Source organism: Molothrus aeneus, chromosome 17, assembly GCF_037042795.1.
Source record: "Molothrus aeneus isolate 106 chromosome 17, BPBGC_Maene_1.0, whole genome shotgun sequence".
Classification (NCBI taxonomy): Eukaryota; Metazoa; Chordata; class Aves; order Passeriformes; family Icteridae; genus Molothrus; species Molothrus aeneus.
This window is the reverse complement of record NC_089662.1, coordinates 9,741,309-9,813,153: the sequence shown is the minus strand read 5'-3', so window position 1 is coordinate 9,813,153 and position 71,845 is coordinate 9,741,309. Positions and strand designations below refer to the sequence as shown.

Below are 71,845 nucleotides of genomic sequence, written 5' to 3'. Positions count from 1 at the left end.
CTTAGAGGGCTTTTCCAACCTAAACGATTCCATGATTCTATGATTCTAATTAGTCTCATTTGCTGACACACAAGCCTTTAATTGCAAGTTGAATAATTAGACATATCTGCATATGCAAATGAATAGGGTTATACTATGTCACTCAACATGATTTCTCTGGAGACAAATAGCTCTCTATATTTCAGGAGAGAATATGATATATTAATTTACTTAGACAAATAACTTTATTTAGAACGAGCCGCTCTCATGTTTGTTTATATACAGCAATAAGAGAAGAAATAGAAGAGATTTTATGTGGAAGGAAACAGCTGGAAGATACTAATTTATGGGGGGGGGAGTGGTGGGAAATCCTCACAAACCGTAATTCTTCTGTGCAGTGAGAGGTGGGAGCAGGGAACCTTCTCTGGGCAGGAACCTGCTCTCGAAGGGTCGGGAGGGCTGTGGCCTCCCTGGGACCACCGCTCCCATCCCGCGCATCGCAACGCGCTCCCATCTTCCCGGCATTTGTTCTTGCCCCTCCTGCGCGCTCGCAGAGGCGCTGGCGGAGCTCGGCCCCTTGTTCCCCATCCAGATGGCCGCAGCAGCGCGGCCACGGGGCGGGCGCACGCCGGGATGCTCAGCCCTCCTCCGCCTGCATGCGGGCCGAATCCTAAGCAGGCAGCAGGGAGGGGGGCTGCCGGTGCCGGGCACCCCGCTTTGGGCCGGGCACCCCGCTTTGGGCCGGGCACTCCGCTTTTGGCATCGCCGGAGCCCGCGGGCCAATTCCCCCCGCGCTCCCAACGCGCCGTGCGGGCTGGGACGCGGCAGGAGGGGGAATCCCAGGCTGGTCATTTGGGGGGGGGCTTGGAAAAACCGCACGGGGGAAGCGGGGGGAGCAGCAGCTGCGAGCAGAGCACGTGGGAGCGGTGATGGCATTTGGAAGCAGGGATGTTTGGAGGCGGTGATGTGGGGAGTGGGGATGTTGGGAAGCAGGGCATGTTTGGAAGAGGGGATGCTCGGAAGCGGGGATGTTTCCATGCCTGCCGGCATTGCCCCCGGCCCGGCCCAGTGTTAAGGTAATACCCAGCACAGAATGGGAATGTGCTCCCGAGTAACGCGGAGCCGGACAGGGGACCAGGATGGCGCTGCGCGCCTGCCCCGGCGCTGCTCGCTCGGGACTGCTCCGGCGGCTGTGCTGCAGCCCCGACGGCGGGACGGCCCCACGGAGCCGGGGTGGGACCCTCGGGCCCCCCGGCCCTCCCCTGTCCCCCTCTGTCCCCCCGAGCCGCCGCTCCGCCCGCTCCGTTACCGCGGCAACCGCGGCGGCTGCAGGGGCGCGCGGCGCCGGCAGGGGGCAGCACTCGCACGGGCCTGCCCGGGGCGGCGGCAGCGGGAAACGGATCGGGATCGGGAATGGGAATGGGATCGGGAACGGGATCGGGATCGGGAATGGGAATGGGATCGGGAACGGGATCGGGATCGGGGATGGGATCGGGAATAGGAATGGGATCGGGAACGGGATCGGGGATGGGATCGGGATCAGGAACGGGAACGGGATCGGGAATGGGATCGGGATCGGGATCGGGATCGAGGATGGGATCGGGATCGGGGATGGGATCGGGATCAGGAACGGGAACGGGATCGGGAATGGGAATGGGATCGGGAACGGGATCGGGAACGGGATCGGGATCGGGGATGGGATCGGGATCAGGAACGGGAACGGGATCGGGAATGGGATCGGGATCGGGATGGGGATCGGGAACGGGATCGGGATCGGGGATGGGATCGGGATCGGGATCGGGATCAGGAACGGGAACGGGATCGGGAATGGGATTGGGATCGGGAACGGGATTGGGAACGGGGATGGGATCGGGGATGGGATCGGGATCAGGAACGGGAATGGGATCAGGAACGGGAACGGGAACGGGATTGGGAATGGGATCGGGATCAGGAACGGGAATGGGATTGGGAACGGGATCGGGATCAGGAACGGGAATGGGATCGGGATCGGGAATGGGATCAGGATTGGAGTTGGGATCAGGATTGGGATCGGGATCGGAACAGGGAATGGGAATGGGAATGGGAAGAGGATTGGGATTGGGAACGGGATCGGGAACAAGACTGGGATAGGGAACAGAACTGGGAACGGGAAGAGGACCAGGATTGGGATTGGGACCGGGGTGGGGGAGCAGGATGGAGATGAAGATGGGATGGGGTGGGATGGGAGCGGCATAGGGATGGATTAGGTATGGGATGGATACAGTATAGGGATGGGATGGAATGGGATGGGATGGGATGGGATGGGATGGGATGGGATGGACGGGGTTATGAACAGGATTCCCATTCAGGACTCATATCTCTAGCAGGATGCCTCAGTTGTGTTCAAGATTTCTAAAACCATCCCGAGTCACTGACTTGGCAGGATCTGATGATGCAACTTGCTTCCCATAGTTTCTGAACTTCCTCTTCCATCCTAATTTTGAACTCTTAGTTCAAGCATCACTGCCTCGACTTAGGCACAGACTTATCCATCATGGGAAGCTCACAGAAAGATTAGTGTCCCCCTGCTCTGCCCCTCTGCTCAGCTAAGGGAATGGCCACATCTGCTGTCAGCACAAATCACATATAAAATTACTGTGAGTTACTCAAAGATTCTCCTGGGTAAATTGGATTTTGGTTAACTCACACTTTATTAGTGAAATACAGCTATGAGCTAAGGGAAATTGCAGTAAACATCTACATTCTTAATGCAGACTGGTACAACACCCTTAGTGCTCTACACACAGCACTTCTTTAATGCAAAGAAGTCTTGTAATATCAAAAAGATGAGGAAAATGGCTGATAAGGCATCCAGACCTCTGTGCCATTTTTTAAAATCAAATTGCCAGACAGTCTCACTAAGGCGCTGTGTCATGTATCAAAATTTTAGGATTCCCCCAACCAAAAAACCACTGAAGCCCTTAAAGTTATTCAGTGTGTGCTGGTGCTGCAGGAGTTAACCAGTGGTGAGGGTGGAATCTGCATAGGGCTGATTTGGAAAAAAAAAAAAAAAAAGAAATGCAGCTTAGCTGAGTCTGAGTGGGATTTGGGGAGTGGCATTTCTGAAGGGAAACCTCTCCTAGATCAGAGCTGCCACGCTGTGCAAGGGGCATCTTGCTGGAGGCTGGTGAGGCTCTAATTCACACCCAGGAACATCCCTTCATGAGACACAGGTTATTTATCACTTCCCATCTTGGTGCTTTCCCCCCACAGTGGTACAGGAGAGTGATGGGTGGTCCTTGGGGCTACCCATGGGTGCTGACACCCTGTCCTGGCCACCAAAGCATCATGACCTGACCTTGCATGGAGCCACACACCCCATGACTACTCCAAAGCTGCAATAATTGGTTCAAGTTGAGCCTTTCCCCATTGTATTATCACTGTCATTATTATTATTGTCACAATAATTATTATTGAATATTTCTACACACTGCAAATGGGAGGCGCATCCAGCCTCAGTCTGCTCTGTGCAGTTTTTCCTATAAAAGAAGCTCCATATGATTGATCCTTGCTCCAGAACCTATTTCCCACAGGGGTGGATGTGTGCTGGGAGCCATCCTGCCTTTCTCCCCTGATTCAGGGGGTCTTGGGATGTCTGAGCCCTGTTGCAAACTGCTCTGAGTACCTCTGAGGTGCTGAAATCACACAGGTGCATTTCTGTCCCCCTCTCTGGGACAGCTCAGTGCCATGTTCCAATGACACCCAGAGTCCTTACAGGCTTCCCTGCTGTGCCTGTGGCTGTGTCTGTACATGGATTTCCCTGAGCACACACCCAAATATGGCATTTTTGGGAAAGGTGGTGTCACAGTGTCATTATTCTTTGCTAAATCCCATCAAGTTGTCATTCCCATTAATGCCTTCCTAATCCCAGTGTCTTGGTGAAGAGTGATCACATCACCACACTTTGGCTTTAGAAAAGCTGTGGAACTCTTTTCCCTTGTTCCTGGTTTTATTCTCCCTACGTGGGTGCAGCATTTTTAGGCAGGCTGCAGCTCAGCATCACCCTTTTGATTCTCTCTAACCATTCCCTTGCATCGTGGCAGCACAGAGCTTTCACACATAAACAAATCCGAGGAATAGATGGATTTCCTCCCTATGAAATAAGTAAAGCAGATGATTGAATAAAGTTTCATTTCCCTGCCTGGTTCAGCAGCTCTCTCTTGCTCTATTACATTTCCTAACTTGCATCAGCAACTCTCTTTCCCAGCTCTGTGACTCCCTGAGTGGGTGATGCTGTTGGGTTTCCTCTGCACTTGAAATCCTGGCCTGACCCTTTTACACAGGGCCAAATGCTGCTCTCAATTCCTCTGCGTTAATCCAGAGTAAATCCCTGGGATTAACTGGGTTTACCCTGTGCTTGCTGAGTGCTGTGTGCAGCCCTGACTGGTGGTGTTGTCCAGGGTCTGCTGGGATCTGTGCCCTTGCCAGGAGCCACAGGTTGGGTAAAGAATAAATAAACCACCCCACACTCCACAGGCAATGGCAGGGCAACCACCTCCTGATGGAGGAGATCCACCCAAAATCACCCAAAGTTATCCTTAGCAAAACCATCTCTTCCTCCCACTTTCACATCTTTCCTCCCTCTCTGCCTGCCCTGAGAGTTTTGCTGCACAGTTTATGAGTATTTATTTTATTTTCATTCTCTCTGGTTTCCTCCCTCGGAGCACATTACATCCAGAATGGGGGTTTGGGCACCTGTGCCCCATCCCATGCAGGTTATTCCCTGCTCTCCCTCCTTGGGATGGCAGCACAGGGTTTTGTTCTAGTGGTTTTCTCTGGGAGCTGGCTGAAATATTCAGGGCCTTCGTTTGACCAAGCCCAGGCTGAAAGCCTGTGTGGGATTGCTTTTGTTACCTGCTGGGTATTTTCTTGGCCTGAAGTGAACAAGAAGAGGTTCTGTCTCTGTGGGACCCAGGCAAGGAGCTCATCCTTCCTCTGACTCTGCATTTTCCTGAAACTCTTTCTGTGTCTATCGTCCCCGAGGATGCTGTGGCTCCAGCTGGCTGTGGAAGGCACAAAGTGTGGGGTGAGGATGACTCTGGTCCTGCCAGCCTTGGATGATGGGGGGCTCTGGGCTCACTCACCCTCTGCCTTGTGCACACCCTGCTGAGCTGTTTCCCTCTGTTTGCATCCCTTCCCCACCTTCCATGTCAGGCATGGCCTGGATGAGTCCCTTTGGCTCTCTCCGTGTGCGGCTGAGGGAGAAGCGCTCACCTCTCACTCCCCAAGCCCTCTTCTGTCTCCTCCATTCCACCCTCACCAGCAGAACCCTTCCCCCTGGCACAGGAGGCTGCTGGAAAAAGAGAGCAGCAAGCCCCAAAGACGTGTCATTGTGCTGAGTGCTTTCAAACCTTGCAGGATGTCACTGTGTCACAATTTCAGTTCATTAGGTGGCGCAGGGAAGGCGCCCGTGACATCAAAGCGCTCCTTTTCCCTATAGAAACGGGAGCAGCTCTTTTGATCTCAGCCCCCAGTATCCCCCCCAGATTAATATTTACTTGTACAACCCAAACCTGCCGGGATCCTGTGCTTGATTCTGCCATATGTTCTGGGGAGCTTTTCCTTGCTTCCCTGCTTTTCTTTGGGAGGTGGTTTGTCGGCGGCGGGAGGAGTAAGCAGTAATTTTTAGATGTTTATTTATTTCCCTGCTACCCTCTGCTCCTCGGGCACAGCAGGGGAGGGCACCCAACCTATTTCGTGTCAACCAGTTGCTTTGAAGCTTGCCACAATCAAACGCTTTTATTTTGGGGAACCCGGCCAGCTGTTTGTTTGCTTCCCTGCCTTATATTGATTCAAGGAGATAATCCCCCAGGCCCCACGTGCTTAATCTGCGAGCTGCTAACGTTGCATGAGATATGGAAACAGTCCCTTTGCCCCTGGATTGCTGGGATATTTATGGCTGAAAGCAGAGGTTTAGAGCGTAATGCTCATTTTCGGAGCAGCGCGGAATGCGGATGTGGGGCTCAGAGCACAGACTGCTGGGGACTTCGGTGGGGATATTGCAGCTCTAATTCGGTGACAAAAGGTGGCCTTGTGCTTTGTATTGTAGGAATATTTGGATATAATTTGGTTCCTAGTGAGTCATTAGGATTTGTAACGTCGGGGTTCAGCCACTGGCAGCATCTGAGCGAGGGCGGTGGATGCTCCCTGAGAATCCAAAATGCAGGGCAGGAATTCAGGGTGAGGAAAAACTCAGCACAAGGGTGAAACCCCAATCTCTGCCCCTCCCCAAAAAAAGAGGGACCAAACCTCAAAGCCAATTTGAGCAGGATCTGGCTCTCTCTGTGTTAGCAGCTGACAAAATGGAGTGGAAATGAATTCAATTCAGAGACATCTAATTTAATGAGAGACTCTCTAAGAATAATTTTGCTGCAGATGCTTAAAGTGATTTCAACTTGAAAAGCAGGAAAGACAGACAAGATGATGGAAAATGACTATGGAATTTATACCTTCCTCTCCTTGCTTTAAGCCCTGCACATCCTGTGCATGTCCTGGCATGAAAGCTGGAGAAAACCTGTGCAAGCAAAGCTATTTCTCCTGGTTTTATTGCCCTGACACAAAAAGGTGGCCACTGAAGGTGTACACAGCCACCTGTCCTGCACCCACAGGGACCAGTCTGCAGGCAAAATCTGTGGGTTTTTTAATGAATTTTTTCAGAGGTGTTTTAAGTGCTGCTTGCAGAGTGCAAACAGGCAATATTTAAAAGGTGTGCTCTGGATATCAGTCATTCACACCATCCTGGGGAGCTCTAGATGATACTACTGTGCCCTAAGTGCTGTTTGAGAAGGCAGATCTCCAAAATCCTGACACAGAGACTGTTGCTGATAATAACACATGACCAATATTCTTTCTACTTTTTTCCCCCCTGCTTTTTTCCTTCCTGCTGTTTAGGGGGTTTAAACAGCCTTGATTTTCTGTGGCTGACAACACACCCCATATGCTATTTATCTTGTCAGAACTCTCTCCCTCTGCCCTCAGCTCCCATTTTGTTCTCATTAATAGTGATTATGAAAAATGGGGCTAAATACTTACTTTCATATGATTTATCCAAATGTTGAACTGCGTAATTGGAGAAGCTAAGACATTATCCCTTCAGATTCTGTCAAGACTCAATTTCTGCATTCGATTTAATTTTGAGACTCATGACCCTTAACAGTACATGTATTTATTGCCTTTATGGTGGCTCTGCTGTACAATATATCTATCAATCAGAAGCAGGAAGCTGCATATTATTTATAAGGATTTCAATAGTCAGTGTTTTTTGAGAACACTTGTCCTTAGCATGCAGTTATTAACACAGGGCCCCCAGATACAACAAAATTGAAAGTCAGCTGGAAGGAATGCCCTTATAATGAAGATATTTAATAAGTGGCATCAGACTCTGATTTTCCTTTTGATGACAGAAGTGACGTATGAGCAAAGGCAGGGGAGCGCTTTGTGCTGTAGAAACCTCGCCTGCCCCTTCCAGGGCCTGATCCCTTCCACTTCCCACTGGAAATGTCTCATGTCTAAAAGGCACTGGGGCACACACTTCTCACATTTGGTGCTGCCTTCCTGGGCTCCCTTGTTATTGCACACACACACATAAACACACACACACACACACGGTGCCTACAGCAGCTGTGGCGCTGCCTTACAGGGATTTGGTGCATCCTTCTCCCTATCCTAATCCATCATCTCCACGCCTCTATTTCATAAATCACTTTTGCCCAGTGTTGGCCCTGAGGGCAGCTGAATGCAAATGGTTCTCTGCAGCCCAAGAGTCTCCATCCCGTGGATTGTCAAGGTGCAACTCAGATTGAATCCGAATCTCCTCAAGGCATTGGAGCTGCTGGGAAAGACCAAAGCACCACAAAAACTCAAGCCCACCATTGCCAACACCACCACTCCACTCCCCAAATCAACCCTGACACAGTGTTGAAATTGTTAATAAAAGGAGTAATCAAGCTGCTAATATCTGCAATCACCATTTTGGAAAAAAAAGAGATAATAAGGCAACCATCAGGGAGTACAGTTAATGTATAAAACAATTACTGTAGTCAGATGCTTAAGTAAGAGCCATAGTGGTAACAAAGGCATTACTGTACAGAGCACAGTCTAAATACAGAGGAGATTTTATTTGTGATGCCAGGATGGGAAAAAAAAACCCAAAAAAACTCCAAGAGGAAACTGAGGCATTTTCACCAAATTTCCCCCATAGCCTCTTTCCTTGGCATGAAACCTGCTAGCACACATGTGTGCACACACACATATGCCTGCACACAAATACAGCTTTAACTTGGCATCACTTGTTGTAGAAATTAATATGATTATTTAAAGCACACTTGTTTGCTGCCAGGTAGCTCATGTCAGTGGTCATCTCTCTTTTAAATACTATATATACAATAGTAGCAATTTCAAATCCTAACAGCAGCAATCAGCCAGGAGAGCTTTGGTTCAAGTGGGCCTTTTAAACAAAAGCTTCCCAGTCCCATTTTTGATAAAGATCTAACTGCTAATCTTTTATTTTGCAGCCAGCCAAGCTTGGGCACAGCTCTTACCTCCTTGTGAGACTCTTGCAGGGAACAATAAGAACATTGATTTTTGTTTTTAGACTCGTAACGCCACAATGGTTTCCCCCCACTCTATTTTCTCCAGCATTTGGTGGGTTTTGCTCAGCTTTAATTGCTACAAAGCTCTCCTGTTTTCTGTTGTCAGCACTAAATCCCTGACCTGTTCTCTGCCACACGGCAGTGGTTGGGACATTTTATTATTTCTTTAATCCCAAATCTTCTGCTGTGCATCTTCCTCTGCAAGCAGGAAACACTGCCTGGGGAACCCCAAAGCACAGAGAAAAAACATGAAGGATATGAAGAAAAGGGCTGGCTGGGACATCCTGGTTAAATATCTGTGGAGCAGGAGGTGTTTGCTGGGAGAGGGGTGCTGGGAAGGAATTTTGCTGGTTTTAGCTTAAGGATGAATGTGAGAGTGGAAATACCTAAAACATCTTAACTGGAGTGCCTTGGGTTTATTCAGAGAAGTTTGTGTCTATGCAGCCAATATTGTCACCAGTAATGTTTTTATTAAACATCTCATTTTAGATATCCCAATTTTTTATTAATAAAATATTTTTCCCTGTTGTGAACATATTTTTTTTTAATGTGTAAAAGATATTTTAGTGCTTTCCCCGCCTTCAACTTCAAAAAGTTAAAAAAAAGTTAAAATTCAAAATACTTTTATCAGCTTTAATAAAAACATTATCACTCTAGTTTTGGGCTTATGCTATGATCTGCGTATTAGTAGAAATTAAAGCCAGGAAAATTATATCTTCATTTCAATAAATGAAGAGATTGATCTACTGTGTCACTCCTGGTTGGATTGTACATGGAGAAAAGACAATAACAATACTCAGGTCATCAAGCACTTTACATTAAATCTTGGCTTCATATTGTTCCAAATCCTAACTACTTTTAACCTGAATTTTAAAGAGAAAAAAATGCATTCATTTCTAAGAATAGAATCAATAAAAATCAGGAACCTATGTCCAGTAAATAACTATTTTTGGCACCTGTCTCATAGCACTTTATGGGTATTTTCCCCTCATACTGGGATTTGCAAAAGGCTGTGTCCTCTTCCCCATGAACTTTGCATTTATCCATTCCTCTAGTGCTCTCTGGCTCCTGTGGGAAATCTCTTTAATGCTGGAAATCCTGAGGTTAACTAGTTACAATTGGTATTTATTTATTAAAAGCACTGGCTGGTCTGGAGGCTGAGCAAGGATGGGTTTCTCATCCAGGAGATCCAGGGATTTACCTGGGGGAACAAAATCAGCTGAGCCCAAAGGGTCCCATCCCTTCCTGTGTGAATCACCAGGTCCCCTCTGATGCACCAGGGATGCAGGAGACCTCATCCCTTCATCCCAATGTCCTTCACTGCACTGACCTGCAAGTCCTGCTTGTTATTTTTAAGGGTTTTTTTCAAATTTTATCGCTTGCCTTTTTTATGGCCAGGCAGTCACCTGTCAGCATCAATTACGGGAGTTAATATTGACGTCCTCTTAAAAGAGGTTTAAATATTAAAGTGAAAAGGGACTTGCTCTGGGCTTCATCTCTTTGTGGTGCTCGTCAATAAAAGCTGAACTTGCAGAACAGTTGTCACAGCGATTTTTTGTGTCTCGCGCTGACGCGATGCCTGAGCGGCAAATGTCGCCGGAATTTTTCAAATGAGCAAACTGCGCTTATTAATTATGGTAATAATGACGACTCCACACAGAGCTGCTCCGAGGGAAACAATAGCTGAAACTTGCTCCTTGCAAAAGGGACAGCACAGGAGCTGTTGCCTTTGTTGTTTTTAGAGGCTTTAATGCAGGAAAAAAAAATCATCTTTTGCTTCTGGGGAAACAACCTTTCACACACATAAGCCCAGACCCTCAATATGCATATCTTTATTTTAACCACCATGGTATTTATTGATTTTCCCTGCAATTATGCAGTGCTGTATTTATTTGCAGCTGGGCTCTGCTGTGCCATATATTAAACCTCCCTTCCTCCAGTGGTGGCTCTTTAGAAAAATGCTTCTGATTTCCCCTCAGAGTATGGGGTCAATAGGCCATAACTTATGATTTTGAACCTATAGCCAGACCTAATTTATGGATCATTTCTGGCTTCTTGTGTTTAACTGTTTCTGGGAGAGGGTTTCATCAGAGGGAGGGAGCAGATCCATGAGCACAGCTGAGATCCAGACCTATGGACTGTAGGAAAGCTCTGGGCAATGCTAGAGCTAATTCAGACCTCCCTCTCTATAAATTATGTATAATTCTTCTGAAAAATGTTTGTATTTCCTAATATAGCTCTAGATTATCTCGCTAAAACAAGGGAAATGTTGTTAAGGAAGCCAATTTTCATGTATCAGAAATTAATTTTCTTTTGGTAAGCATGGAATGCATTTAATTCTCAAATTTTATTTATTGGGCTAATATTGACAAAATATAGATTTGCTTTCCTGACTCCACAACTTTGGCAATATTTGCCATAGGTGTAAGGTGAAGGTTTTACATTGGAATATGTGACCATTAAAAAGAAATAATCTCCTGGTCTCTGGCATGATCAGGTTTGCATTGCCCATCAGGGTGATGCTGCAGTGGGCAGGATCACAAAGGGGTGGCTGCACTGGGGTTCCCACACTGCTTGCTCTGACTCCAGCTGGCTCAGGGAGCTCAGGAAAGGGCTGCTCCCCAATCCCAGCAGATTTTGGATCAGGCACAGAGAAAGCTGGGTGTATAAACAGGGCCAGCACAGGCTGCCTGTACAGAGGGGAGCACTGGGAGCTGTCCAGGCTGGGGCCGTGGTGCACTGCATGCATCAGTTCCTTTTTGACTTAACTGCCTGAGCAGCTCCTGGGAGTCATCCCCTTGTGCTTTCCACCACCAAAAACATCTGCTAGAGCTGTGCCTGGAATCACCTGGTCTTCTGGAAGCAGCAGGGAGGAAGGGAAAAAAAAAAGGCAAAGTAAAATTCCTCCCTGGAAAGAAGTAAAATAAATAAATAAATAAATAAATAAATAAAATATTTAACCCATTTGATCCCGAGTTAATTTTTTTTTGCAGCCCCAGCGCAGGTCAGGCAGGGGCTGGGTTGGATCCATCCCTCAAGAGCTGGCTGATGGTACCGGGTGCCCGGAGGTTTGCCAGGTGCCCGGAGGGTGAGTGGAACATGCCAGGGAACAAATAAATGGTGGAGTCAAAAGCTCCTGATGAGGGTCGGATGTGAAGCGGTGCCAGGCGCACTCAGCAGCCCCGGCTGCGTCAGCACCGAGCTTGCCACGAGAACCCTCAGCTCTGCACAGCCTGAGAACCCTCAGCTCTGCACAGCCAGGCACGTGGGATCCCAGGGAACACGGCAGCAGAAATGCCATGGGAGGTGCAGGCTGGGGCTGAGCTCCTCCTCTCATCCCTGGCTGCACACATGGAGTGGGAGTGGGAGTGCTCATGCCCACGGCAGGCTCTGACCCCTCAGCAGCACCCAGGCACCACAGGGTCACTTGGAAATGAACCCACAGCCTTTAATTCTGGATTTATGGCTGCTACTGATCCTAAGCTAACCTTTTGCCATTACAGTGCCTGAATGCAACTTTGGGGATTAATAAACGGGAAAAGCCGAGACCTTAACTGTCAGGAATATAGTAGATGTGCCCGGCACTAAAACGAGCAGCCATAAACCATGGAGGAGTTCACCTAGAGGAAAACCAGCTCCTGGTGGATAGGGTTAACAGCAAGCAGCCACAGAGCCAAGGGACACAGCTCCAGGCTCCAGTGCCTGCCTTGCAGGAGCCCAAGGAGTTAAACCCAAGTAAACCTCCTCATGCATTTTATGTCACAACTCCCCCCCTTTTTTTTTTTTTTTGTCTGTGTGTGTGTGACCAAGCCAAGTTCTTTTTTAGCTCTACCCTTTTGAAAACTGCTGGTTACAGATAAATTAAAATGCCAGAGCTGAAATTGCCCACGTTAGCCCCTAAGGGAGCCTGCACTGTCATCTTTCATTAGATGCTGATAGACCAAAAGCCCAAGGCAAAGTGAAAGCTGGTTCCTAAGAAAGGGCTGGGAGCCAGGAGCTGCATCTCTCTGCTGTAATCTTGCATCTCTGTCCTTTTAAGTTTAAGCTGAGCAATGCTTTCTTGGACATGTCTGTTTTCATACTGCAAATTTCAGTCTTAAAATCAACAGCAAATATGAACAGGGTAATCCACAGAGTCCTAAATTGTCAAGACAAGCCAGTGCATTTTCTCAGAGCAATCTGATGGTTTTGTCTGGTGTCAGCCCTTACATCCTCCAGTGCAGATGATATGTTTGGACGGTTTAATAAAGAGCTGTTTAGAAATGTGACTGTTATTCTTTTTTTTTAAAGAATAGAATCACAGAATCTTTCAGTAACAAAAGTGGGATTTTCCCTGTGCTTCTCTCATCCCTTTGCAGGAGGGGTGGTGTCTTGGTGGGCTTTGTGAGGTGCAACACAGAGGTGACATGGTCTAGTCTAAAAAAAAAATCAAAGTCTGAAATTATGCCTGCACAAGGACCTTAATAAACCATAAAGGCCAGTGGCTTTCCAGCATCCTTTCACTTTGTGTTTGCATTAGAGATGGGCTATGACTTAGAAAAACAGGGCTTGTCCTGGGTGTGCACAGGCACTGGGCAGTGGGCAGGAGTCTCTGAAAGGAGCACCAGCCCAAAACCAATCCCTTACAAGCAACACAAACTGCATTTTGCTTCTGTGCCCAAAGGATAAAGCTTCCTCATTTTCCCAGGGGCAGTGAATGGATGAGGAGGCTCTTGGACATCACCCCTGTACTACCTTATCCCTGCGAAATCCTACTGAGGAAATCAAGCTGGGAAGCCATACTGGGATGGCCAGCTGCTGTAACCTTTGGATGTCCTGCCACCATGAAGTTCAATTGCAGGTGGCTGAACGCGGTGTCTTTCAAGGCATGCAAAAGTGTTGAAAGCCTGGAGAAACCAGCCCAGTTGGTTTTGCTCATCTGTCGCTCTAGGCAGTGAAATAATTTACTCCATTTCCATCCACCTTCTTCTCTTTATTTGTATTGAGTTATGATGGGGAAATGAGCTGCCTTAGATGTTGCTTACTTTCCTGGAGTCAGCAAGGCTTTAGTTTTCAGACCATTATATCTCTGTGCTCCTAATCTCAGTGGGCTTGCTTTTTTTTTTTTCCCCTAGCTGCTCCTGAATTAATTTTTATTCTGTGTATACAACACAAAGCAAACATCCACCCAGCAAAGTCCAGCTTTTCTCTCTGCAGCAGGCAGGACACTTCACCGCGTGGCGCCCGCAATTGATTGAGTGTTGGAAACCGGACACAAAGTAAAGAAAACTGCAAAATATATTGTTCTGAAAGTTATTGGGCAAGGCCGTGGGGAATGAGTTTCCATTGCACTACAGCTCCAGGGGAGGCAATAATAATGAGCTGCACTTAGCAAAAGTAAATACCTGTGACAGCTCTGTGGAGGTGCACAGGGCTTGGGCTGCAGTGCTGTGTCAGTTCTGTGAGCTGGACCCCTCGAGATTGTGAAGAAAGGAGGAAAATTTGGGCTTTATTTCTGGGGAGTTTCTGCTATTTGAGAGTGCTTCAGTGGAAGGCATTGTGGTAGGGATAGCATAAGAGATCTTAGCAAGGACAAACATCCCTGCAATGCAATAATTTGACATTTGAATTATAAATTTTCTTTCTGCATTCCAGACTTGTTTCCGATACACAATAAGAAAGGCACTTTCATGGGCTTCATGAACAGCACTGCCACTGCTCTGCCTGCCCAATATCACTTCTTCTCACTTTTTAAATAAATGCATACTCATATGCTGCAGATCAAGCCTGTTGTCAGGGGCTCTCATTTTGGATAAAGCAGGGGGTTAATTTCACATACATGATCCAAATAAAATCAGAAGAGTGAGAACAAACAGGTCAGACTTTGGGTCTCATTATGGTCAATTCTCCTGACTGGATAATTTTCATCTTCATCTGGAGGGGAGATGAAATGTGTGTGTGCACCCAGCAAGCCTTTGGGATGCCCAGCAAGAATGCAGCCCCATTTCCTTGCCTGGATCCTCTCACCTTCCAGCGTCCACTCTACATGGAAAGGCCATGGAATGGAACCAGCCAAGCACTGTCCAACAGAAGCCTGGGAAGAGCTACCAGGCAGTGATGGTCCTGACAAGGAGCAGGACCAGGGACCCTGTCAGGGTGCAGAGGTGGGTGCTCTAAAGAACCTTCTTTGGCCATGGAGCAAAACTGTGGGGTTGACAGAAGGGAAAATTTGGTCTAAAATCAGAAACACCATTTAGTTTCCTGACTTATAAAAGAGGGTAATCACACTCCCTTTACATGGTATCATGCCGTTTAATTAGTAAATGATTAATTTGCTAATGATCTCCCTGGCATGGAAAGCGCTGCTGAACAGCTTCTTTTCCCAGCCATGGAAATCTGTGGCAGAAGGGAGGTACATCTGCACCTTCCCAGGCCTGTTTGCTTATCCCCCATTCCTCCACTGCTCTGCCCAGACCTGTGCCCTGGGTAAAGGCAGCTCTGGAACCCTTCAGCACCTCTGCAGTGAGGCAGGAAAGCTTTTGTGAGCTGAGCCACATCTTTGCTCTCCCTAAAGCAAAAAGAAATGTTTCCTTGGAGCTGGAGGAGAGGTGGGAACTGAGGATCAGCTCTTCTGGCAGCCCCTGTTGTGCCTTGCTCAGAGCCACCTGCAGAAGAGACATGTTTGCATGGTAAACTCAGACATAAAACATGTTGTTCTGCCACGTAAACACTCAAATGTCTCAAATTTTGTTTTATTCACAATTTCAGCAAACGAGATTATCGGTGAAAAGAGAAGGAAGCAGAAGTGAATTGCAGCCTTGCTTGGGAAAAGGGAGAGAGACTCATTTAAGCCAATTTCTTCAATCAAGAAGAAAGGCTGTTTGAAAAACAGATCAAAGCAAGAGTGGTTTCCTTGTAGAAAGAGTTTATCAGAACGGCGTTTTCCATAAAAAGGGCTTGAGATGGACCTTGAGAAGGCTGGGGCTGATCCTCAGAGCAGTTTGTACCTTTGCAGCACATGCTGCAGCAATCCCAAACCCTGGTGTGGCTGTTTCTCTGTGTTCCTCTGGCTCCCAAGGCCACAGAGAGATGAAAAGCCCCAGAAGGGCTTCCCTTTTCCTGACCCTGCTCCAAAGCTTCCCTGACCAAGGTGAATCTGTTCCCTCGCCTCTGGGAGCACCCCAGGTTTCAAGCAGAGACAGGGCTCATGCCTGTCCTCTGCTGTGGGTCCTGCCATCCTTTTAATGCTTGTGAGCAGCTTATCTGCCTTTCCTTATCTCAATTCTTTCCTTCCTCAGGGCTCCCTCCTCACCCTCACCTTCCTGCCATCCTTTTCCCCAGCCCAGCCAAGCCTCCCTTGCATGGGGCTGTCCCTTTTACAGCTTTTTTTGCCTGAAGCCACATATCTCCCAAGCAAGTGCTTTTTTTTGAGGGCTCTTGACATTAAAAAGCTCCAGTTTTGGAGCCTTAATGGGGAAGTAGAACTGTAACATCAGCATTGTGGCACTGGGAGAAAAAACCACTGCAAAAGTGAGCAGAACTGGACCCCTCACATCTTGAGTGGCTTGATGCTCCTCAGGAAAGCTTGGCACAAAAATACACTGCCTTTTGTGTGCAAAGCTGTGCACTCAGCCCTGCAAACTGGTGAGATTGGCTTAAAAATAACGATGTTTTAAAATAGAGTAAAATGCATTTTGGGCAACTTTCATCTGCTCCTTGGCTTTGGAGTGGTTTTCAGTTTGGCCCTGGGGACCACTTCAATCCCATTTCCAAGTTCTTCTCTGTACCCTGAAGGGCCAGACATCTACTTGAAGAAATGAAATCAAATCGGAGATTGCCTGAAACCCCACAAAAATACTGATGCTTTTAAAACCAAACAAAATCTTCACTCCAAATGGAAGCTGGGTCCAGCCTGACAACAAAAATCACAAGTTGGCACTGCAGCCCTCCCAGCGAGGCATCCTGGCTGATTAGTGCTGCTGCCTCATTAACATGCATACCGTAATCTCATTTGCTCCAGGACTGCTTTGATGTTAATTCCAGCGTTTTGGTGCAGTGTGGTGCTGCACTCTGTGTTTTCAGGCTAGCATTCCTCTCTTCTTCAGCCCAAGCCTTTTCTTTTTTGTGAGTCTGTCCTTCCTGTGGCCACTTAAGCACTGGCCACCTTCATCCTCCCAGCCCTGTGGCTTTGCCCCCCAGTTTCCTGCCTGACCCCATACTGGTTGTACTCTACTTTCCATAGAATTTTCCCTCTCTGTAATTTTCCAGCCATTCTTTCATATATTTTTTTCAAACTGAGAGCATCTTTTCCCCAACCCCTGTGACTCCTAGATACGATATTCAGCCATGGAAGTTGTCCAGTTTGGGAACAAGAAGCCATTAAATGCACTGAGCAGTAAATCCCATTAAATACACTGAGTAGTAAATCCCACTTACTCCAAAGAGAAAATAAATGTTCTGGTGCAGGATGGGCAAGGGCAAAAGCAGATGTCCAGTGATGTGGGGGACCAAAGCTTAATGGTCATTAGAAGGAGCTGAGCTATCAAGAGAGGCAGACATGCTCCTAGAGTTGTCTGGGGATGGGCCTGGAGTAGAGGTTTTGTTCAGAGCAAGATGGAGACTTTGCCTCTCCACAAAAATCAATCATTTTCACACTTCTCCATTGTGGATTCCAGATATCCTGGGTATTTACAATGGTGAGGGCTCAGAGCTGCCTCAAAACATGGGCAGGGCCAGAAAAGCAAGGCTGCTTTTTTGTCTGGGAGATCAATGACTTTAATAATTAGCATCTTACTTACACATGATTTCTATACTCAATTTGAATCTTAATTAGAGATGGAGGGGGGGGATTCAGAAACCCTGATGTAGCTCACGAGTGTCTCCCGCCTCCTTGGAGGAGGAGACCCTGTGGTGAGAGCTGTGACAAACCTGAGCTGCAGCATCAGGGAGCTCACCCTGCCACCTGGTTCCTCCGGGGAGGACCTTGGGGCTGGGGGGGTCCCACAACCAAGTCCTGTACACTGAGACACCCCAAAGCACAGCTCCAGCCTGCAAAGGGGAGCACAGCACAGCTTGAGGCTGAGGCTGAGGCTGCTGCCCAGACCCAGAGCTGCTCTGATGGGGCTGAGGCTGAGGAACCCAGAGCTGCTCTGGATGGGGCTGAGGCTGAGGGTGCTGCTGAGACCCAGAACTGCTCAGATGGGGCTGATGATCCTGCTCAGCCCCAGCGTCCGCCCAAAGTGCTCAGCAGCTGTAAAAATCCGCTGCAGTTTAGGATCAAGGAAGGGATGGAGGGGCTGTCAGTGCAGGCAGGCGGCTTTAAACCTCAGCCTACATGTCTTTACACAGGGACATGCATTAAAAAAATGCGAGGCATTTGAAGCCCACCATTTTAATTAAACTGATTTAACATCCGAGCTCGTGAGGGGCGCGGGGCTGGCAAGCACAAAGGAGCTGCACAATCACTTTGGCTCCATTGTTGACGGGCTTTTGCTCTCTGTTTGTACAATAACCTATTGAACTTTTCCAGACTGTAATTCAATACAGAATAGATCCTTGCAGGAGGCTTTTTTGGCAGGGAGCACTGAAGGCCTTGAATCAATTTCACTTTTCCAGCGTGGTTGTTTAATGTATTGATACCAGCTGGAAAAAAAAAAAAAAGGAAAAATAAAAAGGAATCAATGTTACTTTTATTTGTCCTGAGCTGAAGCCTTTTGGTTCTGTTCTTTGTGACACGGATAGCATGCAGCGTGTGGCTATTGTCCCACCTTCGCCAGGAAAAGCAAAGGCTGTTAATGCGAAACAAGGCGGGTTTTTTGTCCGTAATACTTCCCGCTTTTGCAAAGGCTTAAAAGGTTTTGTAGGAAGAGAAACATCCAGCAATCCACTGCTGCATGGCTTAGCTGGCTGTTCTAGAGCTGCAGAACTGCTGGGACTCTGGGTGAGTGGCCAAGGCAGTGCCCCGGGTCAGGCAGACCCCATTGCTCAGGTGCACACCTGGAGATGAGCAGGGAGCCAGGCAGGGCTCTGCCAGCTCCTCTTTGGGGACCTGTGTTAAAAACAGCCCAGGGACCCCTGCCCTGGGCCCGCCCTGTGAGGGACTGCATTGCCGGTGGGATACCCTCACCCTGTGCATCCTGAGCAGCATCACAGGGGCGTCTGTGCCGCCCTGGAGCGAGTGCCAGAGGAGAGGAAGCATCAGCACGGCCCTGACTGAGCCGGGGCTGCGCTGGCAGCACGGTGCAGCCCCTCACACCCTTGCAGGCAGCAGGATGAGGGGTGGGCAGGAGCTGGGGGATGCCCACAGTTTGGGTTACACGGCAGGAGGAGAGTGCAGGCTCCGGAGCAGGGGAGGCGCAGCGCTCCAGAAGCACTCCCAAAAGACAGGGCTGTTAATTGTTACTTAAGCAATGAAGCTGTTTCAGATTGCCTGGGGTGAAGCAGCGGCGGTGGAAGGTGTCTCACTGCCAGAGTGAGAAGTGGCGTTGTTGGGGCTCCTCTTAACTGGGAAAGTTTTCTTGGGAGTGTGAAAGAAAGCTGTGGGCTGCCCCGGGGCCGCTGGTGTGACCTGCAGGAATCTGGCAGAGAAAACAGAGAATCCTGCCCAAAGTGAGCATGCAGAGGGAAAACAAATCCCTCTTGGGTTGAGCCAATTTTCCAGACAAAACCAAGCAGGACTGGGATGGGTTAGATCTCCCTGGATTACCAGGCATCCCTGTTGAGCCGCTGTGCCTTTTCCAGCCCCAGAAGAGGAACGTTTCCCTGCCTTGCTCCCATCTCAGGCCTCCCCAGTCCACACTTCCTGAGAGGTTCTGGCCTCCATCCTGTGTGACACAGATGTCCCTGCACCAACAGAAGATGACACGTGTGAACACACATGTAGAGAGAGGGGATGAGCTTGGTGACCATTGCCAGTTTTCCTGGGAAAAGGAAAGGCTGGGTTGCACAAATCCTTAGTGATGCTAACGCACAAATCCCACTGATTTACACTCTCAGTGTGTTTTTCTGTTAGGATTTACCCCAAATGAAGAGAAGACTGATACTGCAGCAGTTAAATGTGGGAAACAGGAGGAGTGTTTTGAGCAGAGTTTCACTTGCTGATGATCTGCCCTTAAGAGTTAGTCTTGGGTTTAAAAGGCAGATGCTGGAGGGCAGCTTTGTGCCCTGCAAGTTATTGAGGTAGAGAGGGTAAAACACATCCCTAAAATAAATCTGTGTGCATGGCAAGTCTGTCTGTTCCTCCCCCTGATCAGAAATTCAAGCTGTCTGATATTACTGTAGCGAGTCCTGATGAACAGGACTGGGAAACACAGTCACTGCTTATAATGAGGTGCTGCAGTGTAAACCTAATCTTCATTTAGAGCAATTTCTGAAAGACAAAGAGAAATCCACCTGATGAGGTGCTGCTGAACCATGCAATGTACCTACAAATCAAAGCCCCACATCCCCAGACTTAGCTGGGAAGGGGAAATAAATGGCAGAGGGGCAGCTGAGCAGGTGGAGGCCGCCTTGCAGGAGCATCCCTGGGCAGGATGGGGCTGGGAGGATGAAATGTGAGGAGCATCCCAGTCCCCCCAGCTCACTGTGCCACGCACATGCCTGACCCTCAGCATCCCCTCGCTCCCCTTCCTCCCCCCTGCACTTATAAATCAGAGCAGAATTAATTCAGGCGCCGCGTTTTATTTGATAAACGTCAAAATATGTAAATACCGGGCTCTCTTCCTACAGTCGCTAAAACAAATGGAAAACACATTTATTAGCATAGAGATGAGTTTAATCAAATCAGCGGCGAGTACAAATTAGCCACAGGAAACGTAATGAGCTGGGAATTAATTAGCAGCATAATGGTAATAACTTTGCCTGCTGATTACCTTGCGGCCATGGCTCTCCCCCAGGGCTTTCCATGGGTTCTCCAACAGCTGATCTTTTCTGTAGCAGGAGCCCCTGAACTGGAACAGCATGGCCGGCAGCTCCTGTGCAACAGACTGGAGGAGGGGAGGGAGACCGGGTGAGGGAGGGAGGGGGAAGGAAAGCCATGTGAAAGATCTGCTGCCTTCACCTTCCCCAGCCCCGAGCCTGTTCCTTTGCCCCTGGCTCTCCCGGGCTGTCCTGCCAGGCTGTGGGGATGCCCTGATGGGTGATGGGCTGGGTGGGATATCTGGGTCACCTTCCCCAAGCCAGTGTTCCCTCCTGGGCCAAGCACATGGCACATTTCAGAGCAACCCGGGCTTATTCCCGTGCATCCTGCTGCAGGGGGATGGTGCCGGGTCTGACTTGTCCAAAAATAAATACCCAGGTGGTTCTGGAGAGAGGCTGGAGTTGCCTTGGGAAGGGTAGGAGCAGGCTGACCCCGGAGACTCAGCTGGCTGTTTTGAGGAGCTGATGTTGCATGAGAAAGGGACAATTGGTGCTCCAGGGGCTTTGTAAAGTGCTGGGCTTGTAAATTAACTGTTTGACACCAACAGTGATGGAGAACAGTGCGGGGCAGGGGATGCATGGAAGGAAGGGGCAGTTTCTCTTGATTTATTTGTATTCCTTCTGCAATGCCTCTCCTCCTAACACCTGAGCAGTCCAAAATAACTTGCTCAGAGCCTTTCAGTGCTGGAGCTAAAAGCACTTCATAAGCCTTAATGAATCAAGCTGTGCAACAGCCCTGCGAGGAATTATTATCCCCAGTGGTGTGGGAAGATTAAGGGAAAAATGCTCCTGTTTGGGGGCCTCCATTTAAATGCTCCAGTCCATCCTCATGCACCTTCACACAGCATCCTTCCAGGCAAGTGACTGAGTCAAAACTTAAGAAGTTTAAAAAAATAAAGTTAAAAAAACCCAACAAAACAGGTCACGCACTGAGGGACTTTAACGGGAATCTGTGGGGAATTAACTGAGCATCTAAGCCCAAAATGTAATGCAAGGTGATTTCTGGAGGTTGTATGGATGGCGGAAAGTGGGAATCCTGCTTCCAGGTCACTGGTACCTGCAGAATCTCTGTCTTGTCCTTAAGCAGAAAGAAGCTTCATATTCAGATCTGACCTTTGCAGCTGAGAGACCCAAGTAAAATCCATAATTGACCTCTGGGTGCAAAAATAAGCAAGTAGGCTTACTAATCCCTGCTTGTACACCCAAGATAAATTTTCCAAAATCCCCTGTATTGCTTTTCCCAGACTTTTCTGGGAATAGGTATTCACCATTGCCTTTAATTGCAATATTAGGTCATTGCTTTTACCAACAGCTCCCTAACAAATTTGATCAAACCTGCCCATGCCAACAGTGCTGATGGCAATGTCTCACCTCAGCAAGCTGACTGGGAGAAGAATTTAACAGTTGTCCTTGGAAAATCTCACAGGTCCCTCCAAAACCAAGTCAGAGGAGAGCAAATAAGTCCTGCTGCACTCTGGATCAGACCTGCTTTCATGCAGGAACTGAAATAGGTGTCCCAAGATAGGGCAATAAGCTGAAATTCAGTCTCCATGAGACATTTGGTGATGTGTGAACTTTTGTGGGACCGGTTGCTTCTTCTGGAGAAGCAGAGAGAGAACTTCAACAGAGGGATTCTTTTTAGGGCCTGATCTGCAGAGGTGCATGGAGAAGGGATGTTTGCACAGATACTTCCAGCATTTTTTCAGAACTCCTCCTTTCATTAGCCAGTGCTGACTGCCCTGTCAGAGGCTGGGCTCAGCCCTCCTGCTGCTTGTTGGGTTTGTACCCAAAGCTGAGGGGCCTCCAAGGCTGATGGGCACTGTGCAAGAGCTGCCACCCACTCTCAAAGGCCATCTCTGGGATGCTCCTCTCTGGAGATCCCACCCTGCAGAGTCAGGGCAACATGGGCCTGACCTCAGATGAAAGTTGTATGACTTCAGTTAAAGATGCTTCATTTTTTACTCCTTTTGTTGCCTCTGATCTTTCTTTTTTTCCAAGGGAGCTTGTGTAAGTTGACACAATAGATTAAACCACGAGTCGCAGTTGAAGAATCCTGTGTTTTATTATCAGGGATAAATAATATCTCCCCCAGAGGAAAATGGGAGAACACAAGGTCACCCAGCATGCCCAGAGAGGAGCCTGAATAGAATCTGTAAGTTGCTCCAGCCTCCTGTGCAGCCTGAGCTTCGTTCTGAAGGCAGAGGGGTTTATTCTTCAAAGCACCACTTCCCTTTGCTACCTGCAGACAAATAGGTTGCTCTAAGATGCGTTCCACGAGCTGATTTTTGATTCATGAAAGCTTGAACCAACACTGATCATAAGAGAATTGACAGTGATCATAAAATATGAAAGGTTTTTAAGAAGGACTCTACATCATACTGAGGTCTGCAGCAGGATTTCTGCTTCAGAGCCAGAGGGACCAAATGCATCCTTGGTTTATTGATGAAAATGTGGAAGTGAAAGCAGTGAAAGTAGAATTTTGCCCCTGTATATTCAAGGCTACCTAATGCCACAGAAGCTTTTAGGAAATCTACCACTTTAAGCATAAACACAAAACAATTTTGTTCTCATGCAATTTTCTTGCCAATGCTTTTTCTTAAAAATCTGTATGGCTGTCATATAAAATATGCCTGGGTTTGTTCTAATTTAGATTACGCATGTTTGTCCTCAGTGAGTGATTGATTAAGTGCTCTGATCTTGACTGCTATGTTAGCAGCAGGTTATCTGTGCAAGAGGATTGGGAAGCTCATTGGATAAATGGTAGAGATGAAATCTTAGCTGTTACAGATCTGGGTTTCTTGTTCGCAGCCAAGGCAAATGCTGTCTTCTGTGCAATAACAAACATGCTTTGTAATGTGTTCCAGGACAGAGCTGAGCCTGACTTTGTTTCCTCGTGGAAGGGCTTTAAGCTGTCACAATACCGTGGCACCAAACTCTTGGTGTCACAGCTCTCACTGCAAGGAGGGTATCTCTGAGTTCACTGGATCAGTTGTGATTTACGCTGATGTAACTCAAAACAAAATGTGTCTCACTGACATCTGCGGAGCTGCTCAGATAAAACCAACACATGAGCAGAATCAGGGAAAAAAAAAGAAGATCTCTCTGTGCAACTGAGCTCATTCAAATCAGCAAGCATGGCTTAGCAGGGCTGACCAAAATGGAAAACCTCCTTCAGGGGTTACTTACCCTGTCAATCTCACTTCACCATCACTGACCCCGAGCTGGGAGCAAATACAATCCTACCCACAGGAGCTGGGAGATATTTTCTTGCTTTTTTTGCATAATCTTAGGTTCTGTACTTCTTACAGGAAATTATGTCAATTTATGTTTTATCATCTTTTAATTTGTTTGTGTTTATGAGCTAGAATGAACACAACTAAAAGTACCTGAAAACACCAACTTGAAAAAATAAATCAGTTTTATTTTTCTTTAGTGCATCTTCATTCCTACACTGGTCTATTGCATTGTCTTTGAAACACTATAGGACTAAGGTGTGGTAACAAAACAGGCAATTATGAAAAGAAAGGAGGATTTTTTTTCTCTCCATTTCTTTTTCTGAATCATTTCTCTGACCTTCTTGGAGGTGTAGAGAAAGCTTCCAAGACCATCAGAATAAATAGGTTGTTTACTTGTTGTGATGCTTCCAGCCTTGGGGAAAAAAAAAAAAAAGAAGATAAAGAATACAGAAAAGAAAATCCTTATACCCACTGTCTTCCAAAAGGAAACAGATGAGCTGTGAACTCTAGAGAAAATATTCCAAAATCTGAGCATGATGCTGTCACAGTAAAGCAGAATAAACCAGAAGAAAGCCAAACAAAAAGGTGGTGATCCCAGAGGGACTCAGCACCCTCCTTCTCATCATGGACTTTGGGGTAAAAACAGGGGCAGGTTGCAGAAATACCAAAACAAGGGGATCCATCTTTGGAAAAAACCCTTCTGTCCCAGCCTAATTTGCTATGATTAGGGTATCATGTTTGCTGTTGTCTGAGTGATTCGCTCCCAGCCCTGCACAGGCAGGGGCAGCAGCTCAGGTGGCTCCTGGGCGAGCCCTTTCCGAGGAAAACCATGGCCTGCAGCCACGGAGGGAAGTGCTAAGCTGTGTTAATGATGCTGTGTTATCATCAGGCTCTAATGCTGCCTGGGATGGATGTCACTGCTGTGTATGTTCCTGCAGATCAGTTGGTAATTACACTTGGATCCAAAGTAATTACGCTGAGACTTGCACTCCGGTTTAGAGACAGAAATAACCATGCACTCGCCTGGTCCCACACGTAGCACTTGTGATGTAATTTAATAGCCAGCTACTAACACGAGAGTAAAGAGGCATTTCTCTTATATTTATGCCCTTTTAAATTAAACATTGGTGTTTTTCCCTGTGAAAGGAGCACTGGGCCACTGGTCTCCTTTTCCCACTCAAGCGCCCTCCTCTTTTCCTGACAAAATGAAATAGACTGAAGGAAAATAAATATTTATGAGCTCCTCCTGTGGTGTGATTGTTTTGATGCAGGTCTTGCTTTGGCTTTACTCTCTGCTCTATTTAAAATTTCGCCAGGGAAAAGCCACCCCTCTGAAGGCTGGAGGAAGATGAGGCATTTGGATGAGTTCTGTGGTCTCTGGGTGACGAGTGGAAGGACCAACCTCCCTTTTGGAGGTTTTCCAGGTCACATCTGCCAGTGTGTTTCCTCTTTAACCTCCCAACATTAAGCACCTGGGCAGCTGTAGCACTGCATTAAGCACCTTTTTTCGATGAGGAGCTCAGAGGAGAGGGAGGCAGGCGGGTGCCTGGAGCCCACCTGCAGAGAGAACCTTCCCTGCCTGCACTTCTGCTTCCCAACCATCCATCAGCAAAGCACACTGCCTTTTCCTCATGTAGAATCCTCTTGTGCATTTCCAAATAAGCCAAGGCTCTGCAAATATTCTCCTCCCTTCAGGGTGAGGAGCTTACTTTGCTTGGGAAGAGAAAGAGTTTACTGTGATCTCTTTCTTTTGGCAATGTCTGGGTAATCATTGCTCATAATAATGCCATCCCAGATGTTGAAACATCTCCTGTATTAATTTTACCCAGAAGATAATTTCCCTTAGAAACCATGTGCAAATCCCCTGTTCTAATTTAAGAATTAATTCAGTACACTAAATCTTAGCACTTCATCCTAGAAATGTTTTGCAGTGTCTGTTAACCCTTTGCAACAACAGCAACCAGCCCAAATGTGGGATGTAGAGATGTAACTAAGCCTGTCTCTCATACCAAGCTCTTTTTGAGGCCAGGAGCCAATATTTTAAAGCATAGACCTCCAGAGCCTACCTGCTTGAATGACTTCCTTCTCCCCAGAGAATAAAAACCATAAATTAATTTGCTGTTGCCAGTGGGGGTGGGCAAATACACCAGTGCTCCCAGACACCCCACTGCAGTGGTGCCTGGGACTGTGATCCCACCCACCATCAGGTGAATGGGAATGAAAATAGGATGATTTCACATTCAACAAGACATGGAGGGAAAAAAGGAGCTGAATGGTTTAACTGAACCTGTGTAAGAAATGTCTGGGGGAGCTGGGAACACACCCCACTCCTTCAGAGCCCTGGGTGTGGGTCAGTGGCTCCTGGAGCCAGTGGTACCTGACCATCTCCCCCGTCCTGGGAGGGCTCAGTCTCTCAAAAGCTCACACCAGCACTGCTATACAAAAGTACTGCTGGTGTGAACGACTTCATGCCTTTGCTGGGCTTTCTTCACTTAATTTACAATGGAAACTGTGTCAGACTCCAGACTGGGCATTTTCCTGCCCTTCCTCGTTGTGACAATCTTAAAGCATCACGGCCTTTATACTGAAAGTCTTTGATTGCCATTGAAAGCAGAAAAGAAAACAAAGAGGCCAAATCTCTGAATTTCCCCCAACTTTGTGAGATCAGAGTGCAGTCCAGCACACCTTTTGTGGAGCAGGATGCTCTAAAAAAAGATCTCCTGATTCCTAGCAGAACAAAATGACTTTATTCCATCCCAGTGATTATACCCAGCTAACTGCTTCATGCAACCTGAGGTCACATTTGGGATTCCACTGGTTTGACTGGGGGTGGTTGTGTGTGCACTTTGCAGAGCAGAGGGCCAGCCAAGGACCTGCTCCAAAGAGGATTTATTTGGAATCAGCTTTTTAAATTATCATAAGGTGATAATAGGTGATTAAGGCTGGGATATTTCAGCACCTCCACCACCACCTCCTAAACTCCCAGATGCTGAACTGAGACTGGGCAGCAACTTGGCCTCAGAGGAGAGGAATGATGCAATCCCCAAAAAAGAATCCTTTCTCTTGCATTTCAATAAAATAGACTGGGAAAATTTTGCTGTGTCCTACTGGTCCTTAATCAAAGGAGGCTGCATTTGTGCCACCCTGAATTTCAGCACACTGACAACTGCAGGATGGATCTGCTGGCCCAGCAGCCCAAACTCATGCATTGGTTATTATTCCTCCTGATGAATTCACTTGGGGATCTGCTCCTTGAATGCAAAGCTCTCAGGTCAGGACAAATGGAAAATGCATTACATGGAGCGTGACATGCTGTGAGTCCCAGAAATGTGTTCAGATATGTCCATAGGCAGTGGGATAAAGCTGTTCCCTTATCTCACAGCTGCTGTTGGAATTTCCTTCTAGAAACCTGGTTTTGCATCAGCAATGGCTATTTTCAGTGAAATATTGGAGTTTCTTGTATTCGTTACATATTGAAATGAAACAAGCTAAAATCATAGCTTTGTTGTAATTTTGATTAGTGGGGGACATGATAAAAAAGACCCAGTATCAAGTCTGAAGTATTTAGAAAGCCTTTCTATTAAAAAAAAAAACCCACCAAAACAAACAGAACTTGAAGTGTTGTCCTTCCTTGAAGTGATGGGACAGCTAGCTGCAGTTTTCCAACAAAAAAATTTTCTGCAGCATCTCAGGATCTTGATCACAAAAAGGAAGAGTTTGTGGTGTCTGAGGCCCTGATCTTGCCATGAAACATGCACTGGCTGGTTCTGTGGGAGCTTTCTTCTTTCTTCTGCAAGGGAGAGACAGAGTTTAGTGTTATTTAGTGAAATGTCACAAGACAAGACACAGCTATTCTCACCCAACCCACTGATCTTTCTAGAAGACTTTACATATAATTTGTTTTGCTGTTTTCATTTGCTTTGCTGCTCTCCTGAGCTACAGGATACTACAGTCTCATTCAAGGTGTTTCATACTCATCTTTGAAGGAGCAGAACTCTGTTTGCAGACACATTTTGCAGCTCAGATCAACATGCACAAGTTGTGGTCCCACCAAGAGTTTCCCAAACGTGTAGGATGTGGGAAGCTGATGTGTGGATGAGTTTAAATAATCAAGGTTTAAGTGGGCAGACGCTGGAGGTGGGGACAGAGGTCCTGTGCAGCTTGTTGGCAGCAGGAAGGGAGGAAATAGCTCAGCAATAAATGATGCCCACTGTCAGGACTGATCATCCCTCTCTGTGAACATCCACAGCACCCCCAGCTCCCAGGACCCAGCTCCCAAGCTCAGGGTTTGAGCTGAGGACAGTGAGCCTTGGTACACAGGAACATTTTCTTTTCCCTCCCTTCATTTCCCCTCCCATGGGGAAAAAACTTGGGTTTAAAGTCTGCTCCTGTTTGATAATTTCCCTTAACTACCAGCTAAATAATACATGATCCCCAGTGCTGACTGATGACTCCCTCTCCTGACCCTGTTTTATTTTTATTGCTTGGCTCGGGCCAGTTCCTTCAAGTCCTGAATCATCAGAACAGAGACCTTGAGGTATTCCAGGCAAATCAATCCCTGGCCCATTGACATATTGCTTTAGCTAACCAACCATACAACTTCGCTTTTCCCTGATAATTTCTCAATTAATTGCTTTTCAGCTCTCATTCGTTACAAGGTCAGGCTGTGACTGGACTTGTACATTCCCATCTCTGATAAACTCTCCTGGTCCCCTAATCAGCCACGACTGGGATTTTAGTTCCATTAACTTATTCATCATCCAGACATTTTCATCTTGGGGAGCTTGACTTTTGATTGTATCAGGAGTATCTTCAATTATTTAAGAGGACTTAAAATTGCCTTCTTACCTAAAGGGAAAATGCATTTGGAGCCCTGAAAATTGATCATATTGGACCAGTGTCTTTTGGATGTTCATATGTGCAAGCCCATGTTAAAAGAAAAGCTCCTGCATGGCCAGAGCAGAAGAATTTGCTGCTGGTAAACATGTGTGTGCGTGAGGCTGACTCTATTAAGATGTCAGCTATAGGGGAATGACAGTGTGCTGATGACTGGTGGCTTACTAATGCTAAATCACGCCTGAGATTCTGTTCCATGATGTCAAACATTGATTCAGTTTCCGTGGGAAGTTATGCAAATGCCAGAGCCCTTCAATGAGGTCTGAGACTGAAATTGCGAGCAAAAAAAAAAAAACCCTAATAATAAAAGAAACTTTCCCTCTCCTGGCAAGAAATCTTTTTAGAAAATTTTGAAGGGAGCTGCTCCAGGAAGGGGGTGAATTTTGAACATGTCCCAAAAGGCAGAAGAGCTTGTAGGACCCTCCCTGTGGGAGCTGGGAGCCAAATCCTTCTATTCTGCTGCAACCTTCTGTCTGGGGCTGTGCTTCATCTTGCAGCAGCTGGCCCAGTCCAAGGCAGCAGCCCACTAGTGCTGCTTTCCACATATGTATTCTTTTAACAGAAGCAGCAGGCCATGTTACACCACCCCAGCTCTTCTCCACGCCCCTCTTCCCACAGTTTACATCCAGGCAAAGCTCCTAAGAGTCTGCAAGCTTCTCCCAAGAGCAAAACTGGTGGCAAACCCAGACAAACTGGCATCAGCTGGGAAATGGTGGATTTCTGAGCACAGTGATGGGACCAAGGAGTCTGGAATCCCACCTTTCCCTTTGTCCCAGGCTCCGGGACATTTTCTTTGACTGAAACCCACCCCCCCAGGAGGGTAGTGGGGAACAGTTTCAGATTATCTGAGTGCTTCGGGCTCTGAAGAATATCCACAGAGAGAGGTCAAACTGTATTGACAGGTTCTTTAGGAAGAAAATCTAGTTTAATATTGGCAAGACAAGACTGCTGCATATTTAACAGGAGACTCTTCTTCCAGGAAGAGTGCTCTGGTTTCAGTTCCCTTTCTGCTGAACATGGGTGGTAGCTTTTATCACCCATGATTTCATTGCAGGCCACAGAATGATGGATTTTTCTGGCAGAACCCTATGCTCACACTTTTGAGTGCAAATTTTCATAATTCACTTAAAAAGAAAAGCCCACATTATCACTGAGAAGGGCTTAAAAAAAGACTAAGAGCACAGAAATTGAAAACAAAACCCTGCACCAAAAGGCAGTGCCTTGTGATGAAGGAAAGTGCAACTGCAACAACAGCATGAACTGTGGGGTGTTGCTTTGCTTGTTTTTCCCCCCAAAATGCAATAACTCACCCATCCCACTGGAAAAATGTGCCCTTTCTTGATGCATCAGCAAGGAGGGCCTTTCCATGGTCTGTGTCTCTTCCTGTCAATGATGTACCAGAAGGCACCAACACTTGGAGGACGTGAAGAAACGTACAGTTCTTTCCCCGCCTGTTGCTAGGATTCACAGCTCTACCCCACCACTTTCTGGGGCTTCAGCTCCTATTTTGGCTGTAGGAAAAAAGAAAGAAACCTTGTTGCTTCCAGGCTTTCTGCATAAGGCTTGAGCAGCTCCAATGCCAACCCGTATAATATTGCTACAGTCAGACATAAAATCTTAATGCACAATAGTGCCTTGAATCTTACATTCTTCTGAAAAAGGTGAGTCCCCAGTAGTAAATGAAATATTAAACATTATTAAATATGAAACAGCTAAACCTGGATTCCATTAAAATGAATCTTTCATGGTTTTCCTGGTTTCTTTTTCCCATTCCCTTTTTTTTATTCCCCAGGGAGCGCAGTGATCTCGTGAGCTTTTATGTGTCCTTTTAAAGACAGAAAAATCACAGGTAATTTAAGTCTATTCTATTCAGATTTATTTTAGCTGGAAAACAAATCAAGGCAGTGAAACTCTTGCTTGGTAGCATCTCTCTGACTGAACTATTCAGCAGTCGATATCAAAGGCTCACCTAAAGACATTCTTGTAATGCCTGCTGACATGTGCCACCTATTTAGAAATCTTGTACCCTGTTACACACTCTTCTTTCATTTAGAATGGCTTTAATCTTCCACCATACACTAAAAAAAAAAAAAAAAAAACAAAAAACCCCCTGCTTATTACATAGGATGCATTTTGAGCTGATTTTGCTGCTCCTGCAGGTTTTCTGGGAGTTAAACTGTGTCTGAGGTGAGTGCCCACATGGGAGCTGGCAGCTGGGCATCAAAGGGACAGGCTGAGAGAAAAAACTTGGGGTTTTACAGAGCCTCCCTTAGACTGGCTGATGAAACACACTTGACTGAGGGTTTGACTGCACTGATAGCACAGGGCAGTCAACAGGATAAGCCAGGACTAAATATTCTCACTGTATCTCATTACCGTAGTATTTGCACTCCAAAATGAATAAATATATGGCAATCTGTGAACCTCCGGTGCTGGAACAAAGCAAAGGTGTGTCCTTCTCATGACATGTATTTATATCCTTGCCTTCAGATCTTAAGCTCTTTCTGTGATTATTAACTTCTGTATTTAGACAGGACTGGTAGAAATTTTTAGAAGAAAATGGGAAAAAGAGCTCTTGGCCTTGCTGAGAGGTTCCCAGAGCTTGGATCTGTACAAGAGCATTCCCTGGCTCTGGCCAGGAGACTGCTGAATCAGGCTGGGTCTAGTGGGAGGTTACATCTCCAGCACACACCTTAATTCTTGACTTGCTGCTGCAAAACATGCATGAATTAATCTACAGACACATTTCTGGACTGGAAGGCAATAAGAACCAAGAAAGACAAGTTAAAATGGCAAAGAAGGTAGAAATCCATTAATTATTCATGACTTCTGTTCCATTTTGTGCAAAAAGCCTTTCTGCCTTGCTTTCCATTTTGCTTTGCTTGGGTCACATCTGAGGCTCAGCAAAGAAGATTTAAATGGGCTCCCCACCTCAGGAGCTCATGCTGATGGTTCCCTCACTTCCAGCTGGGTTTTGCATCTCTTCCTCCAGGAATTCAACGAAGTGGGAAAATCCACACTCTGCCCTGGTTCAGAGTGTGCCATTTTCCAGATTTCCTAAAAAATAAATGAAAGAGTATGAGGTTATTTTCTGTATTTGAACACTGATATTTGCTTTTTGCTGTGGTTCTACTTCAGCTGAGATGGCAAGAGCATCCCACCAGCATGGCCTTCTGGCAGCCTGACCAGAAGCATACGCTCTTGGTCTGGTTTTGTGAGGCTTTTTATGCCTTTTTCTGGCCTGGCACCCTTGCAATGGAATCCCAACCACATTATTTATTTATTTTAATGAACTGCCTTTGGCCAGCTCAGGTTTTCACCACAAAGATTCCAGACTGCCTCAGAGCACCAGGAAACATGCTGCACACTGCTATGAAGCTGAGACATGAACATGTCAAATAAGTGATCCACATGAGAGTAGATAGACATGACATTTAGTGATCATCTTTCTTGGACAAAATGGGGCATTGCTGTCACTTTAAGTAAATCTCAGTCAAATTTCTGGCATTTTCCCATAGGGGAAGCAGGAGGCATAATAGTAAATTTCTCTTTAAAAAATATAAAAGATCAACCTTGGGAAAAAAATATGGTTGCTACAATTTAAAGTGTAATACCTCATCCTAGCTCGGTCAGCCATTTCCTGGCTGCTGATATCAATATGTCACTCCTAATGTTTACTGATGTTCACTTTATAAATGACTTTTCCTCACTGTCAGAGTATCTGTCACTGGCTTCTCTTCCCCCTCTTTGCCTCTCATACCCTTTAATAAAGATTAATATCTTTGAGGTTAAGTTAAAAGATCACATACCACGTAAATCACACCATAGGTCTGATATTTAAAAAAAGATGAACATGTAATTGCTGAGATTATGTGAGCAAATGGGGTAATTCCTGGCCTAAATGAACAGAGTTGGCTTTTGTGGGATCAGTTAATCTAAGTGCACATTCAAATAAAGTGTATTTTGTCCAGGCATTTGAGCTTCTGAAGGTTTCCCCATTGAAGAACTGCAGATGTTTGAAGCAAAAATTGGTGAGTTTAACTTCTACAGCTTCTCTGAAGTTTCAATATGTTTAAAAGACATGCAGAATGGGGATTCTATAAAAATGTGCCACACTGGCTTTCCATATTTATAGTCCACCAGTGACTTCTATATTAAACGGTTTCAGTCTATGAGTCCAAACAAGATTTTTCAACCTGTCACTCCTGCAGCTCAGCCTGGTACATAAAATGCTAAACATGTTCTGGCTGCTTTGTACATCTTCCTTGACAAACACCTGGAGTAATGACTCCAGAATGAATATTTAGTTGGCAATTTTATGGATGAAGCACAAACCAGTCATTTTGGCTTTGCAATGCTGAGAGGAGTGAAAGTGCACTTGGCTTTTAAACTGCAAGGTGCAGCTTGGAAGACACCTGGAAGCAGATGATGGACCCTTCATATAAACTATGATCCAAGTAAGGTTTGCCTGGCCAAGAACTGTAGGATCAGACCAACACAGGGTCGTATCTAGGTACCAAAACCTATAAGATCAGATTAAAACAGCTTCTGTAGAGGTCAAACTTAGGCTTATTTTTCTGACCACTGTGTTTGTTGTGCATCTAGGACAGTCCTGTGGTTAAGGGTGGAAGGGGCAGATTCCTGGTCCAGTTTGGACACTTTCCTGCACACTTCCCAGCCAGGTTCCATGGGTCAGATCAACACTTCAAAAGGGATTTCAGCCCTTCTCCCTTATCTGTTTGAAGACCTACTGGATCTATTGATTTTCCCTTTCTGGCACTCCAGCTTTGGTGTTAGAGCTCTCTGCTACCCACAGCAGTAATTCTGTGTATCCTCAGATTTGCAGCAGTTCTGGTGTGGCTGAGCCACTCAGTTTGTGGTTGGTACACCTGAACCATTGGGAACTTGCACACAAAGGCTCTTCTGCTCTCTTCCAGGCACTAGAATTTCTCTGAAAGTGGAGACAGAGCACAGATCCAGGTCTTGTTCTACCTGGGAGGCCCCAGACCCACATCTTTGTGTGGGGCAGCATCTCCTTCTCTGGGCTGTGGGTGTTGTGCATTTTGCATGGTTCTGTGTGCTGGTGACCTGGCTCCTCTCCATCCTGCCTCTCCAAGAAGCACCCCTGGAAATGGAGAAATCTCTAAGGACACGCTGGAGCAGGAATGGAGCATGAAAAGAGTTGTGGCTTTGACAAAGACACTTCTTTAGGAGTGGAGCATTTTGGCTCTGTTTTGTGCTTAATCCAGAAACAGTTTGACATAAATTGTTGGATTTAACCCCTAAAATCTGAGTAAAACCCTCCTCCAGGTGTCAAAGGCGACATCCCTGTCAGTGCCCAAACCACAGCCTCCTCTTTGAGAGGGTAAATTTTGCTGTGTTGTGAACTCCAACCCAGGGAAAACTGCAGCTCCTGAATCTGCAGGGAGGGGACAGTTTGAGGGGCAGATCTCATGCAAAGGGCACTGATGGTGTTCTTTAGTTTCACACAAAACCTTCCAGCTATTGGCAAGCTACAAAAAAAAAGAGTTGGTACCAAAAGCCAGTTCCTGAAGGGAGAATTGTGTGTGTTATTCCTTTCCAGTGCACCAACAAAACTATTTTGCTCAGAAGATGACTCTGAAACTGCCTTTTGTTGTATTTTGTATGAAGTAGGATTTTCTATCTGCAATAACCACTGGGTGATTTTATTTCTAGGAACTGGATTATTTCACAATAAAGGTAAAGAGTCTCCAATCATTTTAGCCTGTGAATAAAAAACACCTCTAAACATTCCAAGAATATTATAATATATCCTAAAACCAACTTAGTTTTCACTCATGATTGATATGTGCACTATTTTGCTGCACAACACTGTTTTTCTTACACAGAATTGTTTCTTTCAACTATAGCTAACTTGATTCTCTGTGTAGCAGGATCTGAGGCCAGTAAACCATGAAGAAATTTTACACTGCAGACTGCAGCAAGCAGAGGTCTCTCTAGTGAAGGCATTATTTTACAAAATGATGGATGTGCATATTTATTTGCTCTGTGACTTCCATGTCAGGTTTGTCATATTTCCTCAAATTACTAGTTAAACCAAGGTTTTGAGTTTTGTTTTGTTTTTGTTTCCGCTGAAGCCTGCAGGCTCAATATACCTTATAAAAATCAAGTTGTAATTCATCTGCTCCATAGATCATGTGTAACAATAATCACTCTGGAGTCTGTGCCGGATTCGGATGTCTGGCTTTGTTGGAAGAGATGTATGAAGTGAACAAAAAGCTTCCTGATTTTCATACTCTGCAATAAACCTGAAATATGGAGAGAAGTGAAACATGTATTTAAATTAAACCGAGGAATCATGACAAAGAAGGAGCACAGAGAAATGCACGCACACCCAGAAACATATTTTGCAGTGACACAGGATTATTTCCCTTAGCAGATGGGCCTCTTCAAGTTCTGCACACCCCATGTCGCAGACATGCAGCAGTCAAAGCAGTGAAACAATTTGCACGTGGGACTTGGACTCACCAGAACAGCAAATTGTTAACTTGCATTTTGCAGGGAGAAAAACCTTTGCCCACAGAAAAAGTGGGGATCCCCAAAAGGGTTCACATTCACAAGCACTGCCTGCAATATTAAAGTGCTACTTCACACTTAATTCACTGTTTGGTGTTACTGCTTGTTTCACATACATTTTGGAGAGGCCACAAGAGAACCTCAGAATCTTTTCCTAGGTGTTTGCAAAAATAACAATAATAAAAGACTAAAATTATTAGCTGACCTATCTAACCACGTACAAATGTAAAACTCACAGAATATTATTGTAGCTTTAATCCCCTCCACTCCCACATACACCTCTGGGAAAAACAGGGAACAATCTTAATACACTGAAATATTTTTTATTGCCCAGGGTGGGCATTTCCTCCCACAGCCTAACTGCCTTTTGCAAGGCATTTCCCTCCTTGTTTTGTTTGTCACAACATGGAAAGGATACGTGATTCATGTTGCAGGGGACGCGCGTCCCTTGTCAGCACATGGGTTAATCAGCAGCCAGGCTCTGTCACCACCAGGGCCCCAAGGAAACCAAGCACTTGGAAAAGATTTCTGGTCCATTGGCTGTAGGAGCTCAGAGCTGCAGAGAGGCCCTGGCATGAGGAAGAGATTGCAGTTTTAAGATTAATTAATTCTCTGCTATGAACTTTGTCGGAGAGCTGTGGCTGTGCTCTGGTGGTGGAAGGGGGGTTCCTCCTCTGCTCCCCAGATGATGCCATGCCTGAGACTGGATGGATAAAACACATCCTGGGAGGCACTTCCAAAAGCCCAAGGTCTGTTTAGTCTGTAGCCTGAGTTACAGGGCAAATCTGATTCTGCCTCCAGCTCCCCAAAGTCTCTCTTGTAATTTTTTTTTTGTTGGTTTTTTTTATTAAAAAAAAAAAAAAAAAAACAACCTTAAATTGCAGTGGCACTGTCATTAAGAGATCCAACAGAAGCCTGGAAGAAGAGATTAGCACATACCAGAGTGACAGGGCTGCTGGGACAGGGAAAAAATAGACAACATCAGTGCAATGTACCATTAAAAGTATGGAGTGACAGATGACAGTTGGTCTGTGATGGGGTGATTCAGCTAAATGGTAAACAGAAGGGCGAATTCTGATCTCGCTTATGCCAACATAAACCTTGGGCTGCAGAGGAGCTGCTTCGCGTCTCTAGGACCAGAGTGGAGCCCATAAAAGCTGTGACTCAGCCAGATAATCTCTGACAACTGTTAGCACCGTGGTAAATATGGCAATGTGGCAGGCTGAAAGAGGGGCTAAAAAAAGTTTCGCTTCCACACTTCCAAAACGAAATGTTTCAGAGGTTTTTTGTCTTAAAACGATGTCTAAAATCTTGGGAGCAGTGATAGAAGTGGTTGAGAAATATTGAGATAAAACATGTTGGGTTTTTTTTTTCAGGTTGGATGAAATATTTTGATTGAGGCCAAATTAATGAGGTTGCTGAGCCAATGAGGTGAAAAGTCAGTTATCCCCATAAATTCCAGTCCCTCCGGAGTGGGCCTGCTGGACACTTTGCACAACCATTAATGGTGATGTGGTGGACAGACACTAACTCATGTCTGCATGAGATAGACGAGGAGAGGCTTTTAAAAGGAGGTATTTGCTAAGAGAATGTTTAACATTTGTTTTTGCTTCAAAAACACATTTTCAAAGAGAGGATCCCATCCAAAACATATGTTCCCTCCCTGTGTGGGCAGGCGTGCAAACACTAATGTGGGACCCAGCAAACTGCAGAGGAGAGCATGGAAGCCAAAGCTAAAACTCTCCCATCTTGCTGCTGAGGCTTCCTCGTGACAAAGCTGCTGCTCTGTGGTATTGGCACTGAGAAAGGGGGGGACTGGGCCTGTCCTGTCTCCTGGGTGTCTGAAGCCCCTTGTCCCTTCACCCATTGGCACCATCTGGCACCAGGTTGTTTGCCTTTGGTGAATGACAATGTAAAAACTATCGGGATGTGAACCCGTGCTGTATTGCTTCTGATGAAGATAATAAATTCCCTTTTTTTCTTTCCATGGTTTCACTTTGTGACGTATTGGTATTTTAACTTCAGTCCACGCAGTGCCTAGTTTCACCAGCAAGCTACTGCATTATCTGCAGAAATACAAATAAGCTATTTCTCATGGAAAATGTTGGAGTTTTCACATTTTATCTGGCTTGGAAGGTAACTCTGCTACCAAGAAATATGAAGATCTGAAACCCACCATCCTTGGTGGGAAAGGCCATGTCCCATAGGGAAGCCACCACAGCAGCTGCATCACCCTCCATGCCTTTAGGAAATTTAGGATCACCCAATGCCATTTTAAGATTTGGGGTAAAGTTTTTTTTTATGAAGCAGAATTGCTTCCTCCTGTGAGCCCAGCTCGAGGTGGCAGTGAAAATGGTCTAGGAAATAAAGCTCTGCACCTTATATAGGCAAGCTACCAAAAATATATGGATTGTGGAATTACTCTTTGCTGAGAAGGGAATTCAGATTTTATTCCTCCTATTGTGTTTTATTTCTTGTATCATTACAGAATACACAAGCAGATTATTCCCCAGCCATGAAAACAGTTGCAGTGAGATGCTGCAGTTGAAAAGAACAAAACAGGCAACAGTTCAACATTCTCAGTTAAGATCATTATGATACTATTAATGGATATTAATTTCTGTTTATTTTACAAATATCAGGAAACTAGTTTTCAAATTCACACCTCACCAAATGCTTTACAACAATGATTTGTTTCATTAATTTTATCAGCTGCATGCCTTGTTTTTTTATAGCAGATTCTTTGCTGAGAGACATTAATCTGTGATAGAGCATCCTAAGAGCCTGTGCAGAGGATCCAAGCTGATGAATGTTGGTGTACAGGCTGCCCACCGCTGTCAATCTTTCAATTTGCAGTGTAGTTGGGTCACAAAATAAATTTCTGGGGATTTTATTTTTATTTTACAGAAGCCTTGAAATTTTTCTGTGCATATTTTCTCACTGTTTTAACATACATATGAGCCCTCAACATCCAAATGTCAGATTCTGTGTGATATGGGTTAGGTAATAAACTCTATGGTATTTTTTTTAGAATACCTATAAAAATAACTAACACAGTTTAAAGTCACGTCTTTGTTAAATATTCAGTGTAGAATTGGTTTTTAGCTGAATTCAGTATCCACTATTTCTTAGTTTCTCACTAATAAATATAAAATGCTAATGGAAAGTGAACAGGAAAATATTCTGCATATGCTAAATTGACCTTATATTCAAAATGGAAAAATGCTTGTGCCACGTGTTTAAGAAAAATAAATACCTGGATGATAAAGAGAGCAGTGCACACATCCTTATTGAAAATATTTTCCTTAAATTCTCAAGTTCTACAAAATGTCATGGCTTTCTCTGTTATGGCAAGAGCAGAGAGTGGCAGCCAACACTGAATTCTATTTCTGATTTTGATCCAGATTAATTCTTCCTGGAGGATGTTCTGGAGCTGAGTGTGGCAGTGTTACCCCAGTGCCCCTGTGCCCACCACAGGGAATGTGGGAGGGCAAGTGGCCCAAAGGGAGCAGAGTCAGGTCCCTCCAGTGCCACCAGCTCCACTCCAGTCATGTCTGGCACACAGATCATGCAATCCTCATGGGCCAGCAGTTTTACAGCCCTTGATCAGAGGGTTGCACACATCCTCACACCTCCCAGGGGGTGAACTCCTCCCCAGAAGGAGCAGGAGGCAGGGTTGGAGGTCTGCACAACCTTCCTCCAGGTAAGGGCCAGCACAAGTGAGGGTTTTACAGGCTGAGCCAAATTCCAAACATCTCTTTTTTTTTCTCTTCCTTGTCAGTCTGCTGTGAATGCTCCGTGGCATGCTGAATTCCTCTGCTGAAAACTGGAGATGGAGCTAAAACTCAGGTGTTGGGACTGGACCTGCAGTCCCTGCTCTGAGCCTGGTGTCTGTCAGGCACCGACAGCAATGGATCAGTGCAGAAATGGCAGTGGGGGAACGCTACAACAACAAATGGCTGCTGCTGCATTGCCTCCCCTCCTCCCCAGTCCCTGGGCCAAATTTCTTTATCCTTTTCAATGTAACTCAAAACCAATGAAGTCAATAGAAAAACCGGTTAACCAGACCCTGACTCAGCCCTTGGTTTGCTTAAACTCCAGTGCTGTGGAGTTAACCCCTGACACATTTTAGTTTACCTTCATGTCTTTCCCCAGAGTAGACAGAAAATCCTATTTTTCATATTTGTTTCCCTGGACCTTGGCCAGCTGAATAGAGGTCAAATACGTCAAGCTGGGTCTAAACTACAGCAAAAAAATGAGCTGCATTTCAACCTCTTTTTCTAGCAGAGTGACAATATAATTCATGTTTATATTCCTGCCTTCTCCACCATCCTGCTGTTTGACCTTGGAAAAGTCACTTCATCTTTTTGGACCTTCATTTCTCCTCCAGCGTGTTCCTTTTGTCTTTAGACTTATATGGGGCAAAACCAGACAAATATCTGGGGCAAAAAGTGGCTTACACGGTGCATTGGCATGACTACAATAAAGCGCTTCCACCTCCTGGACTTGAGGTCCAGGTAAAAGTTTTGGAAAATAATATCAACATAAATTCCAAGCATGGGATAAACATAAAGCAATGCGCTGTCCCCATGCATGACAAGGGTTTTCAGCATTCCCACCCAAAGTAGCAGGCAGGTCTCTGAAGCAGAGCAGCACTGTCCCCACCAGTTCTGCCATGCAGCAGGAAAAGCTGGTTCAGATAAGACCAGGAGCTGAGCAAACATGAAATGCCTTCATTTGAGTGAAACTCTCATCTTAATTGAGATATTTGGCTGTCTTCAAATCTAATTTCAGGATCCAAACACCCCAATTTCCCCATAAGAATGTGTTCAAACATTGCTTGAGTGCTATTCTCCTTTGCTGCAGAGCTGGGAAGTCATCACAACTGATGAGGAGTCATCACAAAGTTGACAGTTTGCCCCTTTTCTTAAAAAAAACCCCAATTCTGCAGAGCTTCATTCCTTTCAGCCCACACCGACTCTCATCCAAAGCCTTCCCTGCTGCTCGAAAGAAACCTGAAATTTCCCAACTGCAGGATTAAACTCATCCTCGCCCCCTCCAAACAAACAAACAAATAACAAAGGAGGGAAGAAATTATCTCTACAGTAGGGAGATGAAGGTAAAGAGCTTATATGTTAATCATTAGCAGAAAAAACCCCAACTCAGCTGAAGTTAGAAGGAAAGAAAAGAAGACATAAAGGGGGAATTGGAAGGAAAAAAGGCAAGAGCAGGAGATACAAAGTGAGGCTGCCAGGAGTGTTTGTCTGCTGTGTAAGAGTGGCCAGAGCCCTGTCCAGACTGGGAGAATGGAATTATTCAAGTTTTAAGCTCCCAGCAATTCCTGCAGTGACTCCCCTGGGTCCCAGCTCTCCCGCACCCCCTGGGTGGGGGCCACCCACCCTCTGTCCCCGTTGTCACCCTGTGCTCTGCCTTGCAGGGACGCTGCTGATATCTGGGAGGGAGGGAGGGAGGGCAGCCCAAATCCAGCACCCCCCTGCGCCTGGTGAGCCCGTGATCTCCTTTATGCCCATCACTTATTCATTCTCCCTTTCTCCCCGTGATGACTACTTGTGAAATAAACTAGAATTTCTTGCTATTTATTATTACTATTTTAATTTTTTTTTTTTTTTTTTGGATATCCGTGGTGGTCTGGAAGGAGTTAAAGTCATTATCTCCGCGATGTCCACCGCATCCCCGCATCCCCGCTGAGCTCCATCAGAGCTGCCGGGGCAGTGGCAGCGGTGACTTCACCTCCGAGCGCCGCAGCCTCGCGCGGTGCCCAACTGCTGGAGTTTGCTAATTTGTGTGTTTTCACTCGAGGCCTGCTGATTCAATCATTTTAAAGATGCCCATTTCTTCCAAGCCAGAGATTTTATGACTCTAAGGATTAGAAGCTGTTATCCCAACAAACCCTGGAGCTCTATATATTCTGATTTTATGGTAAGCTTCACTAATAAACTGTTTAAAACATATGCTAATTGTGTTTATTGTATTCTTTAATTATCATATGTATCATTAAAGATGTACTATCCCGTTTGGAATCCTAATACCTAATGCCCTCCTTTTATTTATTTATTTTCTTTTTTTGGTATCGTTTCACAGTACTGCGTTACTTTAAAAAAAAGAGAGAAGAAATGGAAATACAGATATATATTTTAACAAGGAAGCTTATTTTCAATTTTCATTGTTTATTTAAAAGTACAGTCTTTGTATTTAAGTTGAAATCTCTCTCATGAAGAAAGGCAGGCAGGGAATGACATAACAAAACATGGCATTCTGTCTCTGTGCATTATATTCTTTAATTCTTTTTTAAAAATATGCCTCCCTATCATCTACTATGCTTAGTTTTCTGTTTTCAGACTGCTCAAAATGATAATTTACCCAGCTGAATTGGGTTACAAAAGATCAGAATAATTGTCCCCTCATTTTTGTTCTATCTCATTATTCTTATCATATATACACACACTCACACACACACACACACGCCAGCAGTGCATAAAAAATAAGGGTGTATTATATATATGTACATGTACCCATGTACACAAATGTATATCCACACTAATTGTGCTCATTTTTACCCATTAATGAGGAGCTGCTTTTCCAAAACAGAGATACCTGCCATCTGAGCTGTGTGAGCAATTTTCACTATTTTGAAGCCTAATCTTCATCCTGTATGCTGTTTTATCCTGTTGCTTTAAAATGAGGGTGCCCCTGCAGAATAAAACCCTGAAATTAGGATATATCCCCCTGCTCTGACTTGCTCCTAACAGCCAGAACAATGTCCCTCAACCCTGGCTGCTGTTGAAGGCAGAGGCCTGCCCCAATTCCTATACCAGTTTTATTATTTCTGTTCTTTTTCTTTTTCACTTGGGAAAACAAACCGGCATTAGCATGGGGCATTTTGCTCATTGCTGAAAGAGAAAACAGCAATAAAAAAAAAATCCCAGCTCTTTTCAGCTGCGCAAATCAGGGGAAGGGCAGGAAGACGCATGTGCAGCGAGAGCAGTCCGTGGTCATCAATATTGCAGATGAGAATAATAAATATGTGCAGCCACACGACAGAAAAATGCAGCCACGCTCATTTCTGCACTTGTGCTCCAGCTCAGACCTTTAAGTTCCATTTCCCCCCCTGCATTTGAGAATATCCTGGGAAAAACACAATTATCCCAACACAGAATTTTGCTCTGATGAAAAAGAATGAAAATGCTGGGCTGCTTTGCTGCTGGCATAGTGGGGGATTTGCTGTCAGGAGTTTATCAATCAGTCTTTTTTTATTTTAGTTGGTGAAGAATGTTTCCTTTAGGTACCAGATGTTAATGTCACCTCATGAATGAAACTGCTGCTGCAAATTGAATAATGTCATTTGCATTCACTCATTCTAAATAATGTTGAAAAGTGGCAATGCTGCTTGTGATAAAAATTTTTTTCCAGGAAAAAGGAGACTCTTCTTGGGTATCCAAGACATGATACACAACTGGGATTTGAATTTTTTAATAAACTTGTTAAATAAGTGTACTATTATGCTGAAAACTTAAAAAACCCATGTAATTTTGGTTCCTAAATAATGGCAACCCGCAGCCTAAGCATTCCCATCACACAATACAGAACTTAGTGTCAGGTCAGTTTCTGTTTACAGGGGAGATGGATGAATTTGGGACAAAGTGCCTGCATAGGTGTTACCACTTTTCACTTGCTGGGATCCCTGAGGACAGGATTAATTTTTTGTTTTGCCTCTTTGGAGATATAACCCGTTGTTAGTTTGACATCCCAGCCACAGGTGTTCTTCAAGCTGCAGGAAGGAATGGCAGATTGTATCCTGTCAAAACAACCCCACTGTGGTTAGAGACATCTCATCCCATGGTTGACTTTATCCTGGATTCCAGGGTGTAATATTTGGGGTCTTGGTGTGTCTGGGGGGCCCTGGGGGAGCACATCCCCCCTGCCTACACCAGCCCAGCCAGCAGAGCTCTGCCCTTGCTGCAGCCCCTGGAAAGAATAATTTTGCACAGCCCCACACAAATTAAAGCATCGCCATCTCTCCCTATTATATTAATGGATTTTATGCTACTTTTTAAATTACACTGTTTTCAAACAGGAATACATTTGAATGTCAGACTCTAATACCCAAATATAAATGTCAAGACCTCTGTACATCTCTGACATGTAGGAACTAATTTAATCATCTCAGTGAAACGATTTCAGTTCAGACAATCACTTTGTTCGAGTGGAAGGGTTATGAAGAGGGTGCACAGCCACAGGAAAGTGCTTACACACTATTTAGGGCCTTGCTTTTTTATAAAAAGAAAACCAAGATGGGCATTTGTTCGGGAGTGGAAATTCCCAGCCCCTGCCAAGCTGAGGTAATCGCACTGCGGGCTCGGAAAAATGATGCGCAGCACGGAGGAATAGTAAATGCTCACTTGTTGGGGAAAAGAAGGGGAGGGGGCAGTGATGGAAAATGAATTTTTTTCTCCTGTGTCTGGAGGAAAAAAAAAGACAATCTTGTGAAATCTAGGCTGCCTGGTCAGCGAGTGCTGCTGAGCTCCCGAGTGGGTGATCCTGCTGGCTGCGCCCACGGATAACAGGGACAGGGAGAAAAACCAGCAGCAGTTTTGCATTTGGACTGAGGGCTCCTGCTTCTAAAACTCAGCTTAGACAGTTTCAATCCTCCTTTTTACATATGGCATTCAAAAAAGGCAAAGGCAGTGCAGGCAGGTTTTTTTTTCCGAAGGGTATCAGCTAAACAAGGCTAGCAAAAGGAGCTTATTCCCTACGTGGGCCTGCTACCCCCAGCATCACGGTACTTCACCATAACCCATGGCTTCAATCTGCTCTAGGAGAGAGGGAGGTTCCTCCCAAATTTCAGGGGTAGCTGGGATCAGCTCCAGGCTACTACTGTACATAGATTCCCATCAACAGGGGTGCAGTAACTCTATGGGAAAGAGAAAGAAACATCCCAGCTCCTTTCTGGGGTTTCTGGAGGATCAGGGAGGCTTGAGAGGAAGTAGCACAGTTAGAGAAAGATGGGAAAGAGAAAGTGGAAGGGTGGATCAGAGCCTGGAGACATGGGAAAGGGGTGGTTTGGGACCCCAAAGTGAATAAATGAGTCAGTCCATGTGTGGGGAATGTTTGACCATGTCCTTTCCCTGGGCGTGCCATCACCTCCCGAGCTGCAGCCCAGCACAGTCTGCACGGGAGCTGATCCAGTTCCTGGTGAAGATGCTGGGAAAAAGCACAGATTCAGTGCTGATGGCACTTCACTGTCTTGAATTTAGCCCTAATTCTGTCTTCACAACAAGTAGGATTAAAAACTTTGAACTGAAATAATGTTGCTGCTGTTTCATGCACCTCCAAACAAAACAAACTAAAAGAGTAATCAGGGCTACAGTCCATGTTGGAGAGCTTTGGTGAAAGAAGCCTAATTTGTTGGGTTACTTGTTACAATTAGATGCAGTATAGATGATGTCAAGTTATATTAACAGCTCTAAGATTTTCCAAGTGTTGGTATGAAAACTGCCCAGGCTTGATAATGAAAACATGCGCAGGAGAGCTTTGTAAAACAATCAAAAATCAATCCTGTGTGTCAAGTTGAACATATCAATGAGACAGTTTGCCGTCAGAGGGTTTTCTTATGAAGTGCTGTCAACAGTCAATGCTACACTTGTCTGATCCGTTCAGCCCCACTAAGTGGAAAGATTTCTCTTTATATTAACCCAATAGAAAAGGAAAGGAAAACCAGGAAAATGTAAGCCACAGTAATTCATCTCAAGTATCCTGAAGGACAATTAGCAACAAAGGCTAGCGGTGGTAAGCCTGCTCTTTGGTGGGGTTTGGAGATCCGGGGCTGTAATTATTGAGCCATCCTGCTGAATAGCACAATCAATGCTTGACGGCTGCGCCGGTGCGGCGGCTCAGCTCTTGTGTAAATGAAACGTCAGGCTGGGGGAAAAGGGGCCATTGTGTTTACCCGAGCCTGGATTAGCTTTTAGAGAACAATGAATCTGCAATCGACGCAGGACATTTTAATGGTGTTGTCGGGATCTTTCTTAACAGGAGGTTGGGGTGATGGAGAGGGAGGGAGAGCGGTGCTGGTGGGGAGGATGGATTCCATCCTGTGCGCTGTGCAGGTGTGCATGCATCCAGCCCCACTTCCCACCTTGTCCCAGCTGGACCGTGGTCCTTGGAGTTGGCAGCAGCCACCCAGGATCAGGGCACTGGGACCACAGTGCAGTCGTGCCAGGCTTCACGACTGGCTGGGCAGGTGACATGTTTCTGCACCCGACTACACATCTTTCTGCCCAGAGGGCCTAGGCCTCCCTCCCCTTGCTCCCTGGAGCATGGCTCTTCCTGATTTATAGCCTCAGGGCTTATCCCTCTCTCTTGTTCACAGTATTTTCACTCCTTCCCTCCTTCTCTCTCAAAAATAAACTTCTCCCCAGCAGCATCAAGCTCAAGCTTTTCAGCCTTCCCCTTCAATTCCTGTCTAACTTCTCATGGACACATCTCTATTCTTGTCATGTCTTACGTCCTTCTTTCACAGCAGAAATATTTATCAAACTGCTCTTCAAACCTGCCAGTAGCTTCACTTCCCCCTTCAGTTTTCCCTGCTCCTTATATTGCAAAATCATCCCTTTTTCCAGGCACTGAATGAACATTCCAGCTATAGCTACAGATGTTCTGTGAGAGTTTTGTGTGGGTGCACACCCAGAGATGAAGGACTCAGATTTTTGTGGCCATTCAAAGGTATTTGCTAATCCTCTTTTCTTACCAATTGCAAATATTCCTGTCCTGGGCAGTGTTGCTGGGTGAGAAGGTAACAGGTATCCCAATCCCTTGTTTCCAGCCAGATGCTGGAAAAACAAACCTGCACTGCCAATGGACATATGAAAATTTCCTTTTTGCCCATGTGTAGACTGTAATGCTCTTCCCTCCAGGAATATTAAGGTAAATAAGTGCCTGTGGGAGGTACATTGCTTTGTGCCTGTTTTTACTGCAGGGTGATGAAGTGAATGAAGCAGCCCTGGCTGTGCTAAGCCTGGAGAAGGCAACAGGAATATCCAAAGATTTTGGGAATGCATTTGCTTTCTTTACTCCGGCTTCATTCAATCACATTTTTGCAGCCAATGTGAATGACATGGTGCTCACCATACCCAGATCCTGCCAACACCGTGGTGTCTGACTCCTGCCACCAAACCCAGAGAGTTCAGTCCCATTTTCCTCCCTCCAGCCCCAGCACCTGCTCAGCCACGGAGCAAACCAAGGTGGAGATCTGTGAAGAGCTCGGGGCAGGCACAGAGTCTCACCCATAAACCACCACCACACACCTCCTCAGTGGAAGGCAAACTCTGCAGATGTAATTGATTAGTAACTATCAGCTAATTGCAGGGTAATCACATGATTATTTTTGCTTTGCAAACTGAATAGTTGCCATGAGATTGGATAATTGTGCGGGGCAATTTTACACGGAGGCACATAGCAATGCAGAGTTAAACCAGCCTCCAGGCTGTGTACAGCAGGCTGGGTGATTTCATTTCTGCAAGTTCAGTGTGCACATCAGCGCATCGTGTGCTTCTAAAGGCATCTTTGGATCCTGTGCTCTAAAGGAGAACCAATAGATAAGAAATTGTACTAGTAGCATCACTAGAATGAAGTAAAATCCCCAAACTTTTGGCAAGGCAGCATCTTGACAGGTCTGCCAGCCCAAAGGGAAGATGCAATGCTCCTGTCCTTTGGAGGAGGGTTTGGGCTGCAGGAGCACACTCCACTTAACCCCAGGAACTTGTTTGCCTGCAGCCCACGTAGGCTCCACAGCCTCAGCTGCACCTGCAAATGAGTGCAAAGCATCTCCCCCTCCTCCCAGGCCTCGTCACAAAACACAGAGATGGTGGTCGGAATATTTTGTCCTTTTGTAGCTCATTAAAATTTTGGTGTTGGCAGGAGAGTCAATCAAATGCCAGCAATGCAACCCAAATATTTTCCCAGATGGGTTGAACCTTGTAGCAGAAAGCAATTGAAGGAATTATTTTCTTTCTTGGCAGGGCGATTTCAAAGGCACTTTAGTCTCTGAATGTCTCTTAGACGATTAAATATTTCAAGCCATTTTCAATGTCACTGATTCAGATTAATCAAATATTGAAGAGATGGGGTTAAAGCTGGAAGATGTGTTCTCTTTGGCCTCTCAGTGTTGTGGCATCAAATCTCTGGGATAAATGCTCCACAGAAGAGGCCTTTATATTTGAAGTTTAATGGAAGAACAAATGCTTCCCTTGCCAGGGAATCCTAAATCTTCCTACAAGGCAGGATTCCTCCAAAAACCACTGGAACTATTAAAATGGGACCAACTCAGGAAAAAACTCACATCTCAGTGATTCAGAAAAAATAATATAAAGAACCAGCATACGTCTGAATTACAAAAATGTCTGTATTAATTTCAGTTTGGCATTACAAGACACATTTCTGCGTGAGCCGAGAGCCAGGAGAACGTACATGGGAATATTTTTAGGCTTTATGTAGGGAAAAATTAATACAAGAAACAAATGCCACAAGCACATTCATGGATGTATATGAGGATGGTTCAGATCCTCAGCTGATGGAAGTAAGCCTCCATCATCTGTTGCAAGGGAGATACAGGGATTTACCCCAGCTGAAGCTTCAGCTCAGTCCATGGAAATGCTGTTGGTGTCAAGTGGCCAGTGGGCACTGACTGGGAAAGAAGTCAGAGCAGAGAGCCTTTGTCTCTTTAGATGTCTTCAGGAAATAATGAAGGAAACATAATAGAATGTATCTGTGAGGCCACACTGCTATCAGAGGGATTGGGTACAAGAAAAACAACTTGAGCTCCACTCTTGTATTCTGGTATTCACTCCCATGTCCTCAGAAGCTGCCATTGGGAGGCTCAGCCCAAGGCCCCAAATGAACTAAAAAATGTTTCTGTGCAGGAAAAAACCCCTCTCAGAACGACTTATATTGGTTTTTACAAGGAGCCACACCTGCTCATACCCTGCTTTAAAGAGAAAAAGAAGGAAAAAAAAGTCCCAATTAATTGTTGCAGGAATGTTTTTGCTCTCAGAAGACAATCTATTGGTAATATTGCATCTGCAATTAATTTTGAATAGAACAGAAAGCTCACACACACTCACTGATCTGAATTTGGAAGAACAGACACACTTTGCAATCATTTTCATAATGCTCCCTGCTACTCCCACACCAGGCATTTCAGGGGGCATCAGCTCAGCTTTCTCAGCTTCCAGGTGTAGGTTTTTATAACTGGAAAATATCTATATCATGCAAACTCTCTTTTTTTAATATCTCTGGGTTTAAAAATCTCAGGGGTTAAACTAAGAACTCTGTTAGAAGTAGAAAGGAAAGGTTGAAAGCTGCAAGTGAGAAAAAAAAATGGAGGAAAAATCAGGGTCACCTGGTTAAAGTCAGACAAAAGCCACATTTCAAAAAATGTACCCTGTAATTTAGTCAAAATGGAAAGGACAGGAAAAAGGTCAATATTGTTTTAAATGAGACTAACAGCTTCCTTTATGTAATGGGTGAACTCCAGTGTGTTTCCGGATGATTGGCAATTTAGCTGCTTGGGGGGAAAAAAAAAGGTTAAACTTATCAGCACATAAAAGTGCCAGCAATTTATTTCTGTCACTTTCCTACAAATTAACCTATTTTAAGGCATTCTGAACCTCATCAGCAAGCCCAGGTGTGGCTGGGAATGGGGGTCACCACCAGGCCCACATGCACAGGAAAAACGTGACAGCAACTCTGGGAGGCAACAACCACACAAAGGAGCTCTCAAAGATGAATCCTGTGAGGAGAGGGTTTATATTTTCATAAAGGGGAAGAAATACTCAACATTGTCCTTAATGAGTGAGCTTTGCTCAGCCTCAAACATTAATGTGGACCCTGAGGTGGGATGGTCTGCTAGGAAGTGTAAGGGATGGATGCTCCAGGGGGATGAGCTTACAGGGTCACATGAGAAAAACAGTTATGGACCTGCATCCTGCCCTGCCAACCCCTGGCTGTGGAACTCAGAGGATGAGGACAAGCAGAGGAAAGCACAGCTCTAACTCCATTCCTTCACAGACCTTGGCTCACTCAGCTCCTGTCACAAACGTGCACGTGACTGGGGTTTTTAGGCTGTAATCCCTGGAGTCAGCATGGGGACAACACCCTCGAGGGCAGCTGCAGCATCAGTCTGCTCTGCTGTCTGTCTGTCTGTCTGTCTGTGGTGTTGAGGGCAGTTACAGCTCAATGGACAAGCAAAAAGCTGGGGTCACACCCCTGGTGACAGTCCCCAGCACAGGGGTGGCCACGCAGGGTGTGCACAGGCACAGAGGCTTCCCATCATTCCATTATTTAACAAAGTTATTGATCAATCTCCATTTATTTTCCCCATGAGGCTGGCTTGGCTCTATTGCGCATCTTTCACTGGTGGGGTGTCTCAGGGTGTGGATGAAGTGGGACTGAGGAGGAGATGGGGGAGAGATGGTCAGCAGCAGAGTTTGGGAAAGGCTTGTGTTGTTCACAGGATAGGAAAGCTGGAGAAATGGTACAGATGGAGGCAGGAAGGGGGACAGGAGGCTCAAACCCACCTGTCTGAGTGGGACAGGAGGCTCAAACCCACCTCTGAAAGCCTCCAAAAGGTGCAGATCCACACAGCAGGGAAGGAATAAAAGCAGAAAAGTAGCATTTTTGTTCATTGATTTGTATAAGAAATAAAGGCTTTCCTAAAGACACCAGCTTAAAGGAGACCTTTAGCACTAACATTTTCAAACAACAGCTGGTCTTTCTATTCCATGCTGATTACAGCCTTCCTAAAAGCTCAGGGCAGGGCTTCCAGTCACCTCATGCACTGGGGCTGGGCAAGGCTCTACCACAGAGCACTCTGCAATTTGGACAGAAAATAGCATAATTAATTTAAACATAATAGCTACAATTTTCAAGAGGGCCAACATGGAAGTCTAGTGGATTGAGGCTCCTGTACCATTTATGGCCTGCAGTTTCCACAGTCCAGATGTGGGGCCCTTCATGGTGAGGTGCTCTGAAATTCCAGGATTTTCACCTGGTGCAGCCTCTCAAGGGGAAGATTTATGGTTTTGAGCTGAATCACTGAGCCTCACAGTTGGCAAAGCTTTTAGCCAAAGCAGTGGCTCTCCCTTTAAACAACACTGGGTAGATAAAGCAGCATCTTTCAATATAGGGATATTTTTTAGTGTTGATTTTAAATACAAGGATGCTTGACTGGCTGCTCTACATCCTGGCAAAGCTCTCAATGATTGCTCCAGATACATCCACAGGTGAACCTGGCAGTGAGTTAATCAGCAGGAGAGGCTCGACACAGTGGCATTTTGATCTTTGGAATTTCTGTGACTGCTTATGGGCCCATTTTTTCTTCTCTGACTACTGAAATCATCATCAGCAGCAGGTCTCCTTCATAACCAGATTGCTCTAGAGCTAAATACTGACCAAGAGCAAACTGCTGACCTCAAATTAACAGCAAAGACAAGACTCTTGTAAAACTTACAAGAGTATGATTTCAATTCAGGCCATTAAAATATTTCAACTACTTCTGTTTGAACCCCAGTGCTTCTTTTCTTGAATACCTGAAATACTTGGTTTAATCTGCTATAGACAACATTATCTCTGTCATTACCTCTTGTGACACAACTTTTACTCTCATGATTACTCCTACAGATGATCAAGAAAAAAAATGAAAATATGACTTATTTTCAAGCAGTGGAGGGAACCTTTAAAATTTATATTTTATATCTTATAGCTTAATTATCTTTTAGTAGAAGTTGCATTCATAATTGGTATAAAATGTAATGTAAGCAACATCAGGGGGATGGACTGTAGATGTCCAGCAAAGTTTTCAGGGTCAGGTACACTGTATTGTGCAGGGAGCTGGTAAATACCAGTCTGGGGAGAAAATTAGGAAGGCTTAATTTTCATTCATTCTTTTCCCCCTCTGGTATGAGACAGTCAGGCAGCAGCTCATGTTACAAAAACATTAACTTCCAGAGGCCTTTAATAACAGCCTTCAGTGAACCTAGAAATGCTAAGAGGGACAATTTTGCAGTCTAGGGTATTTGAATCAGTAGCTTTTCATATCACAGTTGAGGCATAAATAGCCATTGTATCTGCTGAAATTATTTCGATCAACTTATGTATTCACCAAGTGGTGTCACTACCACCGTTCTCCATCGCAGTGCTGGAGGAGCTCAGATTCCAGGAACTTGACAGGATAATTAAGTATGAAAGCAGACTGGATTTAGCAGGACCCCAGTGAGTCAACAATCCCGATTGTTTCATCATCTCGGCTTTGTGCTGTTCATATCTTATCAGATTAGATAACAATCTGCTATAGCTACGAGTTGAATTACCATGTTGAACTGCACAGTTAGACCACATGAAAAACATCAATACACATTTAAATAATCCCATTTTCAAACTCAGATAAGAAATGGCCAACCTCTACAAATCAAAGGCATATCCTCAGGCTAAAATAAAGAGTGGTCTGATTACCTATTCAGTGATATCAAAGTGCAACCATCAAATGCTATTGCCAATATAACGCAGAGGGCCTTATAGCAGAGCAGGAACACGATGGCCTCCTGACAGCAAATATCAGAGCTGAAATTCACAGGTTGCAAATTTCAAAGGTGAGGAAAGGATGGAGCCAGGTATCTCCCACAGAATGGGAATCTTCCAGTGTCTCAGAGCCTCTTCCTCCTCCTCCATGTTCCTCCTTTCAGTGCTCACAGGGCTGATGCTCTCAGCCTCCAGTGCAGAAGTTCAGGGGGTCTCCAGGCAGCAGATCTCCCCTTTTGTAACCTTTCCATTACCCTGCTTGGACACAGTGTCTGTTACCAGCCCACACACACAATTCCTCTTGCCTTGTCTTCCTAAAATGACCCCTGCTCTCCCAGAAGTCTCATTTCACACTCTTTTCCATGGGAGAATCTCTGTGAGGTGGCCAGGCCATGGTACCTGTAGGAGATTGAAATTGTTTCTAATTTGTCCTGGTTGAGAAGAAAATTAAGCTTGGAGAAGTTAAGTTTGAGATGAATATGTGGCCCTTTAAATTACAGTCACAGTTTCTGCCACCCTGCCAGATCCTGACACCCCCTGAAAGGTGAGCGAAAGTCTGCATCAAGAATTTGCTATTGTGTGAAAATCAAAATGAATAAAAATGAAACAGGGATCAATTCTCTTTAAACACCTCCAATCATTCCCCTTCCTTCTTCCTTTCCCCACCCCTCACACATTCTCCTCTGATCTTTTATGCAGCTATTTGCAAACTAACCATTAGTTGTCAGTCTCCAGCCATGCAGAGCTGGCAGCCAGAGGATCCTGCAGCTGCTCAGGGAGAAAGCTGCACCCATGGACTCATGGATTTTATCAGTGGGAGGAAGAAAGAGATAGGGGAGGAGAGAGACATTAGCCATTTTTTCGTATTTTTGGCCAATTATTTTCAAAGTTTCTTTTGCTGGAATTACTTTTGGTTGTGACATTCTCAGACAAAACAGTGAAGGAGCTCATACTTCCCATAAATGCCCCATCTCTGGAAGTGCTGGATGGGGCTTTGAACAACCTGGTCTAGTGAAAAGTGTCCCTGACCATGACAGGGAGGCTGGAATGAGATGAGACTTAGGTCCCTTCCAAATCAAACCATTATGGGATTTTGTGAAAATAGCCCGCTGCATTTGATACATTTTTCTAAACTGGAGAACTCTCATCTGGGTTTGCTCAGAAGCTCTTTGGCTGCAGATTAGGTCCTGCAGCAAAGCATATCTGAGAATTTCCACAGTAAATGGAAGCTGACCTGGCGATGAGCACCATCCTCATCATGAAATGAGCAGTCTGCAAGATGCAAGTGTGGAGAGTAATAAATATGGGCTATGGATATTCTGGGCACTCATCTTGAAAAAGAGCAGGGTGTACATTAATAGGAAAGGAAAGTGTCAGAGTGAAAATACCTTTGGTGTGCTGATGCTGGATGAAGATGTGTGAATAAATCGTAACTCGATCTGTTAAACTGTTATCTACTCATGGCTTATATACCCTCCAGGACATGGTTCATCTGACCAGGAGTGGTCAGAGAACAATTTCCCTCAAGGAGCACAGTGTAAGCTTTGAGAATAATTGATTTTTTGAATAGTGGCCAAATTGCAGGGCTGTGTTCATCTGTACTTCATTTTGGGTCAAACAGAGCGTGTTCTGTCCAAAACGAAATGTCTGACTCCCATATCTTTCTTTAAAACAAGATTTATCCAGAGCTGAAGGGAAACCATGAGTTTGACGTTTTTCAAGTATATAATTTAGGATATTTCTAACAAAAAATTATTTTTAAATGTTTCCATCTTTGCTAGTTAAAATGATTTATGAATTCAAGCCATATTGAGTGGGCAGTTTTGATTAACATTGCATGTGATTTTTAGTGACTAAACCACCCATTCAGTACATTCTCTGGGACAATACTTGCAATGTGATTGATGGAAAACCCCAATCCAAAAGTTGCAACTGGGGCATTTTGAACCCAGCAGCTGTCCAAAGACAGAGGAGGAGGAGGAATTCAGCCATTGGCTCCACATACCTTGGAGGATTCCCCTGCGATGCTTCCAAAGCAGATACTTGAAGCTCTGCTTGGCAGCACACAAACCCCCAGACCTGCATTCTCATCTCCTTTATGGGTGTTGGCAGCATAAACCAACATTTTTCCTTACAACTTCCCCAGAACCCTTATGTGATGCAGGCCCAATGTCAAGAAATCAGTCATCTCTCAGTCACAGATTTTTTTCCCCCCAACTTTTCACGGGTGCTCAAAGTGGCAGCCCCAGGAGACAATGCATCCTCAGAGCCTCACAGTGTATTTGGGATGATCTGAAGGGTCTTTTCCAACATAAATGATTCTATGATTCTAAGTTGAGGAATGTGATTGTGCAGCTTGTTCAGACTGTCACAGCTCATCACATTCCCAGGACTCCTGTGCGCTGAGGTTAGAGAGATATTTCCAAAATAAGGAGCAAAATACGAAGGAGATACTTCTGGATGGGAAACAGATTTTTTTTTTTTTTTTCCATTTAAAAATGTATTGATATATACATCGATGAGCAAAACTGACAATCTGTGCTTGAGAAAGGAGTAATTGCATCTTTAATAATATTAAACCTGACACCTGCCTTGGCCTATAACACGCAGTCCTGACACTACTTAGTTAACAATTAGGACACGCAAAAAGAATGAAAGGGAAAACAGTATTAAACCAAATCTGCATTTTAAAGAACATAAAAATAAAAAGAAAGACTTTAATTGTCTAACACTTTGCTAACTCAATCAGGCATGCAATTTAAAAATAGTTTTGCTTTTTCACTGAAAGACGAATTAATTACGATTTCTTCCTGAATCCCATATAGGAGAAAAAATATTTTGGATAGGCACAATACTCTTAGAAAGAAAACCCCAATGCTAATTTGTATCATAAGCACAATTAGAAGAGATGTCCTCCATTTGAAAAAGAACAGAGAGCTACACAGCTGAAGGGTATTATTGCAAAATGATAAACTGTTCAAAGGTAGGAGTGAAAAAGAGGATCTTGTCTTTAGTGGTAAAATGCCATGTTATCATGTTTAAATGGCATCACTTTGCAAAAGGTGCCACAACATTTCAACCTTTTAAAATGTTATTATTAAAAAACACATATCACAAGTGGTGTCCTTATACACATCTTCTTTTCCCTTTCCCTTTTTCTCTCTCTCTCTCTTTTTTTTTTTAAGGGCTAATGTAGTACTTGCAACTTCAAAAGGAAAAGGAAAGGAAATAGCAAAGATGGTTCAAGGTGATCTTGAGTACCGCCAAATGTAAATAGGTTTAGAAGCAAATTTGGCTTTGCAGGGTTTCTTTCCCTCTGTGTGAATATTCATCTGTGTTTTAAATAAAAACCACATGCATCCTGCCAGCTGGGTGAATATTGTCTGTAGCACTGGGGCCTGAGATGGGGGATCCTCCCTGTGCCAGGCTCTTCCCCATCCTGATTGCAGGGAGAGGTGTGGAATGACACCGGGTGCAGCCCAGACCCTGCAGGTGCTGGGAGCTTGGGCTCATTTATTTATTTCTTGGAAGGGCACCTTAATCATCACCACCATGCTGCTTACTCCTCTCCTTTTTTTTTTTTTTTATAATTTTATTTGTGTTTTACCTTTGCAGTCACACTTGGGTTTCTTCAGGGAAATAAATCTGTGGCTCAGTGTAACAAGAGAAAATTATTTTTTCTCAGTTTGCTGCCTGAGCGCAGTGAAACATTTTACGAGCACCTGTTTTTATCAGCAATGGTGGCAAAAAAAAAAACCAAAGGGAGGAAGAAAGGAGACAGCAAAAGTCCCTCATGCAAATGCCAGAGCCTCCCTGGCTCCCAGAACCAACAGACAGATGACCATGCAGAAGTTGTCAGGGATTAACCAGAATCATGGAATGCTAAAATGGTTTGTGTTGGAAAGGTTGAAGCTCATTCCATTCCAACCCTCCAACCATGGGCAGGGAACCTTCCACTAGACCAGGTTGTTTAAAGCTTTATCTAATCTGGCCTCAAAGCAGGTTGAGTCCAGGGCTGGCAGTGGGATTTATTTCTATTCTTTATTTCTAGATTTTTTCCAGCCAAAGAGTGACCAAAAGCTGAAATTAATCCCTTACTTTTTTATTTTTTTTTGTGGAAATCTTTCTTCTATTCATTCAGGAGTTCTGCAGTTGATTTCAGTGGGTAGGATTGGGTAGGATTAAAAAGTAAAAGGGAGGTTGGGACTCCCTCATCCTTTGATTTCTAAAAGTTGCTGTGTATGGCTGGAGGGAAGTGTGGAACTGTGAGCTGCAGTTCTTGGTTCTCTGCTAGGTTGACTGGATAAACTCTGATTTCAGTCCAAGAACCCCAAACCAGGAATTTCAGTGTAGTTACACCTGGAATTTTCTGCAAATAAACCATCAACACATGTATCTAAATGAAGTGTGGGCACCGTTCATCTTCCTACAGACACATGTATATACACTCACACTCACATATGTATATAAAGATATCCACTACCCCAATTTATGCTACATAGAAAACCCCAAACTGCTCTTACACTGGGAGCACAAATAACTATAACTGAACTTGATTAGTGGGGCTTTTTGCAGTTTTTACATTGCACATCTGTCAAATAATCAATGACATTGTATATATGCAGTAGAAGCATATGCATTTATTTATACATATAGAACATGTTATATCTATACATATAAATGGATTATTTATTTGGAGAAAAAAAGTATTTCTCAACATTTCATGACACATCATCGTATTGAAGGTGTAGTAATTGAGTTAAAATGACACTGATGAGCCCCTTGGGTCTTTTTTAATAAATATATTTTTGGCTTCTGCCTTCTGGACAAGGCTGCTTTTACTGCCTAGGGTTAGGATTAGGGTTAAACCTAGGGTTAGGGTTTTTAAACCACAAAGCCCCGAGCTCCAGGCACACTGCAGCTGCAAAAGGCATCCCAAGGGGAACACAAAACTGACACAATGTGCCTTCCTCCACAGCTTTTTCCTTGGAACCAGCCTTAGACAATCTACATCAGGCTTTGAAACTCCTGAAAAATTGATTTGCTTTTTTATTGCTGCTTAGTCCACACTATAGGCTGGACATATTTTCTTCTTTTAATTGAATCTTCCCATTACACTGCACAAGTGCCAGGACATCAATTTAATATCTAGATTTCTTTTTTTTTTTGGTGAGCTTTCAAACACACACAAACCTCCCTCATTTAATATGGTTGGATGTTTCTATTTCGCTCCTCAGAGTTTTGATTTGTCTATTAGCATTACAGTAGCTGTCCAAGTTGTGTGATATTCCTTGGGAGAAAAAGATATAACACACTAGAGGAATTTTTTTTTCTCACTACTGCTGCTTTCTGCTGTAGCTTATCTTCTTAACAAAGACAGGACTACAGTGAGTTTCACAATCTGAGGAAAAGCACTTTAGCTGAGAGATGCACCAATGGGTAAGAACTGAGTGAAGATAAACATCCCCACATCAAGAGCACCATGAAAGCTCCTGCAAGGAGGGATGTGCAGAGGCTCTTGAGAGCAGCCAGGGAGTCTCTGGCACAAAGCAGGCTCTGCCCTTCACTGCTGTGATAATTGTGCTGGGGACAAGGGTTCACGTTGCCAAAGTTAAAATCGTGCTTGTAAAAAAAAAAATTAAAAAATTAAAAATTGTGCCAAACCAGAAATCTAAAAAATCCCCAGGGAGCCCAAAATGCCTGATCCCAGTTCCTGAATGAGCCTGGGGGCAGCAGCCCTTGCAATAAACCCAGGGGCAATCAGGAACAAGAGTTTATTATTTAAAGGCACAAACAGGTTTTGACTGGGTTGGAGGCAAGGGTTGCACCCCTCATGTCTTCAAGTCCATGAGTAACTTGGACCATCCCAGTGATGGAGAAGGACAGCACCAGGCACATGCTCCAAACTGGCTGAAAGATTTGACCCACATCAATTAATTAAACCTCTTGATAAACTTCTTGGAGAATAAAGAAATGAGCAGTACAGGGCGAATGGAGCTTAAGGTACTGTCTACAATAATTTCCCTTAGTGTAACTGATGTATTTGCTTCCTTGAAAATCCCTTCTGCAGCAAGGATGCAGGAAAGGTGCAATGCAAGATTTACATCACTCAGAGTCTGACGGAATCTAAAAGATCACCAGGACAAAGAAGATTGGTGTGCAGCAAGTCAGAGCAGCACAAACTTCTCTGGTGCTCTGAGAGGTTCTGGATGTGTGCTCCCATTCCTGATTCTGCAGCCTTGTCCTCATCTCCCAAATCCAATCCTTTACTCACTTCATTATTATTTTGAGTTTTTATCTATTATCTGTTGAACAGGAACAGGACAAGCATTGCAAAAAGCCCCTTTACAGGCTGAAAGATAGCCCAATATCAAGCATTTTTGTTTATAAGAGTTTTGTTTTGTTCTGCTATCATGCTAAATAAGTATAATATACTGGGGCAAGAAGTGAAATACATTGATACAGCTGGGTCCATGTGTAATTAAGGTGAGCTAATTGAACAAAGTGCAGTCAATTGGGATTAAGGAGTTTCCTCTCGTGCATTACTTTGATGTAAACCCCTTTCCCCACTGGATCAGATAAACTCTCAGCTTCAGCTGACTGCCAGCTTCCAAATCCAGAACAAAGCAGGGCCCCCACAATCCCAGAGAGAAAAAAAAATTGCACTTTAAATGAATCTCAGAAGTAAAACCAAATGCCAGAGTTATTTCAACAGGGTTGTATCATGTACTCGTGATATTCCTGGGCAAGGAGGGGGCAGCCCTGGAGCAAGAAGTATTCATTATTATTGATGAATATTCTCAGGAGAAACAGAGAGTGTTGCTTAATGGCTTGATCTAATACCATATCTAAGGCCATCAGAGAAGAGAGGAAAAAATATAGTGAAAGAGATCCTCAAAAGCAAAAGCTGAGGAATCTTCTGAGCCCTGGCTGGTTCTTTAATTACCCACTCTGCAAGGGAGGAGCACACAAAGAAGAAGATGGCTTCAGTGGAAGTCCTTTGAGAGGAAGTCCTTTCACCACTTGTTAAAGCTGCACCAATGTCACCTGGAGGTTAGATTTTCATCAGGACTTTGAGCCACTGGAATATTTAACACAGACTTGTGTATCTAATTTGCCGTGTGATTGGCAAAACTACCTGTGCCAGGTGGGCAGGTGCAGGAAGGAGCTGATATAAATGTGCAAGGAGTTATTAGGCTTGTAGAGACAATCAGAAAAAAGTAGGGAAAAAGAGAATGTCAGGAGATGATCTGGCCCTGGCATGGAGCAAACAAAACCAAGATTGGCCAGTGAAGTTTTAGGGAAAGCAGCACTTACAGCAACAGACTCACAGACATGGGTGTGCTGCTCATAGGCAAAGTTGGACCTTTTTTCCCTCTGAGTTGCTTTGATGACTGGGAGAGCAGAGCCAGATGATAAGGCACCTTGTCAGGCAGGTCAGGCAGGTTCAGAAGTGCCCAGCAGCAGCTGCTCATCTGCTCTCTGCTCTCCAAAATCACTGAAATGCTGCATCTGGCTGCAAGAGAAACCCTGGGAAACCTCTCTGCCATGTCTCTGTAGAACAATTCCTCAGGACAGCTCTGGGGACCAGGAATTCCCCATCACAGCCTCCCACATCCCTTTGCCTTGAGTGGGCACCCAGAAAATGCCCTGGGCCCTGCTGGGGACAGTGGGCTCCTGGTGATCTTTGCTGGGCACCAGGGATGCTCTGCCACCTGTACACAGCCTCCAAGCCCTGCATGCCCATGAAACCTCCCCAGCTGCCTGAGAGGGCCCAGGACCACCCCAGCCAGCTGGCAGGCAGGGAGGGCTGTGAGCAGAGCAGGCAGAGGAACCATTAGGAAAATATCCCTGGCACCAAGCCTGGCAGGCTTGTGGTGCCAGGGAGCTGCAGGAGGAGGGGTGGCACGGTGCTGCCTGCGCTGTCCATGGGGCCTGGGTGACAGCAGGGTCCCCAGCCTCATCCTTAATGCGGCTGCAAGTGCCACTTGTTCCCCATAAAATGCAGCTCCTGGGGCTGCAGGGAGGTTCCTGCACAAGGGCTGTGAGCAGAGACACAACCTCAGGGTTCAGTGGAGCTTGCAGGACTCCAGCCAATGGAAAGGGATGGAAAAGGAGCTGTGTCCCTGCACTGGGAAATGGAGGGAGACACTGCATTAGCACAAATTAGCAACACTGGGTGCTGTAGGTTAATGAGCTGCAGTGTGACAGCACCCCAATGACCCAGGCTGGGCCAGCCCTGACTCTGCAGTTTGGGTCTGCCCAGCTCCCACCCCACCAGGCATCCCCTGCTCTGTCAGCAGAAGGGAAAAATCGCTGCCTGATTCTCTCCTCGCTCACAGCTCATCTCCCCCCACTGGTTTTGTTAAATGCAGCACATTTCCAAAGAAGCAGATTTTAATTTCAATAAACTCTGTAAGAAATAGATCAGTGCTAAGGAGGGGAGCAGCCACAGGAAGTGACTTTAACTGCTTGGCTACAGAATATTAATAGGATGAAATGTTATTAGAATAATTTTTCACCGTTTATTAGAATAATTTTTCATCATGAATAATAAATTAATAGAATAATTTAGTATCACTAGCCCTCTGTTTGAAAGGGTATTTTATTTAAAAGTAGCTTGAAAAGTGGCATTTGGGGAGGTGGGATGGGGAGCAGGTCATGGGTGGAGGAGGTGCTGTGAAGCTTCATGCAGGGACTCACTGCTTGCCTTTATTCCCTTCAATTTTCCTTCTGGAAAACCCAGCCAGGTGACTCCATCACTGCTGATGGCTCTGACAGGGTCTTGCTTGGGACAGGAGATGGCTTACACTGAGGATTCAATCCCTGGAATCATGCAGCTCAGGCCTCCATCCAGGCATCACCAGAGATCCTCTGCAGCTCCACAGCCCCGTGGAAAGTCCCTCTTTCCTCCCAGCAGCCTGGGAATTGGCCACATCCACTCCCAGGTACATTTACCTGCCTTTAACTCCTTGTTTCCCTGCCTCACAGTGAGACACTGATGCCCATTGCAGTAGTTTTGTGCAAACCATGAGGTCTCTCTCTCTATCTCTCTCTGTGTCTTTTTTTTTTTTGTTTGCATCTGTGTGGAAGATAATCATTCCTCAGAAGGCTATTCACACCACAAAAGCACAATGACATTATTCTCTCCCTCTCTCTCTTTCTACTGTTTTACTCTACAACTGACAATTAATGTTAGAAAGAACATGAAATGGAGGAGAAATTACAGCAATTTATCAACTGAAATTATAGGTGTAGACACATGTCAGCAGTGGAAACAGTTTCTATCAAAATTAAAGTATTTAGAGATTTTCCTCAAATTTCAAATTATGCAAATCCCATTTTTGTGATATGCTGGTACTGTAGCTTTAATTGCAGGATTACCAGCAAGCTGCAAACTGCACTTGTAACCAGGATTCAGCTCTTCAGAGTGGCTCCCTTCTCTAGCACATCTTATTAATTCAACAAAGTTCCCATCTCTTTAACAAATTAAATATGTTTTGCAGAACAGGCAGCGGTTTTCTCGGTTTCAATCTGTCACGAAGGACCCTGCTGTTTGCAGAGGTTACTCGACAGCTGGATGAACAGACAGGTTTGAGTCCAAACACGGATTCAAATGCATATTTATACATAAAACATATTTATACAACAACATCACAGGAACAGCTTGTGCTGCTGAAGTTTCTACAAGTCCCTTTACAGTGGGGACACTGTTAGCAAAGGTGCGGAAGGAATTTGGATTTCACCTTCTTCCTCCAGGTCTTTCTGTATCAGTTAAAGCTGCTCTGTGACCTCAGGAGACCAGATGAGCTCCCACAAGGATGGAACTTGATTTTCCTCTGGCTGTAGTGGGCATGGCTGGAAGGGCATGTGCCAGCAAACCTTACCCCGAGAAGCTGTTTGATCACTGCCAGCCTCATTAGGAGGTACAAGATTCAGGGTGTTACTTCCCTTCCTTCCTTCCTTTTGTGTTCCTTTGGTGTTGCAAAAGGACTCGAGGACGAAGCACAGGAGCAGGCAGGAGCTGGGTGCGTGGCAGAGAGTGCCAGGACACTGCTGGGCCAAGGGGGGAGATTTGGTGTGCCACAGCAGAGCCTGGGGCATCCCTGGCTGCACTGGGGTGATGCGGTTCCACTGCCAGCATCCAAGAGCCAGGACAAAGCAGAGTAGATGGGAAGAGAGGAGAACATGTTCCATCTTCAGAGGAGGAGCAAAGAAATCTCTCTGGGTGTTCTGTAACATCATTTTCTTACTTACCCCATGAAAGAAGAGTTGGGTTATCCTTGGCTGCCAAGGCATGGCACTGACAGCTGCAGTATCTGCACCTTACAGAATTCCACCTCACTGGTCTCTTATCTGCATCTGAGTGCAGCACTGGCATCAAGCTGGGGTTTTCAGGTGGTTGAAATGATGCTCTTTAATACAGGAACACCTCAATGCTGCTCAAAATGTCAGCGGTAAGAGTCACCATCCTACCAGCACTGGGGCTGAAAATCCTTTCTCAGACTCTACAGGGAACTTATGAGGTCTGGATGTGGAAGATCACATGGAATTTGTAGACACTGACAGGACTGTGAGCTCCATGTAGAGAGGTGTAGAGTTTATAACTGGTGCAAACAGCAGCAGTCTGGGCTGAATCTTTTATGCCCTTGGCTTGTTCACCTGTTTACTGACTGGGTGACACAAGAACACTGGAAAAAGTTGGAGATCAACTAGTATTTAATTTCCCTTTTTTGTTTGTTCTGCCAAGCAGAAGTTAAACTGACAGTGTTATTCCTAGGATTGTCATGTACAGGGCCAGGAGCTGAACTTGATGATCCTTGTGTCTCAGGATATTCTATGATTCACTGACACTGAAGTGAAGTAGAAGGTGTCACAAGGTTCTGAGGTGCATCAAGCATTTCACAGAATCACAGAATGGGTCAGGTTGGAAGGGATTCTAGTGAGTGACCTGGTCCAACCTCCCTGCTGAAGCAGGGCCACCTCAGAGCACACCCAGATGGTTCTGGGACATCTCCAGTGAGGGAGCTCCACACCCTCTCTGGGCAATCTGTTCAGTGCTCAGTTATTGCACAGGGAAGAAGTTCTTCCTCATGTTTAGGTGGAACTTCCTGTGCATCACTTTCTCCCTGTTGCCTCATCTTTATTTCATTCGAGTCCCTGTTCCCTTGGCACTGGGACTGCAGGTGCTGCTCCCATCTGTGGCTGTGCGCTCACACCCCCCAGTCCCAGCAGTGCCCAGCTCACCTCTCGGGTGTGCATTTTGTGTTACCATTTGTACTTCTACTACTTTTGAAAACTCCCCCTTCCCTGGCTTTCTATCCACCTCCTCAGGGATCACATGGTGAGCCCTGCAGGGTGCCATCCAAGCCAGGGCCGCTGGCTCTCCTAAACCGAGAGGGGTTTTTTTTTACTTTTTTGCACGTGGCCAGCCCAAGACACAACCAGATGCCTGGGATCTATTTGCATATGCCAGGCAATGCGAGGCTGCTGACAGCCTCTGTATCCAGCTTCAATAACCACGATATGCTCCATCTGCTGACGTCCCAGCATAGCCACAGCGGGGAGCTGTACTGCCAGAGGCACTATCCTGGAACAGCTGAATGGCTGAACAGCTGGGGGAGCATCAAAGGACACTTTTCATACGAGAGCAGGGCTGTTGGCCCCGTTTCTCAGCACACACACGTCGTGGAGCACAGGCAGAGGAGCCGCAGAGGCAGTGACAGGTTACAGGGGAAGCCCATGTGAGCGTTTGTGTCCCCTGCACCCCACACAGCCCTGAGAGAGAGGCTGGTGGAGTTCATGTGAAAGGAACAATCTAACTGGGAAAAGAGGTTACCTGCAGGCCAGCACACATTCAGATGGGGGAGAATTTAGCCTCTTTACGGATCCAGTGGTGATGCTCCCTGGGTACCAATAATCCTCTCTGCTGCTGTTTGTAAGGAGCCATGGGGTCTGAGCTGAGCACCTGGGACCAGGGAGAGAGGACAGGGACAGCTCGTCCCTCTGTGCAGGGGTGATGAAACACCCAGGGCCGTCAGCTCTTGCAGGATGCAGGATCAGGCTGTTTGCATACTCATTTTCCCATGCAGGGGGGAATGGAGATTGCTGAGTGACTGCACAAGGATGGCAGCAGGGGCTGGATGGGACAGTGATGGATGATGCCCAGCACAGAGCTCCAGGATGGGCTTTGGTCAGTGCTACTCTGCTTTTATTTTTTTTTTTTTTTTTTGGAAAAAGGGAGTGAGAAGACAGAGATGGGAGTGTTGAGTTTTGCATGTTCAGGTAAAAAAACTGATATTCCCTAGTCTTGGTGTGGGAGCTTGAGGGAAGGCACAGATAGGTTTTACCTGAAACTGGGAAGGGAAACAGAGAAAAAAAAGAGAAAAGGGAAGGGGAAGAAGAAAGAGAAAGAGAAAGAGAAAGAGAAAGAGAAAGAGAAAGAGAAAGAGAAAGAGAAAGAGAAAGAGAAAGAGAAAGAGAAAGAGAAAGAGAAAGAGAAAGAGAAAGAGAAAGAGAAAGAGAAAGGGAGAGGGAAAAGAAATAAAAGAACAATCATTGAGAGAAGGGGGAAAACCAGAATTGATTCTATGATTTTTTTTTTCCCAAAATAATTCAGTGATTCTCATTCAGCTGGTGCTTTTCTTAAAGACCAAAGAGCCTATATGATAAGCATATTTTACAAATTAGGTAGCGATTTATCCCGCTTTTGTTTTAATGATTGAAATGAATGATGTCGTGCCGCTTGCTGCTGCTGCTGCATTCAGCGCCTGCTGTTCTTGGGAGCTGAAGACACCGAGAAATTTGCATACTTAATGCCGGGAACTGGCACAGACTAAATAGCTTCTTTTCTTTCCTCTGTGTTTGTAGATTTACTGTAGTGCTGGGTTTAATCAAAGGCTTTTTAAAGCCGTCCGTGTGCCGTTTCACAATGCTGAACTTGCATGTGACAAAGGCAGCTATTTATTACTTATCAGCTTTATGGCAAGGACCACGGGCTACCCTAATTAAAGGTGTGGGGGCAGCGTGCCCCTGCAGGAAAAGGCACTGGGCAGTTAACATTTCTAATCCCTAATCGAGGCACGGCGTGGATTATTTTTCATTTTGTTTTGTTGCTGGTTAAGTATTCAGAAATTGTGTTAGGGCTAGGCAGGGAGTTAAGCCAACTTTGGATGGGGTGTGAACTTCCAAAGGTGTGAGCTCTCCTTGTGGATTCCATGGATTTCGTGGAATTTTCACCTGCACTAGAGCAGAACTGGCTGGAAAATTGTCTGCTTCATGAGATGTCACTAAAACAGGATGAATCATTGGATGCCCCGTCCCTGGAAGTGTTCAAAGCCAGGTTGGATAGGGCCTGGAGCAACCTGGTCTAGTGGAAGCTGTCCCTGCCAATGGCAGGGGATTGGAATGAGATGAGTTTTAATATCCCTTTTAACCTGAACAATTCTGTGGTTCTGTGATTCTATGATCAAGGGTAAAATGCTCTATAGAGACAAATCCACATCAACCACCTTTCTTCTGGGCTTCCCTACTCATTTCTTGTGTGCACATGAGAGAGCAGAAAACAGAGAGCTGTCATACCCCATCACTTGATCTGGGGTTGAGTGGACCATCAAGAAGATGTAGAGTGAAAAGCTCTTCTTCAGGAGGAGCTTTAAGCTCCCATCTCTTATGACCAGGAAAACCACCACAGAGACCAAGCTATGGCTCAGAAATCTCTTCTGTCTATTAAGAGTTTCCAACTCCTAAATCTAAGAAACTTTCTTATGATAACTAGGTTTGATTTGCAAACTAATATGTTGATACAATCCTATGTCTTCAAAAACCAGGCCCAGATTCTTGATATTCTTGATTTTTGTTCTACCACAGACAAAAATAAGTGCTGGACCTTGGTGGATGTTCACAAACCAGAAACACCTCATTGTGGGCAGCTCTGCATCTAAATCAGCACCCATGAAACCCTTCAAGATCAGCTACACTGACTGTAGTGAAAGCAGGATTGTCCTTTATTTACTATCAGCAAATTTAGGGCTCCTTTTCTAGTCAGTAGGAAATTTCCACAGGCAAATTATTATTATTTTGAACAGCAAGAAAACACATTTTTTTCCCTCTCTAAATATTTTCCAACTTAAAGAGGCAAAACACAGCGTAGGGGAGAGCAAAGAGCATTAATGTCTTGTCGGGGCTGGCCCATAAAGAGGCAAACTTCATAAAAAGAAAGAAATAAATTGCCCCCTCCCCCCAACATCTGCTGGGAGCACTCAGAGATAACTGGCAGCTTGAACAATAACTCCAAGGACGGGAGTCCTGGAACAATGGCAGTGGGAAGAGAGCAGCCCTGGCTGTGGCATCGTTTCCAGGCCTTCTGCACATACAATTGGTTCATGGGAATAAAGATCAAGTTGGACCAATAGCACTATAATTTGGGAACAAATATATTGATTACAAGAGAGTCCCACTGGAATGAATGGGGCTCCTCGGGAAGCGCCGTTATTATTCTGCGTGCGCGGGGATTGCAGGGTGTGCGCTGCCCGGGCTCTGAATTGATCAGCATGAGATTATCGCCCTGCAAATGCAATATCAGCCTGCTGCAGCACTGCCTGGACACACTGCCATGGGATGACCCAGCCCGTGGGGCCACTCACACACAGGGATTTCTCCTCACCCCGTCGCTGAGCCTGCTAATTCCTATGGATCCTGCAGAAAAACCTCCCTACGGCCCTGTAGGTTGTGTGCTCCTGAACATCACTAAGAGGGGGTTTTTCTTCCTTCTAAAGTGACTATTTAATAAAAGAAATAAAAACCAGCTATGAAATATTTAGGAGAAAGGGTATTGTTAAAATAACAGCATTTGCCAAAACCTCTATATCTTTTAATGATGTTTTAGAGCACAGTAATGGGATTAATTTTATATAGCTCCTATTTCACCATCAGTGGGTTTTAGTTAGGTTCAGCATTTTATTTAGTGCTGGAAATTACATCATATCCCTCTGTTTTTATTCCCAATTATTTATTTATTTAAATTTAAATTAAAATATGAGATGCACATCTAGGAACTTAAATTACCTAATTCACATTTCTTAAAGCAGAAGAGTCCCCATATCACCAAAACTATAATCTTGAAAGGAGGTCACCGATCCAGATCCCTGTAAAGTCCTCCAGTTTGCCTTATTTCACACCTAGCAGCAACAAGTCCCAAAATCCTGGAGACCTCATGGTCTCTGTCCTCATAACCAAAGAATATTGACCACATCTTGTTCTGCCACTATTCTGTGACAACTACTTTAGAATAATTTAAAATCCTGTTTATTTCCACTTCCTTCTAACATGAGCATCACTGCTGCCTTTTCACTTGTGTTTCCTCTTCTCAGATCTGCTTTTGGCCTTGTTGCCCATGGAGTATCACAGTTGCTCCATTCTACCTGGCTTAATTTTTATTATTTTTTAATTTAAGACTGACTGAGATTTTCAAACAGATCATCTTTCCCTACCTGCTGAGAATGGCTTTTCCAAAGGTGGGTGTTTAATATTTTCTGAAAATTGTTTTTCTTTAATGAGTCCAACCTCAGGCTCCCAAGGCGAAAGACACCCAAACTGTGAATCATTTCTTAAAACTTTATCCCTGTAGCAAAGTTAAATTGCCAGGTTGCATTTTCTTTTCTAAATCACTTTCTCTGCATTTTAATTCCTTTCAGTTTGACAGCCTTAAAGCAGACAGATCAGGCTGAACCAAAGATTTCACCAAGTCTAAGCTAAGCCCGTTTAAAATGACTGCAATGTTCATTTCAAACTAGGAATTATAATGCAAAAAGTATTTTTTCCCTCAATGTGTAGGTAACAGCCCTGGGCAGGCCCTTTTGAGAAAACAAATGCAACAGCACAATGCTGATTGAACCAACCTGAAAAAAATTAGCAGGACCGCACATTTGCAAAGGGGTTTTTGTATTCACTCCACTCTACTTAAACCAGAGAGACTCTAATGGTCTTCTGACTAACTAGTCTGGTTAGTGCTAGTCTTGGCCTAAAGGCTACAGAGACACTTATTTTTGGTTTGTGGTGCCTGCTGCAGCTCCAGCAGCCTGATTCCTGTGCTGCCTTGCATATGTTCACCCACAAAAGCCGTGGACTGCTCTTTTCCACAAATCTGTGCCACGAAAGCTGCCATGGCTTTGGAGCTGCTCCACATGTTTGTCTGGCACGTATCTGGGATGGGAGGTGTGTTATCAGGCCAGCCTGGAAGTGTCAGGTGCTGCCACAGACACTTGGTGATAATGCTCCATATGCAGGAAAAGATGGATGGTATCGGAGCTGGGATATTTTTTTTTCCCCAGCAAAATGAGAGCTGTAACATTTCACATCTCCTGCCAGAGAGGACACTACCAGCACATCACTTGCAGGCCCAAGCTGATGATCTTTATGTTTTGTAGTAACTAGCTCTCCAGCACTTTGATGATAACCATAATTCCAATTCATAAAATACAACCAGGAAATATTCCTTGAGCACAAAAATTTGTGTTATTTATAGACCCATTTCCCAGCATCTGACATTTCTGCAAGAAATCTAGATACTATCTTCACTCTAGTCACCATCCAAACCTCTGAATAAATCTACAGTTCCATGATAATCTAAAAGACAAAGAGACAATTAAAGCCCTTGGGTAATCACAAGATTGCCAAGTGATACCAGAATTGTCAGGGGGATGTTTCTGATACCTGGTGAAGCACCTGCTCTCTTGATGAAGGTCATCAGACCTCAATGTGAGCTGGACCATTCCCAAGTCCTCACCTTTGAGGGGACAAAGCATTCAGACCCCACTGCAGTGTCCTCTCTGCCCACAGGAAGCAGCACTCACTCTGCTGGTGTTGGGCAGGATAGAAACTTGGCTCTGTCATCGATTTTATTCCATTTTATTACTCTCAGCTCTTCCAGAGTATTACAAACTCTCAGGAGACCTTTTAAGACATTTGCTGATGCTTCACTTATAAATCAAATATCTCTTTCCTGGATACTTTCCTGTGCTCCATCCTCCTCCTGAGCTGTGGGTACAAAATTCTGTGAAGAACTGACTCCACCTCCACCTTCACAGTCTCCCCCCAAAAAATTATAAGGGAGAAATTTTCCCAGTGTAAGCTCAGGTTTTAGTGGTCAACTTGTTTTTTTGTAACAGCTTAACAAGATTAATCACCTCTCTCTCCAAATGATAATTGTAACAGGTAAAACCAGCATTTCACTGCTCTTTCTGGATCTGCAAAAGATTTTTTGAGCCCTGTGGTGTTGGGTGGAGGTGGCACCTCTTCACCTTCCTGACAAGGCTGTGTCAGATGGTGCCTGGGAGTGTGGGCACATCTGAGACAGGAGAAGGCTACTGGGAAAGAAGATATTCTCAACCAACATCTTTTTTGAATTGAAATTAAAAGCTGAAAAGATTTATTACAGTAGCATATTCATGCTGCTATATTTAAGGTGATGTCAGTATTCTCAGCATAATCCTTCTTATTCACTGAGGATTAAAACTCAGCCATAATAAAGTAGCCCGAACTGGGACTTGTCCTCAAATGTTTCCTATTTGAAGCATTAATTTTATTTTATTAAATTAAAAATAAAATCAGTTCAAGGGTTTTTTGGGATTGGAGATGAGAACAAGGGGGGGGATTCTGCCTAGTCACTTGCCCCTGCTGATTGCCAGAGAAGTCAAGAGATCAAGGCAGAGACAATTCTGCAAAGAGAAAAATGTTGCTGCTTTTCTTACTTTGTGCACGGGATATCAGCCTATGGACTACACATAAACTGGTGATAAAAATTCAAATAAACACAAATTCCTGTCTGCACTGTGGCCCTTCCCGTGGTACTCCCAGAATTTTTGGGTACCAGCTGAACTTTAAAAAGCCTGGGCTTCCTCTCTGGAGTCTGTGTTTACTCTTGAACATGTTATAAATAATTCACAGGTTTATCTGTTTAAATGATATATAAAATGGCAAAAAAGCTACTTTGCTTGTGCAATAGGAACAAATCTCTATAAGGGAACTTGCTTTTTTCCAGTGTATTGTCATTTCCAAAAATATATAGTTTACTGACTTCTCTTTTGATGATGGCCAGGATTTTTATTCCTTAAGTTCACATAGGAACATGAATCATAGTTCTGATCATGCTAAAGAGGTTTTGCAGGATTGTTTTCCCCTTTGAGCCAGGTGTAGGGCTCCAGGTCAGGATCCAGTTGGCTGTGCTGGATCAGTAGAGTGTATTCAGGACAGGGAATGCTCAAACGAGCACGTGGGAGCAGGAGCAAACCAGACTCATTGTGGGATGTTCCCTACATTGGCCACGCTCAAACCACAGCCTTGGGGACCAGCTGGAAAGAAGGACTGGTGGCTGTGCTGGCCCTGGGCACAGGGAGCAAGCCTGCCTTAATGCAGCCTTTTGGTTTGAGATAAGGATGAAATGGTTCTTTGAAGCTGAGATAGTGAAAGGAGGGGAAAAAATTATAAAGCCGGTGAGAGAGCTTAGTGTTGCTCATAGCATCAGAGATGGCCAGAGTCAAAGGTGTCCCTCTGGGGAGTTTTAATAGGAAACTCTCCCAAGAGCATGTTCCAGCTGGAGGAGGAGGAGGGAGGACCACAGAGATGAGTAGTTAGTGTAGTTAGTCCTGGAGCAACATAACACCACCAGGAGACTGTCCTTTCTGAAGCTAAGACACAAAAATCTGGGATTCAGGGAGACTGTGGAGCATAAAGATGTTAAATATGCAAGGTTTGGGTGATAAATAGCCTGGAAATGTCAAATCAAATTTACCTGAACAATTTCAATTAGACTTCTTTGGGGATATATGGGTTTATGATCTTTAGGCTAAATATTCATGTGCCTTTTTTTCCTGAAGTGTCCATGTGCACAGAGTGCACCTGCAAAGAGATCCTTTAAAGAGCAACTGCTTGATATTTTAATTCCAGAAAACTGCTCAGACACTGCTCTGGAGGGAATGACTAACTTCCTCTCTGGCTTGTCTATGGAATTCATAAGTTTAGAAATTATTTGGGAGGAGGGTGATATTCTTGCCACTTTACAGAGGGAAACATTGAGTCACAAACAAGAGTTCTCCAAAGTGCAGTAATTGCAGAACCCAAATTGTGATGATGCAGGGCTGGGTGTCTCATGTCCTGGGGGTGTGTTTGCACTACCTGCATGCAGCTGGGGGAGTTCAGCCACTCTCTAAGGCCAAATTCTGGGGTATCACCCCAAAATGGGCAACTTGCATCTATTAATGACTCCAAAAATGTTAGAACCTCGTGTAGGAACTCTGTGAGGGAGGTAGAAGGGGGTAATACACTATCCAGGTGTTTGGAGACAACTGTCTTAAAACCAGGCTGACCTTTCTAGTTGTTTTTATTGAGATTTTGTGGTTTGGACTGAAATTTTCTGATGGAAAATTTTGAGAAAAATTTATGTAATAGTGACTAGAGGTTTCTGAGGAAAAAAAAAAGAAAGAATGAACAGCAATCTGCTCTGTTCAATTTTTGACTATTACAAGGGGATGTGGAAGGACTTTATGCTAGGAATATGCCTTTTGAAGTTCCCATAAAAATCTGTTCAAATTTGGCCGTGCTAAATGCATTTGTGAAATTACTATTTGCACATGCTCAGAAGAGTCTTTTTTAATTTTATATTTAGCAGCTAAAATCTCCAGAGAACCACCTGAGCAGCTTGGAGCTGTGCCATACCCACAGGCTGATCAGACTCCAGCCCAGAACGTCAGCGTGAAATGTGGGATGGGGAGGGCTTTTCCCAGAAGAGGAAGATTTCAGCCCTATGGATGAACATGTGAATGGCACAAAATAGATGTCATTATACTCTCAAAATCCACAGATAGTATCAGTAGAGACTGAGCCACAGTCTTTGCAACTGCCTTTGCAAGTCAAGCAAAATTCAGAGGAGGTGGAGCTGTCAGACTGTTTGCAATAAATTTTGAGTGATGCTGCTCTCTGAACACATCCCTGGTTTGGATGAGGTTTGTTGTGTGCATTCTCTGGACAGTCACTGCTCTGATTTTCCTGCTGCAAAGAAGG

At 45.0% G+C, this 71,845-nt stretch overlaps 1 protein-coding gene and 1 long non-coding RNA gene across 3 annotated transcripts; one reads left to right on the top strand and one right to left on the bottom strand.

The window, feature by feature from the left end:
* The first annotated feature begins 1,118 nt into the window (after positions 1 to 1,118).
* On the top strand, positions 1,119 to 2,225 carry LOC136564100 (uncharacterized). Its single transcript, XM_066561872.1, has one exon. It carries the CDS (start codon positions 1,119 to 1,121, stop codon positions 2,223 to 2,225), a length of 1,107 nt encoding a protein of 368 aa, XP_066417969.1.
* Positions 2,226 to 18,076: 15,851 nt separating this feature from the next.
* LOC136563951 (uncharacterized) lies at positions 18,077 to 35,733 on the bottom strand. Of its 2 annotated transcripts, XR_010784666.1 has the most exons (7): positions 34,774 to 35,733; positions 31,568 to 31,693; positions 29,947 to 30,147; positions 27,339 to 27,530; positions 20,459 to 20,572; positions 19,294 to 19,430; positions 18,077 to 18,230 (listed from the first exon to the last, which is right to left on the bottom strand). It is a non-coding gene; the product is annotated as an uncharacterized lncRNA (long non-coding RNA). The 2 variants fall into 2 exon arrangements; XR_010784667.1 differs by lacking the exons at positions 18,077 to 18,230; positions 19,294 to 19,430 and having other exon boundaries at positions 20,340 to 20,572.
* Between the last annotated feature and the right edge of the window lie 36,112 nt (positions 35,734 to 71,845).

What these genes read in the sequence shown, in the direction of transcription:
- LOC136564100 (XM_066561872.1), top strand. Translation starts at nt 1,119, where the DNA reads ATGGCGCTGCGCGCCTGCCCCGGCGCTGCTCGCTCGGGACTGCTCCGG.